General features: G+C 39.8%; 2 protein-coding genes across 2 annotated transcripts; one reads left to right on the forward strand and one right to left on the reverse strand.

Moving 5' to 3' along the window:
* Nucleotides 1–9,961: 9,961 nt before the first annotated feature.
* FRG1 (FSHD region gene 1) lies at nt 9,962–25,888 on the forward strand. Its single transcript, XM_069493281.1, has 9 exons — nt 9,962–10,187; nt 12,333–12,403; nt 15,892–16,017; nt 16,777–16,834; nt 18,440–18,554; nt 20,827–20,931; nt 23,822–23,913; nt 24,424–24,534; nt 25,768–25,888. The coding sequence occupies exons 1-9, from the start codon at nt 10,126–10,128 to the stop codon at nt 25,802–25,804; spliced, it is 777 nt and encodes a 258-aa protein (XP_069349382.1). The 5' UTR covers nt 9,962–10,125; the 3' UTR covers nt 25,805–25,888.
* A 5,215-nt stretch (nt 25,889–31,103) lies between these two features.
* On the reverse strand, nt 31,104–59,981 carry ANXA5 (annexin A5). The gene is made up of 13 exons (XM_069493090.1): nt 59,822–59,981; nt 59,545–59,588; nt 49,134–49,218; nt 47,811–47,905; nt 46,218–46,331; nt 44,082–44,172; nt 40,837–40,916; nt 40,348–40,404; nt 35,590–35,683; nt 34,589–34,684; nt 33,012–33,070; nt 32,662–32,784; nt 31,104–31,615 (listed from the first exon to the last, which is right to left on the reverse strand). The coding sequence occupies exons 2-13, from the start codon at nt 59,551–59,553 to the stop codon at nt 31,553–31,555; spliced, it is 966 nt and encodes a 321-aa protein (XP_069349191.1). The 5' UTR covers nt 59,554–59,588; nt 59,822–59,981; the 3' UTR covers nt 31,104–31,552.
* Nucleotides 59,982–72,089: the final 12,108 nt, after the last annotated feature.

The following is a 72,089-nucleotide window of genomic DNA, read 5'->3' on the forward strand; positions in this document are numbered from 1 at the left end:
TTGGGGGCAGAACTCCAGAGTTATGAGTTCTGATTGTAGGAATGATTGTGAAGATCCCAGAAGAAATTTCAAGACGGCAGTTGGACATGATGTTCTGGAGCTTAGCAGGAGAGGCTTAAGGTACAGATTTAGGAGCCATAAGCAGATGTAAACCCACGAGAATAAATAAAATCTTGTTTAGAGGCTGTGTAGAGTAAGAACAGAAGAGGAGCCAGGATTGAGAAACTTCAACCTTTAGAGTTTAGGCAAAGAAGGAGGAACTGACAACCAAAAGAAAAAAGAAAAAAAAAAAGTCTGAGTTTAGTCAGAGAAAATAGAAGAAAATTAATTAAGCATAGAGTCAAAGAAGTGACCCCAAACACACACAAAAAAATTTCAAGCCAGAGATAGAGGTCTACTCAACCGAACGATCCCGAGATCCCACTGGACTTAGAAATGGGAAGGCTACTGGTGAACGTATATGAAGTTCTGAGCCCTCCTGCCTTAGAATGAGACTGTACTTGGAGAAAGGGTCTTTAAAGAGTAATTAAGGTAAAATGGAGTCATATGGGTGGACATTAATCCAACATGACTGATGTTCTCATAAGAAGAGGAATCTTAAGTTTAGAGGAAACGTAAGCAAAGATTATTCCAAAGTGATGAAATTAAAGCTAGCATAATAGCTGAATATTCTAATTAAGTGAAAGACGATGACATTTACAATAAAAGGACTTTATATTCGGGAATCTGAGAGTTGGTAGAGGTAAGTGGGGAGACACAAATGACACCAAATCAGAAGCCTGAGTGGGTCAGGAAGATGCGAAACATCAATTAGAAGGTTCTTCAAATTCAAACAGGCTATTCAAACTGCCCTCTAGGACCAGACTCCAATTGGGAAAAACTCGAAGGAAATGATCTCCTACTCCCACGAGATAGCAAACATGATTTAGGTAAAAAGCTTTTAGTTTTATGGCTGGGGAGGCAGCAATAAAGAAAATGAACTTCCTGCCAGTGATTCTTTTTCAAGCCCTGCCAATTCCTGTGTCTGGGGAGGCTATAAAGAACGTCCAGCCTCATGTCAGGAGAACGGCTGCGGATCTCCAGCTCGCCTGTGCTCACGCATGCAACATCCCTGAGCCTGCTCCCGGCCGGCCTGGGACTGAGACTGCCACAAGGATCTTCCTGTTCTTCCTGCAGCGATGCTCTCTCCATGTTAGCGCAACAGGTGCTAGAGGAATGCACAGAGCGCAGGTAAACAGCTGATGAAAAGCAGAATCTTTTCTCTTTGGCAGCAATACCAATAGGACAAAGCACGTCTCTTTTGGAGCTTTTCAAACCAGTTCAAAAGCAAGTTTTCTGGTATGGATAAGAAAGCTAGGCAAATTGTCCCTGAGTGCATAGCCACCAGCCAAGACACTGGTGAGCGCAGGCAGCTCAGGACCCAGGCTCGGCCCGGGTGGTGTGGTCCTTCCTGGAGCTCTGTGTGACTCCACCAGGCATGGGCAGGCTCGGAAGAAGCAGCATCGACTTCTGTGATCTTTAGCCAACCCAAAGGTGGCCAGTTCCCTGGTCTCCCAGCACCATCCTCCCCTGCCCTGCCTCTCCCTGGTGGCCTGACCTTGCTAAAACCTCACAGTCCTGTGGACTATACAAACTATTAATAAGTAATTTGGTCACCCTCTTAAGTGAACTCATGGTTCAGAGGGCAGTGAACAATGAAGGGTCTGCTACAGATCATAAAATCAATTCTGCCTTCTTCCAACCGGACCAAGGCTTCTTTGAGTCGAACAAAACTCTGAGGGCTAAACATGAGATCTCAGGTGACTTTTTATATGATCTCTTTTGGTTTGTTTTTTTTTTTTTTTTAACTTTTCACAGAGATTTTTAATTTAACCCAAAAGAGATAATCATATGACATTAAAACTAATATAAAAGAGTCAGTAGGACACAGAGTTTGAAGACAGCCTTTCAAAGCCCCTCGTAGTCCACGAAGTTCATCAACAGAACCCTCCCTCATGCCCCTTCCCAGGCTCCAAATCTCCACTTTCAGTCATGAAGCTGGTGAAACCTGCAGTCTGAAGATTAATTCCTGAAGACTAATGACTTTGAAAATCTAAAGAAAGGACTCTGTGGTGGAGAGGCAGCACGAAGTGGTGGGAGAGAACTGCTTCAAATCCCAGCGCCACCTCTTCCTAGCCATGTGCTCCTTAGCCTCTCTGACCCTCACTTGTATCTTCTCTAAATTGGGACTGATAACGCATACATCAGAGTATTGTTGTGAGGGTTGAATGCAAAGATATTCTAAATTATTTGATGTGTCCAGTACTCAACATAATGCTCAGCACAAAGCAGGTCCTCAGTGGATAGAACAGCCTACCCAGCTGACACCTCCATAGTGGGGTTTCTGGCTGGTGACAAGAGGTGGCTCCCGCAGCCCTGCAGGTGGTGGTTTACCACTAGCCAACCAGTGAGTTTCCCTCAGAACAGATCACCGTTTCCATGTACGCCGAGGGCTTGGTCAGAGCAAGGGCAAGAACAAAGTCCCTGAGAAGGTGCTAAAAGGTCCACCTTATAATGTACTTCTCTCACTGTACTTGTGTCCTGACTCTCCGTGTAGATTTCAATTCTTCAGGGAAAATAAAGTTTGTAACAACGGAGGTGATTAGGATGGTATTTGGCCAGGGAACAAATCTCCTCCCAGTGTTCCTATAAAAGATACCTACCTATAGAGATAGATAGATAAAGATACACAGTAGATATAGACATAGATACAGATACATATATAGATATATACAGATACAGAAAACAAAGCACAGTAAAATAGCACTTTATTACCACCTAGAAATCTTTCCCAAACATAGAGAAAGCTTCACTGAATGCAGCATAAAGTCAGAAGAACTCTGTTACTAACTTGCTCTGACATCAGAGCAGGCCAGAGACCCCTTTCAGATACTTCTCCCCAGGCCCAAACCCACGTCTTAGACCTGGCTTTGTTCTGCTGTTATTAGCTTTTGGTTGTGTGATTGCTGGAAGAGAGCGGATATGACGTCTACTGACAAAGGATCAGTCTCCAGGCACGTCTTACCCAGCATTTGGGAAAAAGGGGGCGGGGGTTCTAAAGAAGAGAGAAAAATGATCAGACTTTCTCCCAAAAGGGGCAGCCCCAGGCTACCTTCACTCTCCAGCTTGCCCATAAATCTTCACCTAGAGTTAGGAAAATTCCACCCTTAGCTATGGCCCCTAAAAGAGCTTTAAACTTGACCAACCTTGGCAGTCCATCTCCTTGGAGGGAGAGTGAAAGGGAGGCACAGGCAGCAGCTATGAGCTTTCTGTCCTCACAGGCCGACTACCACGCCCTCCACTTCTCATACAGCCCCCAGGCCATGGACTGGTACCGCTCCATGGCCTGTTAAGAACCAGCCCCCATAGTAGGGGGTGAGTGGCCAGCAAACAAACGAGCAAAACTTCATCTGTATCTATAGCTGCTCCCCAACGCTCACATCACCCCCTGAGCTCTCCCTCCTGTCAGATCAGCAGCGGCATTAGATTCTGCATTATGGTGGGTTGTATAATTATTTCATTATATATTACAGTGTAATAATAATAGAAATAAAGTGCACAATAAATGCAATACTCTTGAATTATCCCAAAACCATTTCCCCCACCCTGTCCATGGAAAAATTGTCTTCCATGAAACTGGTCCCTGGTGCCAAAAATGTTGGGGACGGCTGGCGTAGATGAGGATGGAGCCCCATGATGGGCTTAGTGTTCTCATTAGAAGGGTAAGAGACTACAGCACTCTCTTTCAGCCAGGTGAGCCTACAAGGAGAAGACAGCTGTCTGCAACACAACAGGAGGGCCTTCACCAGACACTGGATCTTGCCTATGGCACCTTCATCTTTGATTTCCCAGAACTGCGAGAACTGTGAGAAATAAATGTTTGTTGTGTAAGCTACCCAGCTTGCGGTGATTTGTAATAGCAGCCTGAGCAGACTAAGACATAGGGTTCTCTTTTTTTCAGAAAGCCAGTTTAGTTGCAGCCGCCCACCATCCTGAGATGCTATTCCCTCCCGCCTCCCCTGCAGTGTAAGCTCTGGGACCACAGCTTCAGGGAGCCAAACTCTGGCCCAGACCTGAAGAATGTGACTCTGCTCCTGTGAGGTGCCAACCCAAACCATCAAAGAGGTTTGCTCTATGCAGCTGAACATATCCATGCTGCTCACTAGCGACACCTGCAGAGCACTCCTCTGGCGGTTCTGTCTGGCCGGGACCTCTGAGACTACTACAAACTGTCAATCAGACTGTGGTCTCGGATTCAGCCAGAAGGCCCAGACTCTGTGTTAGCATTGTCCTTGGGATGCACAGCAATGCCCCACCTAGCATTGAACACTGAACACAGAATATTGGGCCATTACCTATGGCCAGTGTCCTCTCTCCGTGTCCCAACTGCTAGCCAACCAGACTCCCACGCAGACTCCCACGCAGCCCTGGCAGTGACCTGTGCTCGGCCTGTTGTGGCCACCAATGACTGAGTCAAAGTCAGAGCACAGATCTGCTGGCGCCCAATCCATGACTTCCCCACAACTCATCAGCGTATATATTAAACAACTGGCTTGCTTTATTTTCATTTTTTTCATTTTGCCACTTTTGAGAATTCCTCTTTTTGAGAACCCTGACCTCCCAGTATTCCATAAGACTTTTGAAAGTGACACAGCAAATATGATGCATGCACAGTGCAAACCACAGCTGATTTCATTTTTCCATCATCTAAAAAGCACATAAGGTAATTTCTAAACCAGCAGTAAAATCTATTTATAAAGAATGCTGATTTGTTTTCTGCACTTTCCAGCACACAGTTTCAATTTATTTCCTTACCATAAAAAGAACCATTACTTTTTTAAAACAATAATAGTATATTTTAGAAATGTTTTAATTTCCCAAAACAACAACAACAAAAAAACCCAACTTGCAAATTAAAGTGTAAATAGCTTTCTTTAAAATTGAAACATTTTAGACCCAGTTTGCTGATTGATGATTTCATTGTGTTTCAAGGCAGATGATTTCATGGTCATTGGGCATATATATAATGATGTTTTTATAAAGCTATTGATATCACTAAAAAATATAATTATCATAAATAAAATTATAGGGAAAAAAGGACCTTCACTCTGACAATGCCAAATTTTGAGCTAACTCAAGGCTAAAAATTGTGTTTCTACAAAAAAAAAAAAAGAAACACAAAAACACTACTTCTGTGGGATAAACCTGGTAATACCCTGAAACTTAATAATTACGGAACAGGAACTATGGTAATTTTTGAGAGGACCTTGTGTTCTTGGGAGGCGGCCGCATTGGGTTATTAGAAGGGAAACATCACCACCGTGTGGACAAATAAAGAAAGTGAATGAACGTTGCTCAAATTGTATCAGGTTGTATTAAAAATACCACTTAGGTTTGTGTCCGGCTATCTGCGAGGGAAGTAGTATTGTGTTTGTATTTAAAGGACATCATAACATTACTTATAGAGATTTATAAATGATTCCAAAATGTCTTCAAGGAGATACATCATCGAAATATAGCTACATGGACTCTTCATAAATTCCAAATTTGGTGGGAAAAAAAGAGGCTGACTTCTTAGAATGTACCAAAACTCAGAAGAAAAAGACAAAACAAACACTTTAATTAGGTAGTATCAAGGATGCCCATTCATACTACGTCTAATTTATGATTTCATAAACTAAAAAGGAAATCCCTGCAAAAAGAGCCCAAAGGAAAGGGAAAGGAGATGACAACAATGACTGTCCTCTCTACACCCCCGACTCAACAAGCCCCCACAAGACTGTAATCCCAGCTGCTCGGGAGGCAGAGGTGGGAGGACTCCCTGAGCCCAGGAGTTCAAGGCTGCAGTCAGAGCTATGATGACACCAATGAACTCCAGCCAGTGACAGAGGGAGACCCTGTCTCTAAAAAACAAAAAAAAACTTTTTTCATAATACACAGGTGTGATTTACCTTTTCTACCCCATTCTCTCACAAGTGTATGTTGGAGTTCCCCAGAGGCTACCTGGCATGGGATGTCACAAGGAACTGTGGAAGCAGAAAGGAGAACCAAGCTCTCTTCTCTTAAGTCAGACATTAAAGATACATACAAACATAGAAAACAATGTCACTCTTCTCACCAATTTTATAGCTTTGAAAAATAGCAATTTTAATAAAATATGTGATTTATGTTAATATATTTTATTTTTATTAATTTCTTAATTTCTCAATTTTAACTTTTAATATGATAAATACAGACAGATAGAATCCAAATAAATGAAAGCTCTTTACAATCCTAAATAACGTTTAAGAGTACAAAGGGGTCCTAAAGCCAAAAAGTTTGAGAACTGGTATGCTAGAGCACATGCTCTCTGACGTAGTCTGACGTGGCATCTACCTAGTCCATTTCTTAAATGCTTGATCAGTTATCTCCCATTCCCCTCACCCTACCCTTGTTGCACAACTCAATTTTCCTACTCCAGCCCTCCCTATTATGGAAAAGTTTTCAGGTTGTGGAACTTATTTATTAAATCTTTTTTGACTGTGTTATTGAGGCACCATTGATACATAAAAATTGTATAAATTTAAAGTATACAACCTGATGTTTTGATATTCACATATGTTACGAAATGATCACAATAGGACAAATAAACATATCCATTGTCTCTGCATAGTTACCATTGTGTGCGTGTGTGTGTGTGTGTGTGTGTATATGTGGAGATTTAATTTATGATCTATCCTCTTAGCAAATTACAAGTATACAGTACAGTATTGTTAACTATCATCACCATACTGTACAACAGACCTCCAGAAATCATTCTAACTGCAACTTTGTTGCATTTGATCAACAGCACTCCACTCCCCACCTCCTGTAGCCCCAGCAACCACCATCCCACTCTTTGCTTCTATGAATTTGAATTTTTATTTTATTAATACTTTAATCACAAAATGCCTAGTCATGTTAAAAGCAAAGAGACATCCAATAAATAGCTTCTCAACAGATAATCTAGAAGAGATGGCCTACTGGTACTTTATTTTTAAAAGTAAAGAGAAAAGAAATTATCCTGAAAATACAAAACTATTGTATCAAATATCATGGCAAATTAACATTGTACACTAGGTTACTTAATAAATTTCCAGAGATGACTAGAATAATTTCCATAAGATTTTGTTTCACCTCCAAGAATAGGTTTCACAAAAAGTTAAGTACTCATCTCCATTGCTAGTAGTGCCAATTAACACTGTTATTCTGAGCAAAACTTAAAAATAACATTCATACTTTCCTCCAGTGAGATCACATGAGATGTCTGGATGGAGTGGTGTTTTCACGTGAGAGCATGTCCACTCTATATTCTGCACTGCAAATAACAGAAGATGGAAGATGGGGCCCTTCCTCATAGTTTGCTTAGGATTCAAAAAAATAGGAACAGTGTTTTGTTGATATACAACCCAAAACTATAGCTGTCCACGACAGTACCTTATTAGTAAAGGAAGAAACCATGAGACAGAACACGTAAAAGAATGAGAGGTCTACACATATTAGGGAGGTCCTGAAGAGAGAAATATTATATTTGATTGGTGCTATGGCTTGAATGTTCTCATTCAGGTGTTAGGAGATGGGCTTTTAAGAAGTGATTAGGCCATGAGGACGCCACCCTTGTGAATGGGATTAAGTGCCCTTATAACAGGGCTCCATGGAGGAGCTCATCTCTCTTGCCCGCCCACCTTCCACCATGTGAGGACACAGCATTTATCCCCTCTGGAGGACAGAGCAGCAAGGTGCCATCTTGTAAGCAGAGAGCAGCCCTCACCAGACAACACCACCTGCCAGCATCTTGACCATGGGCTTCCCATCCTCATAAATTACCCAGTCTGTGCTGTTTAGTTTAGCAGCACACACAAACTAAGACAATTGGGGATTAGAAAATGTTTCATGAAATGGCATTTGAGAAGGGCTTGATGGATAGAAAGAGAGAGAGGGTTTCAAACCACCCATGTGGAAGGAATAACATGACCAAGTCCAACTGGAATGCAAAACGGAGATGGTAACAAAATTACAAGACATTCCACCATAAGTTGGAGGATGTGGGTGCAATGTAGCAGCAAAGTGAAAATTTAAATATTTACCACTGACTGCACATTTATTTGGAGTCTAATGTGTTCCAGGCTCTGAAATCAAGTAAATAAGATATAGATATGAATAAGTTCAAGACTCCACCTTTGTAAGGCTTCGCACATGGCAGTAGACTTCTGCAGCAGAAAGCCTACAGGCCAAGAGAAAGTGAGATGATATATTCAAAGTGCTGAGGAAAAACAACTGGCAACCACAACCCAACAAAGCCATCCTTCAGAAACGAAGGAGAAATTAAGGCATTCTCAGACAAACAAAACCTGAGGGAATTCCTTGCAACCAGACCCACCTTACAAGAAATGCTAAAGGGAGTTCTTCAAACTGTAAGAAAAGGGTGCTAATTAATGTGTTGCATGAAAACGTCTGAAGGTGTAAAACCCACAGGTAAAAATAAGTGTTCAGACGAGTTCAGGGTGGTGTAACATGGTAATCATGGGACACAAACCACTTATTTATCCTTAGTAGGAAGGTTAAAAGACAAAAAACCCAAGCAGTCTGACTCTAGAAGTTACATTTTTAACTAGAAACACATTATGTACTTAGTTAGATGAAGGCCCTTAAGGGGAGTCTGAAGGACTTTTGCATTCCCCCAAGCACAGTGGCTTACACAGAGATGACTGATAAATCGATAAGGACCTGACTTCCAATGTCCTCCCTGATATGGCATTTCCCCACCCACCCAATTTTCCCCTCTGTCTTTCAACACACTGCCTCCCTCCTCTCCAGTCAAGTCACACTCCTAACTGTCCCACCTTTCACAGGTTAACTTCAGGCTTTGGAACCTGAATACTTCAACAGCATTAGGTAGGCAGTGCCTACTCCAAGCCAGGGCTGGGTAGAGTGTAGGCGGGAAACAAGGATGAATAAACTACAACTGCTGTCCTAAAAAGAAAGAGCACAATTATGTTACAGCATAAGAAATGCAGGAGATTTGGGGAAGCCCAGGTCATTCAAAGATGGTCTTTTGGAGGAAATGAGGCCTGAGTTCCTCTGAAAGGTTGAAAAAAGGGCCGAGTGAAGGAGTTGCAGCCAACCGCACCACTGCAGGAGCAGGAGCGGCCAATGCAGAGCTCTCACAACGTCGTCGCGGTGCGCGCGACCGGGACTGAAGTGGCAGGGCCAGCGGTAAGAAGGGAGCTTGGTCATTGGTAATTTATTAACTGATGCTAGGACACCCCCGCTCCAGGAACCTGGGACTCCTCTAATAAATTTTAGATAGGGGAATAGTAGTGATCTACGGAGATCACTCGAGGAGCACCACGGAAGGGAGTTTGGAAGGGAGTTTGGAAAGGGGAGAATTATTCACAGAAGAGATTGGAACAGGCAGGAGAAATATCCACGTGGCCGACTCCAGGAGAGCCTCTCCCAAGACTTCAGTCTTCAGTGCCAAACCCCGCCCCACCTCCACCCTAATTCAGCTGCGCCCCCAAATTCGGCACTTAGATTATATTGGACTTGGTTCCGTAATTGTTTCCTGCACATTATTCACGTCTCCCTAGTTAATTAAAACAACGCGATAAGGTTCGTGGCGCTGCATAAAGCCGTGCACGCCGGAGGCCAGACTCACACCGCGCGCCCAGCCTGGTCCCTGGTCACCTCCCCTCAACCTCCCCTCGGCCGCCCGAGCCCCACCAGAGGCGACGCCGACCCCGTCCGCCAGGGGGCGCGTCCGCGCGGGCTTCCGCCTTCGGGAGGCGCAGTTGTTCCGGGTTACGCAAGAGGGAGCCGGAGGGAGCGGCCTCACGCTGACAAACTTGGCCCTCTGTGCTTGCCGTAGCACCCCTGACCGTAAACAGGAAGTAGAATTCTTTATTTGACTCTTCAACGTTCCAGCGAGAAAGGCAAAGGAGTCCGTAGGATCGCTATTGCTGCGGCTGTCTCGCATGCTTTCCGAGAGTTTGCACTTCGCCTCCACCTTTGTACCCCTCGCTCCCGGCCGCCTCTGCTCCAGGTCAGGTATTTGGTCCCTTCAGAACCATGGCGGAGTACTCCTATGTGAAGTCCACCAAACTCGTGCTCAAGGGGACCAAGGCTAAGAGGTGAGACCCTAAACTCGTGCGGGAGACTCTTCTGTTCTTTTCTGACACCCCCGTGCGCCCCCCCACCCCCCCGAGAAGCCCCTGGGAGCCGTACAGGGCTGTCTCTTTAGTCTCCCAGCCCTTGGGCCTGGCCTCTTGTCTGGGCCCGACCGAGGCTGCAACTCAGTTCCCGGCACCCGTGCGGAGCTGGAAAAGCTGTTGCGCCCAGTAAGGGGAGGAGATGGGAGAGGGAGGCCAGTAGCCCCAGAGCCACAAGTTTGGGTCCCCCGAGGCCTCCCTGCAGACCTCTGCGTGGTGGGTCTACATTAATCTGATCATGCAAATCATAATAACTTCCTTTACTGGGGATGATTATTTTCGCCATTGTCTCCCTTCCTCCTAAAAATAATTCTTGATTCATTTGTTGTAATGTAATATACAGAGTGGAAGTGGGCTGAATCACATAGTGGTTAAAGATATGGGCTTTGATAGGGATGTGGACTCGAATCTAGACTCCCCTATTTGCTAATTTTGCGACTTGTGACCAATTGTTTAATATATCTGAGCTTCCATTTACTCATTTTACTCTAAAAGAATTATAAGGATTAAATGAGGTAACGGGCATGCAGTAAATAAATTGAGTCAAATGCAAGGAGGTTGTCATGGTGACTTATGATTATTAGCTATTTAGGGAAAGATACCTGTCCACTCGTCTGCACGTCTTTTTTTTTTTTTTTTTTTTTTTTTTTGCACCTCTTTTTTAAGTGGTAGATTTGTCTGGTGTTGACTATACAGAATGTTTTTGATACTTTTAGGTGAAGTGGAAAGTAAGTATCAAGGAGCAAGGTGAAGCCACTGCCCTTGAGATGAATCACAGAGAAATTTAGTACCTCTTTCAAAAATCCCAGAGCTAAGAAGTGACAGAATCAAGATTTAAAACCTGGCAATCTGGCTCCTAGGGGTTTGGCATCATGAAGAATTTATCCTGAATAAATCTGAGATTTTTACTGTGTGAATTTGCTGGGAGGAGAGCAAAGTTATCTTCTGAAAACTTACTTTATGATTAAAATGCAAACAAATTTATCATCTTAAAATTATAACAATCATAATTTTAATGCATATATAGCACGCTATGTGCCAAGAATTGTTCTAAGCACTTATATATTATCTATTTTTATTTAAATCACTCTTGAGTTTTTTTGGTTGTTACTGACATATAATTCATATATCATAAATAAAGTTCACTCTTTTAAAGTGTACAGTTCAGTGGCTTTTAGTATATTCATGAGGTTCACCACCGTCTAGTTGCTCAACGTTTTCATCACTTCAAAAGGAAACTCTTACCTTTTGAGCAGTCACACATCATTTTCCCCTGCTCCCAGTCCATGGCAACCACTAATCTGCTTTCTGTCTGTATGGATTTGCCTATTCTGAATATTTCATAAGAATGGAATCATACAATATGTGGCCTTTTGTATCTGGCTTCTTTTACTTAGCATAACATTCTTGAGGTTCATCCATGTTGAGCATGTATCAGTATTTGTTTCGTGGCTGAATAATATTCCATTGTATGGATATAACACATTTTGTTTATCCATTCATCAGTTGGTGGACACTTGGGTTGTTTCCACTTTTTGCCTGAATAATACTGCTATAAATATTCTTATATAAGTATTTGTGTGGACATACATTTTTATTTCTCTTGTGTATACATACTTAAGAGTGGAATTGCTGAGTCATATGGTAACTCTTTGTTTAACTTTTTGAGGAACCCCAAACTGTTTCTGAAGAGGCTGCTCCATTTTAAATTTCCACCATCAATGTACAAAAGTGCATATTAACTTTTAATTCTTACAGTAACTTTAAGAGTAAGGTTATTGTCTGCATTTTAGCAGTGGGGAAACTGACTCACAGAGAGATCATGCAGTACCTTTTCCAAAAATCCCAGAGCTAAAAAGTGACAGAATCAGGATTTAAAAGCCAGCAGTCTGGCTCCAGAGTCTGCTCTCAACTGTAACACAATAAGTACAGGGTCAGAAGCAACTTCTCAGTACTGTAAGAGGGCATATCAGTGTAAATTATCATAAATCAATAATTTATAAGTGGATGTACAGCTTAAAAGACTCTTCTAAGCTTTCATCTTGTGGTATAAATTATCTCCTGTAGTAAGAAGAAAAAGAGCAAAGATAAGAAGAGAAAAAGAGAAGAGGATGAAGAAACCCAACTTGATATTGTTGGTGAGTCGGTTTTCAATGCTTTATTCTGAGAAAAGTTAACATTTGTTAAGATGTCATTTAAAATATTTTCCTGGTTAGATATATATGATCTGTTCATATTTGTCTTAAAGTGCTCAAATGATTTACAGCTGTAGATTCCTTTTATTTTTCAGCATAATACATGATACTGATGCCTTTTTTTCATTATTGGAACAAAGCACGGGAGAGAGGAAGCATAACTCTGATTCAGCAGGCACCGTTAGACTACTTAATAGCCAGAGATTCTGATACATAATTTTAAAGGCCTAATGTAGATAAATATTATTTAAACAAATATGTTTTATAAATTATTTTCCCTGGACATGTGTTCATCTTAGTTGTAGAAGTCAGTTATTTGTCTCTAGAGGAAGTATATTCACAGTAAAAATCATTATTTTATAAACTAGGAAATGAATGAAAATCTTCAACAGAATAGAACATTAAGATAGCCTATAAATGATACCATAAATAAACTGCTCCAAACACATTTAACCAGGCTGTTTTTCATTTAGTCCTTACCTTTCCATATCTATACTTTAAAGCAATTTTTTTCTCTTTTAAAACTTGGCAAATTGCATTTTGAAACTTCATAAATTATGGTACCTTTAAACATATATAAAAATATGGAATAGTATAAAGCTACCTACCTGTCTTGAGATCAGGTAGTGTAAGTCCTCCAACTTTGAACTTCTTTTTTCAAATTAACTATTCTAGGTCTTTTACATTTACATATGAATTTTAGAATCAGTTTATTAGTTCCTACAATAAAGCCTGTTGGATTTTCTGGGAGAGTTGTGTTAAATCTAGATCACTTGGGGAGAATCAACATCTTAATATTGAGTCTCAATAATTTGAAGTTTTCAGTGTAGCAGTCTTGCATGTCTGTTTAAAACTTATTGTTAAGCATTTTATGATTTTGTACTACTATAAATAGAATTCTTAAATTTTATTTTCCAATTGTTTGCTGTCAGTATATAGATATACAATTGATTTTTGTGTATAGACCTTGTAGTCTAAGATGTTAAATTCACTTATTACTTCTAGTGTTTTTGCCTGTATAGAAAACTAAGAAATCTGCAGTCATGTTTCTTATGACTATAGTTTTACATCTTTCTTTCCAATCTTTTGTGTCTTTTGTTTATTTTTATTGCTTTATTATACTAACCAGGACTTCTATAATGTTGAACAGAAGTCATGAGAATGAACATAATTGCCTTGTTCCCAATCTCAGGCAGAAAAGCTTTCAAGCCATATGGTATGATGTTAGCTGTAGAATCTTCATCGGTACTTTCTCTAAATGAGGACATTCCTTTTGAACTTACTTTCTTGGGAGTTTTTATCTTAAAGGTGTTTAATTCTATCAAAGGCTTTTTTCTGCATACATTCAGTGCCTTCTCTGTACCAGATATGCCTAAACAAGATAGATCTGGTCCTGCCTGTTTAGAAATAACAGACCTTATTTCTAAAAAGCTAAATAAAAAATTAACAATATGTGACAAGCTTTCACATGTGTTGTAAGACAACACAGCAGTCTGTATAAGATTTAAAAGGAAATAACTTTAAGCATGTGTCTATATTTTGTTTTGAAAAATGACAAGTAATGTTTTGGGATGGATTCTCAGATCCGGCTTAGGTGTCTGCAGCATACACATACATCGCTTTGGCTGTAACCTCACTTTTAGAGATAGGCAACTTTAGTGTCCAGTGCTTTTTTACAGCCAAAAGCCCCAGGGGTGATATTGGCAAATACTATGTTATGTTACTTTAGTAACATACATATTTAATGCATTCATTTAGTATAATGTCTTCAGGGTTCATCCATGTTGAAACACAATTTCCTTCCTTTTTAAGGCTGAATAACATTCCATTGTATGTATGTACCATATTTTGTTTATTCATTCATCCATCTGTCAATGGACACTTGGGTTGCCTCTGCCTTTTTGACTATTGTGAATAATACTGCTGTGCACATGGATGTACAGATATCTATTCAAGACCCTGATTTCAATTTTTTGGTGTATATGCCCAGGAGTAGAATTGCTGGATCATATGATAATTCTATTTTTAATTTTTTGAGGAACCACCATACTGTTTTCCATAATAGCTGCACCATTTTACATTTCTACCAGCAGTGTGCAAAGGTTTCAGTTTCTCTACATCCTTACCAACACTTGTTTTTCTGTTTTATTTTGATAATAGCCATCCTAATGAGTATGAAGTGGTATCTCATTTGCATTTCCCTAGTGGTTAGTGATGCTGAGCATCTTTTCATGTGTTTATTGGCCATTTGTATATCTTCTTTAGAGAAATGTCTGTTTAAGTCCTTTGCCCAATTTTGAATTGTGTGGGTTTTTTTTTTTTTTTTTGGAGTTCTCTATATTAGATTTTATTCCTTATAGTATGTATAATTTACAAATATTTTCTCTATTCCGTGGGTTGCCTTTTTACTCTGATGCAGTGGTCCTTCCATGCGCAAAAGTTTTTAATTCTGATGAAGTCCAATTTGTCTATTTTTTCTTTCATTGCCTGTTCTTCTCATGTCATATCCAAGAAATCATTGCCAAATCCCATGTCATCAAGCTTTTTCCCCTGTTTTCTTCTAAGAGTTTTATAGTTGTAGCTGTCACATTTAAGTCTTTGATGTATTGTAAGTTAATTTTTATATTTGGTGTTAGGTAAGGGTCCAACTTCATTTTGGCAAAATCTTACTGATTTTTTTAATTAATTAGGAAAAGCCTAAATGTTTAGTTGAATAGGAAACTGCGTAACACTGTCATTATCAGACCTTGCAAAATTAACAAGAATTCCTTAATACCATCTAATATCCTGTTAACTATGATCTCATTTGTACTCTAAAGTACAATTCAGGGGAAGATTTTGGGTTATTCTTTTTTCCATTAAAATATAAACTTTTACAACAATTGCTTCAATAATCTTACTCTAGAGTTTAATGTTTCTATTGGTGAATTAGAAATTAGTGTACATAGACATTGATTCTGCTCATTTTGTTTCTAATCTAAAATCATAGTTAAGGCTGGGAAGTCTTTCTGCAGAAGCCCATAATATAATGAGCGTTGCCTCTGGAAGGCAGGCGTGGATGGCTGGATGGGGTCTGGAAGGAGAGAGACTGTTCTCTGTATCATTTCATATCGTCACAAGAACCTAATCCTGACTGTGGTAGTAGTCACATGAATCTACACACATACATGCAAACAAGTGCTTGCAAAACTGGTGAAATCTGAATAAGGTTCATGGATCATATCAATGTCAGTTTCTTAGTTTTGCCATTGTAAAATAGTTATGTAAGATGTCATAATTGGGAGACAGTGAGTAAAAGGTATATGAGATTTCTGTATTATTTCTTACAACCACAAAATAAAAAGTTTTAAAAGATAAGTTATAGCAACAATAAAAAAGAACCTTGTGTCAAAGCTGAAATATAACATTTAAATATTGATTTTATTTTTTAGGAATCTGGTGGACAGTAACAAACTTTGGTGAAATTTCAGGAACCATAGCCATTGAAATGGATAAAGGAACCTATATACATGCACTTGACAATGGTCTTTTTACCCTGGGAGCTCCACATAAAGAAGGTTTGTGTTTGTTGGAAGCAATGGAAGGGAAAGGCAATGGAAGGAAGGCTAAATTCTAACTAGTCTCAAACATATTTCAAAGGGATGGAGCCCTTACATTTGACTCCTCCTTATTTTTCCTTCCTCAATATTTATCAATCATTGGCAACTCCCTCTTTTCAGTATAAGCATTTGAAAACATTCTGTATAGTTCCAGAAGAGTATCTTTGGAAATCAAAAACAACATGAATAGTTAAAATAGGAAATAGAAAGAAAAAATAAAACCTGGTTGAATCAAAGGTTTGGATTTCTCCCCCCTACCCCCCGACTTATTGCCAAAACTAACCTGGGTGTATTTAACAATTTGAAGTTTTCTCATTCTCTTTAGCCTATCAGAGGAAGCGCTAATGAGACATGAAGTAATTAGAAGGTAAAAAGCAGTATCATTTGGTCAGAATGGCCATCTCTTACATGAAAGCATTTAGTTTTTAAAATATTGTGCTTATTTGTGACTGTACTTTAAAAAGTAAAAAAATATCTTGGAAGTGATTAAAGAAGCATCATGCTACTGTATCTTACTAAACATGTAAAACTGGCACTGTTGTAAGAAGATAAAATAGATCTTGATTCTATAGATACTGTATTATTACAATTATGTCCTAATATCTTAATATTCTTACACTTAAAAGAAAAGAGCTACATTTTTAAAACAAAAGAATATATCATATCTATGTTTATGACAAATGTCAAATTTATTTTCAAATGTTTTTTCTTCAATAGTTGATGAGGGCCCTAGTCCCCCAGAGCAGTTTACAGCTGTCAAATTGTCTGATTCCAGGTAAGCTTGAGTTGAACTACAAGTAATAACCATTTATTTTTTAATTTAATTTCCTTCATTAAAAATTTCAATATTTAGATTACTTAAGCTCATAGAGCAATTTTGATGTAAAAAACAATAAATTTTTTTTGAAAAGTGGATTTTGTAATCTACTTTTAGTGGATTTCCTATCAATATATAATACTAGACTGGAAAAAAATATGTAAGTTTAAGAAATTAAGCTTACTAATGTCGCAGACCAAACAAGATAGATTAGATTAGGAAGATCATGTGAAGAAAACAAGCATAATACAAAACCTGGCCCAATGTTGCTGTGATATATAAACTCACTGATCAGAAGTCAGGAGATTAACAGGGTTATAAAAAAAAAGAATATCATCGAAACCTTCAGAGAACATTATATCATCATAAAGACAAAAAGAATGTTTTACTCATTATTTTTACAATCATTATATAAGGTGACCTTTTTTATTCTCTCAATGCAGAAGTGCAGAGTGATACTTTGAGTCTTATATGTTGAAAGTGAATTTCAGTATTCTAGCAATTGGTTACATCAACATGATAATGATTTGTATTGTATTATCAATAACCTGTAAATGAGTATAAAGTCAATTCCCTGGAGATTGGTAAGGTCAAAAATTAGAAATCATAATTTTTTTAAAAAATCACATTACAATGATTATTTCTATACTTTTCTTTGAAAGTCTGGTAAGTGTGGTAAAAGACTTCTAAAGAATGAAACCAAAGGAAGAAAAAAATCAATAGATACAAACTCCTTTACTGTTATAAACAAAAAAAATAATAAAATTAACAAGTGAGGAAAATATTTGTGACAACCTTAATAAGCAGTGAGTTCTTACTCTTCTAATGTATGTACTAAATTTATAACACTAATGACCCCCATAGAAAAATGGCAGTAAGACTTCAATAGAAAAATGGACAAGGGACAGAACCAGATAAAAAGGAAAAGAAATGCAAATGCCACTCTAATTAATAACTAAAATGCAAATTAAATGGGATACTATTTGTTCCATGTCAGGTTTTCAAGTATTTTTTTAAAGTCGTAATGTTTAAAAACCCTGTGATACAAAAGATGCTGTCTTGATCTGAGGAGAGAATGTAAGCTGATAAAGCTTTTTCTGGAAAACAGTTTGACAGCTTATAATAAGTGCTTTAAAGTTGATACCCTTTGATCCAATAATTTTTTTTCTAAGAATCTCTGCTAAGGATAGATTCAGCAATTTTGTTTACAGAGAAGACATCAATAGGACCGTTTATAATAGCAGAAAAAATAAACTTTTATGCATAATATAACATTTATAACTATTAAGAGTAGTATATTTGAAGAATAATGAATTTGGAAAATGTTTGCTATATAATATATAATGTAAGATATTAAAAAACAGAATAAATATAAAACTGTGTATATAGAACTGCACTATCCAATATGGTAGCAACAAGCCACATGTAACTTTTGAACATTTGGAATATATCTAGGCTGAAATTTTCTGTATGTTTTTATGTTCCATATTTAATTTAATTAATTAATAATTTAATTTTCTTTCTCTCGGTTTTTAACATCTTATCTCTTTTATTAATGTAAAGAATTGCCCTAAAATCTGGCTATGGAAAATATCTTGGTATAAATTCAGATGGACTTGTTGTTGGGCGTTCAGATGCAATTGGACCAAGAGAACAGTGGGAACCAGTCTTTCAAGATGTAAGTGCTATTCCTGTTTATAAAAGTCTCCTGTCAGTGTAAGAGAAAATCTTAAACAGTCAATAATATATTTTAAAATTTAATATATTTTAAAACAGCAAGAAAAAGTTGGGTACAATAATATAGTATTTTAAATTGAAAAAAATCAGTGTGAGCTTATAACTTTAAAGAGATCTCAAAAAATAGTGCAACAAAAATAGCAGTAGTACTTTTGCCCACCATTGTCCCTGTACACCCTGAGTGCTTAGATGTGGGTCTGTCTTATTTTCCATTAAATAACCAGGACTTTGGAGACGATAGCCAACTTTAAATCTCAGGGTAGGAACACAGGATAGTTCAGGAGTATCCTCTTATTAGGAGAAATCATGGATGCTTTCAGAAACATCAGAGAACAGTGGAGAAAGCTAAGACCAAGTTGTGACAATTTGTGCATAAAATAATAAATAATGATAATGGTTCATTGAAATAAATATAGTCTGTAAAAGTCAGTTCATAATGAAGTTCAGAAAAAGAACAAATAGAGTGTACAAAAAGATAGTTTTAATACGAGAGAAGGATAGAGATAATATCTTAATTCTTACTAATGTTAGTAAGTAAGCAATTGCAATATGTGGATGTTTTGTTAAGTCTTTGTTGATACAGAATACATCGTATCTTTTTCTATTTGTGTAAGCAGTGAGGATTGAACAAAACTTTGAAAGAGCTAAACCATCTCCAAAAAGTAGATACCATATCAAGAACAGTAAGGACCAGTGGGCACCAGGTAAAACAACCAAGTGGAAGAGAAGTTCAGTAGCTGAGTAGCAGTCTTGGTAATATACAATAACATATTCAAAATAGGATTCAACAGTGTTTTTCAAGATGATAAATTAACCATCCCCCAAAAGAGATGATTACTTAGACTCATTCTTTTAATCCCTTAGGATAAAATCTTGAGTCAGTGACTTTCAAACTTAATATTTTGATCCCAACCCAGTGAGAAATGCACTCAGTGCACACATGTATAACTGAAGCAAGAGTTGTATTTAACAGTACTTATGTATCCATGTGTTATGCATGCTGATATTTTCTATTCTCTTTTACCCTTTCTGTGTCTTTTTTTTTTTTTCTAATACTGGTCAGAAACCACTAAATTGATTTCATGACCCACTAATGGGTTGCAACCCCTTCTAGATGATCTTACTAATTATGAGAGTTACTGATGATAAAAATTAAACCAACAGAAAAGGGCAGTATATCATGAGAACCAAGATGATGAGTCAGATACTGTTACACTAAGATATAAAACTTTAGAAAAGTTCAGTTCATTTTATTTTTAGGAAGGATACTGAATTTCAAAAGTTTAAATTTAAATGAAAGAGACACTGAAAAGACCCTGATGTAACAAGTTAAACCTTATTGCAGAAAGGGATGCCGCTGAGTGATCTGCTGCACAGGTTTCAGTCACCTTAGATCCTACAGCAGGGCCCTGGTGCTCACTGAGTCATTCGGGTGACAGCCTGGCCCCTGCCACTGAACTAAGAAATGAGATCACATCCATGCTATTAGCGCTTTTGTAACTGAATATAAGGTTATTACTACATTTTATAATTACTATATTTGTATATAATTTGATGTTTAAAGTATTCCGAGTTTTCCAAAAGAATCAGCCAAATACAAATTATAATTAAACCTTATATTTGTTAAGAGAATTTAATTAACCAAATTTATAATCCAGGTTTAGATACACAAGAAAGTCGGTTTTCAAAGTTTTGTTTAATAGAAATCAGTGTAATACATCAAACATTAAACAACTCAGAAGTCCCTCAGACATTGATACTTAAATTCAAAGGCATCAGAGGTATTTTATATTTTTTTTATATTTCTAATTATGAAGAAAAGAAATTTTATTTAAAACACTATTTGAATAATTATTATGCATTATTTATAAATTTTGTCTTTAAAACCTAATTTTTTAAAAACCAAACTAAATCAGTTATATCCTCAAGAGATCTTTTAGGCCAGAGGAAACAATTCTATTTCATCTAGTTAGAATTTAGTCCTACTAGAAAAATTAAACTAAAAATGTTTATTGTTATAATCTTTAAGTACTAAAATTATAGGTGATTTTTGTTTTCTTTTATGTATGTTTCTGTATTTTCCAGGTTTTCTCCAAGTTCTTTTTCCTGATTTTAGAATCAAGGAGGAAAAATTAATTTAGTCTAAAGGCTTCATTAAGATTTCTTCTGCAGTTATTCTCATCACTCTGTTTCCGTTGTTTTGTTTAACATAGGGGAAAATGGCTTTATTGGCCTCGAATAGCTGCTTTATTAGATGTAATGAAGCAGGTGATATAGAAGCAAAAAGCAAAACAGCCGGCGAAGAAGAAATGATAAAGGTAATCATATTTTTCTACAGACGAATACATATCACAAAGGTGATGTGACTGCATATCTCTAAAACACTGAATCATCAATTACTATCACTTTAAAGATTTAACTAATAGCTTCTTATAATATGATATTCCAAATAGGCTCTGGTTTTAATCATAAATCCCGTAATTCATGGCTTGTTTGCACAACGTAGTAGAGAAATTGCTACATCTACAAGCTACCTTGCTATTAGCTCCATGTATCAGTATCTTTTTCTCAGTAGTTCCACATGCTTTTTAGGCTTCTTTTTTTTTCTTCTTGTCTGTATTTTAAAAGTTAGTTTTTTAATAGATAAAATGTGCTCATGATTCAAAATTTTTGTGATAAAAACATATAAAGACATACTCCTCCCATCCACCATGTTCACCTGTCTTCCATTTACCCTGTTTCTGTCCCTCCCCCTTTGTTTTTTTGTATAGCCTCCTAAAGTTTCTTTATAAATACATGAATATGTTGATAATTTTCAACTTTTTTGCATTAAAGGTAGCCTCCTGTACACAGTGTTCTAGACTGATGTTTTTTCTTAATATTATATCTTGGAGATTTTTCCCCAATCAGTATGTGTGTAGAAAATTTTCTCTTTATCTCTCCTTCCCTTCCCTTCTTCCTTTTTAACAGCTACATTGTTAGTATTCCATTTTAGGGATGCACCTTAATTTATTTAATCAGGCTCTTATAGATGGAAATTTAGGTTGTTTCCAGTCTTTTGCTTTTACAAACAGTGCTGCAGCACATAACTTTGAATATGCATCAATTTGTAGGTGTGCAGGCAGAGCTGAAGATAAATTGCCAAAAGCAGAATTACAGGGTCAAGGGGTTTATGCATTTGTGATTTGGTTAGATACTACCAGGTTCCCTTCCATGGAGGCTGTACTAACTTACACACCTGCCAACATGTGTGAGGAGGTTACAAGATTGTTTTGTGTTTGCCTAATGCTTGAGTTTTCATGATGTGCTAGTCCCTGTAGAAAACGTAAAAGCCATAGCAGAACTTCTAGGGCTTTAGCCCTCAAATTTTTGATGTTTTTATGAATAAATTCAAATTCATCTTTACATGAGGAAAAACATGAATCATGTAAAACAAATGTTTGTTTGTTTGTATTTCATGTGTGTCATATAAGCCAGAAATAAAAGTCCCTTATTCCAGGCTAAATTCCCTAATCCTACTCTTTGTTTTACTTCATTGTAAAAGTTATACAGACATCTTCATACTATATAAATAGATAACTGCAGGATAACAGGTAAATCAGGTTGTTAACTGGAATTTAATGAAGGCCTTTTTAAGGGTTAATTTTTTAGACTTACAAAAATTACTTGGTCTTTAATGACATGTGCACACCAAGATCTGTCTAAAGAATAACTCCTACCTTCTTTACACATTGTTTTTCATTTTCTTGGCATTCCTTCCCAGTACAGAGCATTCTGAACCTTGCTTTATTTATCTTGTCGAGAGTCATAGGTTGTGGCTAGTCTGTCTGATCCACATTTGCTGTGTACAAGGCATTAGGGAGGCCAGAGTGGAAAGCTCTAAGAGGTAGGGGGGGAAAAAAATGCCTTTTCCAAAATATTCTTCATTTTAATAAATGAAGCATAAAAATCCATGTTATGTTTTCTCTACTACCAGAATAATTTGAAAGCATCTATCAAATATCTATACATGCTTTGTGTCAGATTTTCTGTCATATATTTGATTTTATTCTTAAAATATTCTTGATTTTCATGATAATTTATAGTCTTTTAAAGTATTCTTTGTACCTTGAAAAATATTGCTCATCTTTTAAACAAGAATAACAATACTGCCAACTCTTTATTTCATTTTCTGGAGTTGGTTGATGGAGAAAGAGATACCGGTCTAGAAGACAGCATAGGAATTAGAAATTTTAGTGTATTTTCCATAATTTTTCAGATGAAGTACCCATCATACTTCCCTGGATATCTTTGGTTAGTCAAGAACCTGGACGCTCTGAGCAATGATTATCCAGGACTCTTTCCCCTTGCCATTTACACTGCAGTGTCCGCTAGTCTGTGCCAGTCATCCAGCTTTGTGAGAGGTCTTACCTACCAGAACACAGATCCATCTTACCAAAGTAGTGCTGTGCCACAGGCCTTCGCTGGGAATGTTCCCAGATCTTTTAGAACCCCTCTAACCAAAACTGTCACACACATCATTGGCCCAAACAAGTTATTGGTCATCACTTTATAAGTAATGTTGGAATGGGACTCTGGGCCACAGAGATCACTTTGGAGACATGGGTCCTTTGGGTTGCAAATTGCTGTTTTCAAGGGCAATCCTAATTGTATCCAGATCAATTAATTTATGGCAAGTGATAGTGAGTGTCTGTTTAAACATATGAGGATATAAGAAGCATTTAAAAGGGGTAGATTCCAATTATATAAAAACAAGTTGTGTAATGTTATAAATTTGATAGATTTGGTAATAGTCTGTGCAAAACAAAATAGCTGCTGTCTTAAGCTTTCCATCTAATAAAATAATGAACACTGTCTACCAGGGATAATTTGATCCCAGTGTATTTACTTTGGGGCCAAAATTAAATGAGTTAAATGATTGCCTAGTTGCTCAGTAGGATCTGATCTGTAAAATGTTTTTCAAGTAATTTTCTCTGTAGTGTTTCTGACACAAGGCCTGTACAGAAGCATAGGATAGCAATTATCTATATAAATCATACATACAAAAAAAACATATCCAGAACCTGTCTTTTTCTGAATCTAATTGCTAAGTTAATTATTTTCTTCTTTTACATAAGAAATCACCTAGAATGTTCTTGTACAAGAAGTAAAGTGAGGAAGGTGAGAGATAAATGTCTAACCTATTGGATTCTCTTGTCCAATATCCAGATTCGGTCCTGTGCTGAAAGAGAAACCAAGAAAAAAGATGACATCCCAGAAGAAGACAAGGGAAATGTGAAACAGTGTGAAATCAATTATGTGTATGTATTCTTCTCCTTTTAGACCTACAGATTTGACAGTGAAGCACTGCTCAAGGTGCTTTTAAAATAAAATACGTTAAAGACGAGAAGAGGCAGCATAATGTACACTCCAGGACAAAACACTGAGCTAAATGCTTTTCTTTTCCTGAGGCTCTAGAGGCTTCAGTTTTCCTAATCATCCTGCTGGCTCTCAAAGGTGAAGGCATTTGAGTTAGTCATTTTCCTTATTCATTAACAGGATGGCTACAAAGCCAACCAAAGGCTGTTGGTGGCCAGGACACAGGGACTCCAGCGGCACGCCCTGAATAGAAGTGGGGCTGCCCAGACAATGGCCCTCTTGATGGTGGGTCACAAAGGGCCATCTTTGTAGTTGAAAAGCTAGAGGTTATTAAAAAAATTCTAATTACATTCTTTTAATAAGTGAAAAATTAACAGTATTCATAAGTGCATCAGTAAAACATTTATAATCAATGTTTGGGATATTTTCAATGAAGACATTTTTATTTACAGAAAGAAATTTCAGAGCTTCCAAGACCACAAACTTAAAATAAGTAAAGAAGACAGTAAAATTCTTAAAAAGGCTCGGAAAGATGGATTTTTGCATGAGACGCTTCTGGACAGGTAGATATAAATTTACTTCACCTATTTTCAGTAGCGAAATAGAAATGGCATGCATAAAACCAGTGTTCCTTTTAAATTACTAGTTTTCAAATTTTTGTCCTTATTTATAATTTCTGAATTTGGTAATATTACTTAGGACATCATAAGTCTGAGAAAAGATTGCCAAGAAGAATATCTAAAAATTATGACCAGATTCTAAGTATTTATGTACTTTATTGTAAGAAATTCAGGTTTGACTGTGTATCTACCTTATAAATCTCTTTATTATCATCTTTTTATAGCTATTAGAACCAGAGTTAGAAAGTATTAATAGTTGTTTTCCCATTCCAGCAGCTGTAGGTTTAAAAAAAAGAGAGAAATAGTTATTTGTCTAATTGACTAATGTCAAAATTCTGTGGGTTCTACTAGAGTAGTCACAGTTTCCTTAAAGTGAAATAAAAATAGGTCAGTTAAAAAATGACTAAATATAAAAGTTAAATGAAGTTGAAGCAGTTTTTAAGTCAGATTCAGGTATTTATCAAAGTACATTATTAGTATTTATTTATTACTATTCCTATTTAGATAAGTAATGACCTAGGTTTACAACACAGAAAAATAGGCAAAGAGGTTTAGCTGTGAGCTTACTACTATAAATCAAGTAAGTGCCAGATTTTGGTAATCTCCAGAAACTCATTCATGTCCTGTGTTGCAAAATTACTCTTGACCTTTCTTTATATAACCTGATAAAGGCAATGCTTAATTATATAGTTCTGAATTCTTACCTGGAATCAATAAATGAGGTAATAATTTTTTTCAGCTGAACAAATAATATGTATCTAGTTCTAAGAAATCAAGAAGAGAATGTAACATATAATCAGTATATGGACTCTAGAATAAGCTCTCTATCCCATAACTTTATCACTTGTAAAAATACGGCATTGCCACTCCATTAAATAAAAATTTAGGGCACAGTTAAATTCAGAAGTAATCAAAATTGCTATCGTGGATTGAAAAGCGCTTGGACAACATTTGTTAACTATTAGGAAACAACTTTCACAAGATTAGAATCCATTTTGTATAGAAATAAAATTGAAAAGTAAAATTTTAATAAAATATTTTCATGTAAGTGTTGTGGTAATATAATAACCAAAATTGATCACACAATTTTTAAGCATGAGTTTTATATTTGGCAGCAGTTGACTATGGTATGTTTTACACAGATTAATTTTTTATTATTTGTCTTTGTTTAAACAGGAGAGCCAAATTGAAAGCTGATAGATATTGCAAATGACCGGGATTTTTGTTTCTGCCTTATCTTTTTGTTTTTTCTGAATAAAATATTCAGTGGAAGTGTTTTTACAGAGTTCTTGGGCTGTTATGGACTTACTGTTTAACTAGTAGCCAGTTTAACCAAGATTAAACAAGTTTAATCAAGATTCTTTATGGTATTTTTTAGCTAACTGCTGTGTTTCACATGGAAATGAACCTTAGTACACACTTAAAGTACCACAGAATTTTTTTTTCTGGATTTCCTATCATAAAGGATGAAGTACCACTCTAAGAAACTGATTTTTCCTGTTCTGCTTGTGGAATCTGTCTTCTTACTTTACAATCTTACTTTACGTGATACAATAGATGCTTTATTAGTACCCTTAATAGGAAGTTAGAAACTCCCAATCCAGTCAACCCACAAGGCTTTGATTGTGCCTCTTAAACACTGCCCAGATCACAGACAGTCTAAACAGATCTCAGAACAAGGGGCTGGGCAGGGAGAAGGAAGTCTGTTAGGCTGTGGGATGGAAAGTGGAACGTTACAAAAGAACAAGTAGGCTCAGAACAGGTAAGAGGGTAAGAAAGTAATATTGGGGAAATGCCCTAATTAGGACGGTCGAGCCGCAGTGACTATGTATGTGATGCTTTTATCCTTGCTTGTGGGACGGGACGGATGCTGTTAAAGAGGCTCAGACACTGAGTTGTTGCTGAAGTCTGCTTTGCTGAGGCCTCTTTCTGAGTTCCTGAACTCAGTATTCCAGATGTCATCTAATTCTAGTGAGTGTTCCAAATCCAGGTTGTGTATCAGATGCCTGGCTTTCACCATGGGAAGTTGTGACTCCAGACTGAGGTTGGCTCATGCATCTATGTGCTTTCCACGTTGTGACCTGTCCCAAGAGGGTAACTGCAGGTGTTTGGGGGCAAGTCCCTCCATGGAAATAAAGTGTTCGGGTAACTTCTAGGCCCTCACTCTTCTGGAACAGAGTGTGTGGGGAAGTTGGAGGGGAGGGATGAGCATACACTTTTGCAGCAGGAAGATACAGTAGCGGTTGTAGACAGCCTCGGCTGACAAGGAACAGATGTTGTCCACTGGGTCCTGGGACAGCGTGTGGCCAGTATCCTCACCAGCTGCCCCAGCCAGGTGAACTGAATTTCCACCGGGGGAGGAGAGCTGGGAGTCACAAGTTATCCCAGACACTCCTTCAGGCTGGGCTGTCACAGAGGAAAAAGGAAGAGGGGGCACGTGTACCAGAGACCTGAGTGGTGAGACTAGGTGTGGGGAACAGGGAAGGAGTCAGATGAGGTGTGGCTGGAAAGCACATACTCCAGCATAGCTGCGGCAGGAGCTAACACTTCCCCCTCCTCTGCCTTTTGACGCCCTGCTCATCCTTCAAGCCCAGCTCAGATGTGTCCTCCTCTGTGAAGCTTTTCCAGATTTCCCTCATATGCGATCATTTGTGTTTCCATATATTCTTCCCACCACTTTTGCTTTTTACATTCATCATGGCATTGAGGGAACTGTCCTGGTCATCTACATATTCTCTATAGCACCTAGCACGGTGCTTGGCCAAGGTGAGTATCCAGTAACTGCTTCTTGAGGTGAATAGAGAGACCAAAGCATATGGAATGGAATGGGTGGATAGACAAAAGACCAAGCAGAAGATGTGGGGGTGGGAGAGAGGGAGAAGAAAGAAAAGTGAGAACAAGACAGGATGCACAGGAGGAAACAGAGCATGGGGTTGGGGGGTAGAGGGTGAGGCTGAGTGACCGAGGCCAGGTAACGGATGCAATGAAGTTGGGGACAAGTGCCTCTTGGGTGAGGGTGACAAGAGGAGGCACCAGGCTGAGGCTCTGGGGCAGGTGGCCACTCACTTGGAAGTTAAAGCCAAGAACAGGTTGCACACCACATGGCCCGTTCCTGTTCATGGTCCTTAGGGAATCCAGCCGTGTCTCTCAAAGCTGGTGGGAAAAGATGAAAGGAGAGGTCCAATTAGCTGCATCCCAGAGGGTAGAAGGAAACTTGAGCCTGGCTTCTGCAAAGTATCAGGGCCATACTTATGAGAGCAGAATTCCTTTGGCCTAGAGGTGCATCGTATGTGGGTCTGGCAGCAGAAGCTTTCATATTCCCAGCCCCCAATTTTCCCCTTCTCTGGGTGCTAGAAATCTCCACTGTGCCGCCTCCTTTCAGGTGAAAGCAGTGACTCTGAAATGATACCGACCGTGGCTCACTTCATTGGGCCAACATGCCCCACAGTTCCTGTACCCACCTCTTCCCATTCTTTGGTAGAAAAAGAATTTGGTAATAACATTCAGTGGTGAGTTGTGTACAAGTTTGTTGGAGAAATACAGTTATGGATGATTCCTATTCGAAACACAACGTATAAGTGTCTCACCACTGGTAAATTACACCAAATATCACTGATCCAAATGCACATGATTCCATGTCAACCTGTAGCCACTAATCTGACAATGGTGCAGGTAAACAAAAGGCAATTTATAACTGAAAATGAAGAATAGCAGCAGATGAAAATATCCACAACCAACTCCAGAGAATGCTGATGCTATACAATTAAAAACAAACAAACAAAAAACACCCTTCCTGAAGATGAGGAACTCCAGGGAGAACTCTGCAATGTGTTCTTAAGGCCAGACTCTGATGAAATACCCAAGCCAAGACTGTGACTGTACATACCATTTTCCACAAAAAGGAACCATAGCTCCTTGAAAAAACAGTTGATTCCTGGCCAGGGAAAGAAAGTACACAAAATATTAGACTCCATGGAAAGCAAGGAAGCTCTTGGAGATTCCTAGAATCATGGTAAAAGGACTCGGGAGCCAACTTGAAGAGGCTCCTGTTGACAAAAGATGGGACAATTTAAGCATTAATAAGAATAATCGTTCTCATTGATTAAAATACATCAAATACTTTAAAATTCATTTTAAATTCAAACAATACAACAGGACTACCTCTAAAGTAATCTTGCTAAAAATTAATTCAGAATCTGATCAAGCCTCTAGATCTAATAATCTATAGCACATACTGGGACAGAGAAACTTGTTAAATGATCGTATAGGCCAGGCGCGGTGGCTCACACCTGTAATCCTAGCACTCTGGGAGGCCGAGGCAGGAGGATCGCTCGAGGTCAGGAGTTCGAGACCAGCCTGAGCAAGATCGAGAGCCCCATCTCTACTAAAAATAGAAAGAAATTAGCTGGACAACTAAAAATATATACAGAAAAAATTAGCTGGGCATAGTGGCGCATGCCTGTAGTCCCAGCTACTCGGGAGGCTGAGGCAGGAGGATTGCTTGAGCCCAGGAGTTTGAGGTTGCTGTGAGCTAGGCTGACACCACAGCACTCTAGCCAGGGCAACAGAGCAAGACTCTGTCTAAAAAAAAAAAAAAATGCAATGCGCTATACACCTAAAAAGGATGAATTTTACTGTATGCAAACTCAATATACCTAATTCTAGAAAAAATAAATAAATAAATAAAAAGCAAGTAACCTGAAACCGGACTTAACTTGAAACTGGACTGGCTGTTGGTTTATCTCCAGGATTTCCTTGAATTGGCAATACCTGAGCTTTGCAGAACTGAGCAGTCTCAAATCAAGCAGAGGTTGGGCTGAACAATAACCATCATGATATAATTTATATTGAAAGTGCTTTAGAAACATTATGTTCCTCTTCATATTTTTCCGTTATAAATTATCAAAGATTTTGTTTAATTTAGGGTAATGTGTGTTTTAAAAAATATATGTCCTTGATTCAATAATCAAAATATTAAAAAGGCATACAATAAAATATCTCCCTCTTCTCTGTTCCTCATCTACCCAGTTTCTTTGCCCATACACAACCATGATTACCAGTTTATGTATCCTTCAAAAGTGTTCTATTCTGGCACAGCAAATGCATACATGAATTCCTATTTTTCCTTTTTATACACAAATGGTCACCATATTGTGACCATTATTCTGCATCTCAATGTTTTCATATAACAATACTCCTCAATACTCAATTTCTCAGTACTTTTCCACATCAGTATATATGGAGCTTTCTTATTCTTTGTAGCTATGTTGTATCCACTGTACAATGTACCTTTGTTACTTTACCCAGTCCCCTATAAACAGACTTTTAGGTTGTTTCGATATTTTATTAGAAGCAATGCTACAGTGAGTAGCCTTATACCTATGTTATTTCACATAAGTGGTATCTGTACGACAATTCCTAGAAATACATCTATTGAATCAAAGCATACACGTGGTATGTGTAATGCCAAATGCCCTCCAAAGAGGACAGAACAATTCATAATGGCACCACCCACATATAACAGTGACTGTTTCACAAGGTCATTATCAGTAACTTTTTGATCTTTGCTATACTGCTAAGTGAAAATGTATACCTTACCACAGCTTTACTTTGCATCATTATTATTATTATTATGAATGAGGTTTAAACATCTTTCCAAATGTTTCAGAATAATTTGTATTGTCTACTCTGTAAATGATCTTTGCATGTCCTTGGCTTTCATTTCTCATAAGTTATTGGTCTTTTTCTTTCGGTATGAAGGACCTCTTTATATATCAGGGAAATTACACCCATGAGTTGCAAGTATTTTTCTGCAGGTGATTGTTTTTCTTTTAAATTTGCCTATTGTGGCTTTGGCCATTCATAAATATTTACCTTTCAATTATTGAAGTTTAAGATTTGTTTAGTTGAATGTAATATCTTTCTCATTTATGGCTTCTAGATTTTATAACATAGTAACTAGTTTTTCCATAGTCAGATATTAGAGTTTAATATTTGTATGATTTTTTATACATTTAATTCATTGATGGGATGAGAGTTGTGGATTCAGCTGTAATTTTTTGAGATGGCTAGAACAGATAAAGAAACTGTTTCTTTCTAAAAAAAAAAATTACCTACTTTTTTTTTCCTCAAACGTAGCAGATGGTAAATGGGGGCTGGGGGAGTCTATAATAGGAACGGAAAGGTAGTACTCCAAAATTTTTAGGTTAAGTTTTAAAATTAGCTTTTCTACTAAGCAAGTAGCAGAAGTATTACCTTAATGGATGCCCAAATAAACATGCAAACATGCTGCAAATAAATCACAGAACCCTTCCATTTCTCCCTCATTCCCTACTATGAAGGAAATTCAGTTTGTGGTATTGGTAGTGCATTTCTTATTACCCAAAAGACCAACTGTGAATTCAGTTCTTAACTAACGCCATTATCAATTGACTGGCTTGAAAAAAAGACACCATTATTCAATAGATAAATAAACTTTCCAAACACACACATAATTCAGGGAGAAGGAAATGTTTATTTTTCATTAATCTTGACTACAGCCACCATAATTCTGCAGGTTTAGTTTAGTAGCAAACTTGACTAATAACATTTCCAGGAGTTCACAATTTCAAGGCTAAGGTTCCGATTAAGGTAAAACGGTTATCAATTTAATATAAAAGATGTTTTTAAAAGGGCTAAAAGCAATCTAACCTCTTAAAGGAAAATATAAATGACCCATACGTTAGACTTAGTAACATAAGTACACTTTGGTACTACAGCAGCCAAAGAGATAGTAAGATCCCGACGGAAGATCAGAAGGAAGCACCGCTATTTTCTCCTACGACACATACTTTGGTCACCAGCGTACTAGTGTGAGTAAGGCGGTGTGCTAAGCACTGGCAAACGTGTGCAGCTAGACGTGCTGAAGGGAGGCAGTAGGGCTGTGCAGACACAGAGCAGGGAGCTCTCTCCTGGTGACACGTTAGTCGTCTTCTCCGCCACAGAGCCGCAGGAGGGCTTTCTTATAGTCCCCAGACGTGTCATTCTGAAACCAAACGTATTCTGTTAGCCTCCATGACTCACAGAAGCCACAGAAAATTTAAACACTAACAAGTATCTGGCAACGAATTTGATTCATATGACTTTACTCCCAAGTGGGTAATCTGTGTGTGTGTGTGACTTTCTCATCAGGAATGTTACACAGGGAGTTCCCTACCACTGTAACTTATGTTCAACTTTCTAATTTTACCCCTTAAAGACACAGTTCTCTCAGACAGGGAAGTATGTGTTTCCCGCTGGTGACACAAAGAACGGGGAAACCTTAACAACTATATTCAAATCCAGGTTTCTAAACAGACGCTAGTTTCTGTCGCACAGTATGTATCTGGCTAACGGGGGACGATGCTGGGCTGCCGGGCCGCTCTGGCTTTGCCCTGCTTGTCTCACACACAGATGTGCACGATAAATTAATGTTTCAAGCCACGTCCGAGTGCACAGATAAGCTCTCCAGCCACACCACACACATACTAAAGTAAAAGCTTGTGCTCAAAAATCCTGCTTTGTACATGGCCCACATTAACCTTTATCAAAAAAAAAGAAGAAGAACAAAAAAAAAGTTGACTGTAAGCCAAATTTAATTATAGGCCACAGACTGCCTTGCTTTTAAAAGAACAAGAATGATAATAATACCTACACTCCTTGCTTACTCTAGACCTGGCTGGCTTTTTCCTGAACTATGAACCAACACCAGCGACAAGGTGGTAACTGACAATAAAGAAAGGAAAAACTGATCTGAAATAAAAGAAGAACTAATAAAAAACAGCTGGAACTGACAAAAGAACACATTAGTCTCATGGACACGGGGCTGGGTATGTTGAGTTCCCCGAGAGCCTCAGCCACACCAATGCCAAAGCTTTCACGTGGAAGCCGTCATCGCTACTTCAGGAAACATTATGCTGAGCTTTTTAACTCATAGCTCTCTAATCAAACTTGACACAAGAATTGGATTCTCCCATCCATGTCTTACATGCTCTATATTTTTATTGGTCAGCTTTGGATTTCTAAACATAGTTTTAAAAAACATTCTACTACCTTAATCATGGAATAAAGAGAGGTGGCAAAATTCTTCCGAAACTCCTTCCTAATGTTAAACAGATCAACCTCGCTCCTGGACACCATGACTCTGATGAGGGTGTGATCATCTGTCCCAGCTCCCTTTAAAAAAGAAAAAGAGAGAGAGAGGCACATGGTTTACTTCAAATATAGCTTCAAATGCCCCGAAGTTGGGGTGAATCAACAAAGTAAAACAATTTAGTAGAACTGAGTGGCAAGTTGTAAGAAGAGAAAAATTCCCAAGGTCTATCAACTAAAACACCAGACATAGAGAAAGATAATAATTAGAAAGGGAAATTGATCAGATAGAAGAGTCAAGATCCATTTACCTTCATAGCATAGTACAGAGTCTCAGCAAGGTAGGCAGGTATACTTCGAATAGATTTCACTAAGAAAACAAATAATCCAGTGGTCAGATGCTATTCTTTTATTACTTAAAAAGAATTAAGTAATCAAAAATCAAATGCTGCCTCTTGCTTATAGCTCTACTTCTCTAAAAGCATAAAAGTTATAGAGACTAAAGAGTTGCTTATTTGTAAGCTGACCTGATTTCCTCATTCACCAGGTATTTTATGAGATACTGGCTTGGATATTCCTTGGAGTTCTGAGGTCTACACAGAAAGGCATGTAGAACAAGGGGCACAATTTTTTTTCTATGCCCCTTTGTTCTACGGCGCTTTTTGGATACTGCAGTTCTGGCAGCCTGAGTTGTTATCATACAATCTTCTTCATCGCCAATAAATTACACAAACACCTTGGAAGTTTTCATTCCTAGACATTCAAGCAAACACTACAAAATCACTAATCTTTGAAAACTCTTGGACTCCTCTTCCTGTACTTGCTCCATATTCTTTAATATCCATGATTCACACAGAGTAGCGTGAGACTATTTCAGTACAAACACCCAGGTAAATTGATATCAGAAAAGCATATCCTCTCTGAACATGTACATGTCTAAGGCTGCTCAGACCTCAGTCTACTTAGCTCCACAAAACCTGTCATGCAGAAATTCCTTAATATACAAAAATAATCTTTGCATCTGGGGTTTTCTTAATTCTCCCTTTTCCCATGCTCAAGAAAAACAGCCACCAGTACCTAAAATGTCATAAATTTTATGTGTATTCCAATTATGAAGGAGCTAAGTTTTCTAGTGAAAATTCATTAACTATGTATTCAAACAAAAGGCTACTTTTAGAGATGGCTCACGTACGCCTTTAGCTTATTCTCCAGAGGACAGAGAGCACAAAAGCCTGAGCTCAATGCCAAGTACTTGCAACAAACAGCAGACAGAGGCTCACTCCAGACACATATGAAAACTAAGACCCCTGGGAACTCACAAACTATTTCCCCTGGATTTTGAGAGTGTATAATACTCTAATCACCTGCACAGAAACTCAGTTCTCCAATTTTTCCAGATTATTCTGAATATTTAGTTAAAACTTTAAATTATTTAGTCTGAAAACAACCATCATCACATATTCTATTAAATCAAAGATACTCTTTTTTTCTAAACCAAATGACAATTTCTCAGTTTGCCTCAAAGCTGTGAGGACAACATTTAAAAGATTTCCAAAATTCCACAGGTATCAGAAATAACATTTACAAGCCTCTGAGAAATGTCCACAACATTTCAGGTTCATAATGTTTGTTTAATGCATCTTCAAAATGATTTTTAAATAACTCTTTCAGTATTTTCCACAGGATTGGATGAACTAACCAGCTAAGGATGTATTTCCAACAACAAAACAAACTTTTGCATTGGAAATTCAGGAGTTTGCTTCACCCAAATATCATGTCAAGCTCTTCCTTTCATAACTAGGTGGTTATTTTCAGATACAGTCTCGACTGAATGAAATACGTTAGCTCTTATCACCATAAATAGTACATACACCGTAAAATTACCTACCAACAGCAAGAAGTAGTTGCTCCAAATTGCCAGAAGTCTCCCGGTCAATGGTTTCCTCAATTTGAAATCCTGATATAGTCATGTATTTGTCAAACACTAGAAAAAATGAAAATGATTTCACAGTCACATAAGGATCACTCTCTCCAGAAAGGAGATATTTACTTTGACCAAGTATTGTCGCACTGAACACAAATCTCCCCTTCCTCCTTGCTGGCAGACCCTTGCACTCAGAGCTTCGATGTGCCAAGCCCTGAGCAATGGATCACAAAGTGTTCTCTGTTCACTGACTCCCCAGCTCCCATTACTAACCAATGAGACCTACAGGTAAATCTATTGGAGGGGATTCTGAGAAATCTTTCTCTTTCCTTATAAAAAGTGATAGATATGACTAGTTTACCCCTTTCTTTTCTTCCTGCTGTGATAATGGTTATGTTTGGAGCTACCGCAGCTATCTTGTGATAATGAGAGAATGAGCAGGAGGAAGAAAACCAAAACACTAAGGACAGTGGAGCAAAAAAATGGAAAGATCTCAGGTCCTCCCAAATCAATCATGGAATCCTATCTACAGAAATAAAGCCCAATTTTTAAAGCCACTGTTAGGGTTTTCTGTCACTTGCCACTAAACTCATTCCCAACTGATACCACAAGTATTGATGAATATCCAGAGCTCAAGTCTTGGGTACCAACATCTAGGAGGAAATACTCGTAGTGAATCACTACTCAGTGATTTGTGACTGTGAGAGTAAGAATTTAGAGAGGCCTGACCTCCCTTGCCACCCTCTGATGGTGAAGGGTGGACTAAGGATCTCTAGCTTGTAAAAGCTACAACAGCAGCAGAGAACTGTGAGATTTCTCCAGGTCACCAAAAGGAAGAAATATTAATACAAAACCTGCTTCACTCAGTAAGTGCCTGCTCTGCAACAGGCATTCTGGTATACTGGCTAACGCACTTTCAAAATTTACCAAAATATCTGCTCCACACAGATTTTTTTTTCACTCACCCCTTCTCAAATGAGACACGCTTCGTGTTCCAAAGATGGTGATAAACTTTTCTTCATCTGTTCCCCATTTAAGTTCTCCAGCCTGAAACAGAGCCTACAAAAATTTCAAGCTCAATTAATAAATTGTTCCTCCATCTCATTTCCAAGTTCTTAATCACACTTGTTTTTTGCTCCCTGTATATTAATTCACCTGACTCATCATCTTAGGGTTTTCATTTCTAATGTTTCTTGCTCTGAAACTCAGCTGAGTTTGGAGCTGCTTTGGAGCTGGTCACGGAACCGTGCCACAGAAGATTCATGGCCAAAGCGATAAAGCATAAGCAATGGTGCAGGTTAAGTGCTCCCAAAACGTCCACCGTAACTTTCAATCTTTAGGAGCAATGGTAGGGGCTGGGGAAAAGTTCTGATTATCTCACTGTTGATACATCCATTTACAGACTGAGAAAGAATTTAGGAGTTAAATTGTCTGTGTTTTCTGTTTGGCTTGTTCTATAGCAGTTCAATAGCACATGATTAAAAGTAAACTCCATATTTTCTCTTTATAATTGAGATTTAACCAAGGCTAGCTATAAAACATTTTCTTATTTCCAAAGATCACAATACATTAAAGGCTATGAGTGTTGCAGTGCCTGGCACTTAATAAATACTTGCTGAACAGTTTGTGTGCCCATATTTCCTTTCTGACATGGACAAGAATATATGCTTTCCAATGTTCATAGGGCTGCTTAAAAAATAACCTTATATACAAACATCATTAAATCTGAATCTGCTTATTGAGATGTGAATAATTTATTAAAACCCAAGGAATAGATCTTTACGATGACTATACTCCCTTTTAGTCATTCATTTCAAGTTAAGTATACCTATTAAACCAAGATGAATGCAATTTGCTGAGGCTGCCACTTGGAACTGGCCTTATGCCCACAAGTGGCAATCCAAATAAGGATAGGAGGTAATGATAACATGTGTTTGGATGTAGAAGTTTTGATCACAGTATGTTTAGGAATGTAGATTATGGTGGTATAGGATTATTTTTTATTATATTTCCAGAGAATCAAAAAATATGTGACTCACACATCTTTACAGTTTTAAAATTATTTTAATGATAAAAATAAATATCAATTCTGATCATGGTGATATAGATCTTTCTTAAAATAACTTTTTTAATCTAATTACAAAAATAACACATGTTGAGAAATTATGTAAAACACAGAAAAAACACAAGAAAACAAAAAGTACTATTAATACCAACATCCTGAAGATGCTGGTTAACATCCTGAGGGTGCTGGTTTCTACTTCTAGCATGTTTTCTACATGTACACTAATAGCTAAAAAGGGGAGAGGCTTATCCTGTAGAATATTGCAGGCATTGCTGATGCATGCATTTCTTAACAGCTCTTCCATATTTCTAGGAATTTTCTCTAGTAGGTATAGCAGTTAAGCCTGTTATATGGGAATAAAAATTGGTTAAATGTCAGCTATTTTTTACTATGATCTCTTAATTTTCTTGGAAGAAGTATGTTTAGGATCAGTATCTTTTCTAAAACTAAGTAGATTACATGCAATAATAATAATGGCAATGGCATATAAAACAATGATATTTAACAGTTTCATCTTGTTTTAATCTAAGTATCCTTTCTTCTAAATGTGGACACCCGATATCCAAGGAGCTGCGCTGGACGAGGAGCCCTCACACCTCCCGCCCCTCCCCTCGGCTTCACAGTGCAGCCTAAGCACATGTGATAACCCCTGGTTCAGTGCAAAGGACAGAGGCTTTGGAATTAAAGAAGACCTGGGCTCTGTCCTTATCTGCGAGATCTCGTATGAACTACTTAACCTCCCCTCAAGCCTCGGGGTCCTCACATGCAGAGCAGGAATGGTGTTTCTGGAGATGACACAATTTACACAATGCACCTAACCAGGTAATCGGCAGCAGCACTCAATTAACATTGACTCCCTTCTCCTCCCAGCTGCTTCCCCTGAGAGCATCACTCCCTCCAGAGAAAGCATAAAACAAGGACTGGGTGGGGAAGAAGATCAGTTTTAATGCATTAAAAATATTAAATCAGTTAACACATTAAGAAAAGTAAATCAGTTTAACATATTAAACATGTTAAAAAGTAAAGTGGATTATCTAAAGAATTCAATTCCTAAGTGAGTGACTCACCACTGCTTACCAAACCCTTCAAACAGCAGAGACCCTCTCAGTGCCAGGGATCAGGAGGGAAAACTCAACAGCGTATGAAAGAGCCCGTCAGCTGTGTTGAGCTCAGCTCACTCTCAGTTAAGAAATCTTAAATTCTCATTAGTGGTATCAGTCCAGCTGCCCTTGCTACAAGGTATAAATGGGTGTGCTCCTTTTTATAATGCTCAAAGAATAATTGTTTTCAACAAGTTGAATTAATAATACATTTTAAAGAATCAAAAGCTAATAGCCAGTAACATGTTCTGCGTTGTTCCTGGTCAAAAGAAGGGTAAGGAAACCCTGAATTCCATTCAAGGGACATTTTACAGTAACTCCATAAAGCGGTTTCCACATGTACCAAGTTTCACTTTCAGGGTTCTGAATGGCCATATGCACTGCATGACAGGTAAGTGACACCTCGGTACTCAAAGTACCGAGGACGCAGCATCAGCACCACCTGAGAATGTGTTAGAAATGCAGACTCCTAGGCCCACCCAGACCTACAGAATCAGAATCTGCGGTTTAACAAGGTCCCCAGGAGGTTCACATGCCCAGGAAAGTTTGAGAAGTAGCTATCCAGTGAGTGCTCTGAGAAATCAATGAAAGTGAGGTTAAAATGGACTGTTTTCCCCTCAGGAACCTCATACTGCAGCACATGCTCATTCCATCACTGACTGGGTTGGGAATCTGCCTGCTGCTCGCTAATGCAGGGCTCACTGTGGTTACCTAAGACCATTAGAGTTGGCTTCTTACCCCGTGACTGTTGAAAAGCTTCCAAAACGCCTACTCTTGGGAGTACAATTGTGAGAATCAGCACTGGTTTCTACCAAAGCCCACAGATAACACCTGGAAAGCAATTAGGTCTTTCAATACTGAACAAAGCCCCTAACCCTTCGGGGTACAACTTTGTAGGGCTGCCCTAGCCCTTTTCCTGCAAGATGGAGTTAAGCTAGATTTGTGCTTCCAATCCCTACATAATAAAGCCTTGATATGACAGAGAAAACAAGAAGGAGGAGCTAACATTCAAGAACACTGAGACTATCATTCAGTGAAAGAGAAAGGGCTTTGGAGTCAGATAGGCCTGGTTGGGAATCCCAGGTCCACTGCTCCTCAGTGGGGGCCATGGGCTTCTTTCCTTATGTATAAAAGGGAAACTGCCCCTTCCCACTTTAGAGTCATGCACTAATTCATTCATCAGTTATCTACTGAGTGCCTACTCTATGGTAGGAGCTGAGCATACATCTGAACTGAGAGCCCAGAGTGCCCTGGGAAGGCAGACAAGGAAGCAGCCGGCTTCAATCCGAGGCAGCCAGGACTGTGACAGGAGGCCGGGGGTGCTGTGGTTTCCCCTGTGAGGGGCACCTGACTCACACTTGGGGGCTTCAACCAGGGATGCATGAAAAGTATCTAAGCTGAGGACCGACCCTTGAAGAGGAACCAGTCAGTGGATGGGGGGAGGGAGGGACCAGAGGACAAAGAGCGCATGTGAGAGAGCACGCAAGGCACAGATCGCGGGCTCAGAAACCACTTCAGGGGCCTGGACTTTATCCTGAAGACAGTGGAACGACCGAGGGTTTTAAGGCTCTGATCAGGAACGTGACACAATAGGCTTGCATTTTATAAGGGACAGTGAGGCAAGAGTCAACTACTGCCCTGAGAGCTCTCAGTAAACATTCATTCCTTTCATTTTCTCTCTCCAGCTAGGCAGAGATGACAGCATTCAAACCCATAATGAAATCAACCAACCCAAAAGAATAAGACACTCTCCTCTTTCCTATTAGCAAAATCAGATCACACATTCATTGGTTGTGTCAGAGAGAACAGTCAACTGGAGATGTGACTTTGGTTTTCTTTTTTCAGTGGTGTATGACTAATAGTCAAGATTCATATATTCTCTTAACTGAAACAAGCAACCAGAAAGAAAGAACCCAAGTAATTCCTTTATTAACAATTCCCAGTTTTCAATGCTCATGTTTCAAATTTCCTAGCACTTATTTCCTACATTTGACTCCTTTATAAACCATGCTGAGACTACACTGGGATTGAAAAATCCCTTAAGTGCAAATTTTCATTTGGGAGTCACTAAATGGCTTCTGACAAAAACCAATCCTGTTTAGAATTCTGTCAAAGGAAATGTAGAGAAACGCCCTCATACTAAAATAACTTGTTATCTCTTATGCAATAAAACCCCACTTACCAGCAAATACTTTATTCTTCCTTCTTTATCCTTTCCAGCTAAAAGACCCACTTCATAATTGGCAGTGGAATTAATAACACCTGGTTTTTTGTAACGTTCTCTATTTTGTGAATGTTCCACAATCAACAAAAAATCAATCTAGGTGGAATTCACTGCATAATTTATTTTACTTCATTTTAGCTTTGGGATAAAATAAATATTTTGCTGACCAGATCAGAATAAGAGCAATTTATTTAAGTCTTATGCTTTGTAAAGAACCCATATACAAGATTATTTCTAGAGGCTAGCATAGCATACGTTGTGATTTTTCATTACCATGGGTTCTTTTTTCAGTTCTATAGTATAATAAAGTCATCACACATTAGGCCACACTCACCTGGGCATCTTGTTCAACTTGAGCCTCATCAATTCCAGCATCAGGGTCTCTATTTGCCTGTAAGAGATAATAGAGCACATTATTGAATTATAAAGCATTTTCATTCAAAAGGCAAGACGGTTCCACCTGACGGTTATGCACATAAAGCTCTCTCTCTAGGAAGAATATGCTTTTATTAAGGTCATCCTACAATATGTCATACACCACACAGCACTATCCAAAACCTATCTGACCCTCCTGATTTTAAATGCTATGAAACAAAGACGATATTACTATCGAAAACAAATCTATGAGTGAGTTAGTAAGAGTTTAGGTCAGATATTCCAAAAAACAAACAAGCACTGGCAACATACAGCCAGAATCATCCAAGTTGGAATCAACAAGTACCAGAAATCATTAAAAGAATTTTAAGTGACCGTACTTAACTAGACTCAGGCCGGTCCCACCTCAGACTGTTGAATCAAGCTGTAATTAATCTCCACCCAATACCTGAAGGAGAACCACCAACATCCTCTGGTAGTACCCCGAAGTATCCCCCACCACGTCATCTTCCAGGCTTGAGCCATATTCTGTAACAGAGCAATTTCATATTTATTTACATCTTCTTTCAACTAGAAAAAAAAATCCTGTCCCACAAATCAAATGGGAGAGACGTAAAAGAAGAAATACTACATTTGGTTAACATAAATTCTCTCTATTCCATCTCTGAGTGCTCTAAAGACCAAAGGCAAACGGTTTCCGTGAGTGATTAGACAAAAATGAATTAAAGGCTCCCAAAAGTACTCAATTCCAGCCTAAATCATGACTCAGCCATTTAGAAATTCTCTCAATCAATGTAATTATTAATCTTTAGACATATGATGGTACTGGAATGCACCCTAAACACAGTGAATCGTAAGTTTAAAGTTTGTTTTGCTCTCTTTCAAATCTTTTACATGATGAGTTTCCAAACATCTTCCGTTCCCTAATATTCTGAGTTTTCTTTCTTTGGGCATGGCCACTCCTTCCTCTAATAAAATATTTTTCCTCTGCAGAAACAAAGTTAACTCTGAGAGACAGCAATCATATGTTAAAGTGCCCCCTCCCACCTCTATGTCCAGCTGTTCAACGTAAGGTCACAGGGAAGGGGAGAACTGGGACCTACACGAGTCTACAAATCCTTTTCACTAATTCTGAGACGGCTGCTATTAAAGGCAAGGAGGTACGACTCTAAGATATTTAAATATTTAATCATTATTTGAAAGCAAGTAAACTTTAAAAGCCTGAAACCTCTATTTTAAAAGGCCCAGAAAAGTTACATGTTTATTTCAACCAGTTATGCAAATACAAAACCAGGCAGGACTCTTTAATTCCTTCTTCTACTCCAACACTTAAGTAGATACTTAACCATCAAATCCTATCAAATGTTTTCTCCTCTCCCCAATTTATCCTCCTCACACCTCCCACCAACCCACGTTGGGCCATAAATACTAAATACCTAGGTTCCCTCCCACACACATAGCTTCCTAATCAGCCTCTTGATTGAACTCTCCTTCTTCCCTCAATTGTTCCTTCAACATTCCATTGCCTATTCAGGAATTTACAGTGCCCTTGAATCAAATCCAAATTCCTAACGCAGTACACGCAAAACCACCTACAACCCAGCCTGACCTCGCGTGTTCACTTTACCTTCCATTATAGACACGCACGTGCCCTCCAGGAGGGTCAGGTTCTCTCCGTTCCCCAACCATACTGTCTGCAGTCCAGGTTCCATGACGTTGAAGACACGGCACCTTAACCAAAAATGCTTTTTCTACCTCCTAGCCACCTAGTCTTTTTTTTTCCAGCTTTATTGAGTTAGGATGGACAGATAAAAATTGTGTATACTTAAGGTGTACAACATGATGTTTTGATATACATATACGTTGTGAAATAATTATCACAATCACGCTTACTAGCATATCCATCACCTCACATAGTTTTTATTTTTGTGTTGAGAATATTTAAGATACACTCTCTTAGCAAATTTCAAGTGTACAATATAGTACCATTAATATAATCACCATGCTATATCAGATCTCCAGACCTTACTCATCCTGCCTAACACAAACTTTGTACCCTTTGACCAACATCTCCCCATTCCTTTCTGCCTTTCGCCCTACCTGACTCCAGTCCCTGACAACCACCTTCTTGCTTTCTGTTTCTACGAGTTCTGCTTGATTAGATTCCACACATAAGTGGTATCTGCAGTATTTGTCTCTCTGTGTCTGGCTTATTTTGCTTAGCATAATGTCCTCCAGGTTCATCTATGTTGTCACAAATGATGGGATTTCCCTCATTATGACTAATATACCATTTTGTGTGTGTGTGTGTGTGTGTGTGTGTATACACCATCTTCTTTACACATTCCTCTGTCAATAGACATTTAGTAAACCCATCTAGTTTTGCAACTCTGCTGAGTGTGCGATTTGCACGATGAAGTCTCCCCTAACATCCAAAGCTAAGATGACCTCTCCCCTCTCAATCCATTCCTGCGTTAAACATTTTTGGTATTTGACTTTAGTTTGAATCTTACCATCCTTTAACTATTGCAGTTGTTTTAAGTCCTGTCACCCCTAAACAGACTGCATGCAAACTCCTTCAGAACAGGAGCCGTGCTGTGCACACCCTTTGTGTCAGTACACCGCCGGACACACGCCAGTGCTCAATAACACAACTGAGTGGGACAAACCACACATGGCTGTCACTCCCTTCCAGCACTCCATTTGTCACCCAGTAGCAAAAACACTCACTCCTCGATCAACATCCCCAGAAAGAGATCGCTGAATATTATATCAAATAAAGTTCAAAGTTAAGATACAGTTATCTCCTCTGCCTTAACCGTTGAGACCTATCTGCCAAAAACAGCAGCAAGAAAGAGAGATTCAACATTTCAGAAAGGTAGTTATTTAACGGCACGAAATATCATACTGTTCTGACCTGCTGGGTTAACAAAGCCATTTCTGAGATTAACAAACTAGTGCCAAGAAAGAGACCCATTTCCCTAGCTAAAGGCACGAGGCTTGCAGTCTGCTGATTGAGCGGACAAACCGGATGGTCCGACCCTCCCCAGTCAAGTAGGAGGAAAGAGTCTGCGATGAGAAATCTGACAAGGAAAGAACTCTCTACCTAATTTTCTATTTCATTGTACTTGATTCCTGGAATCAAGTATATCACAAGATATACTTCAGATTGAAATACAGATTTTTTTTCATGAAAAAGGCACACCAAAAAAAAATCAAAATGCAGAGTGTTTTATTCAAGCATTGCTATTAGCTAAAACAACATACACTTATGCAAATGTTTTTATCAACTCTGATTTGGAAAAAGGTAAAGTTCCAAAAGTACTTTTTAAGTAACTCTTAATCTCTACTAACATAAAACCGAATTTTTTTTTAAAGGAAGAAAAACCACTTATACCTTACAGTTAATGTAAAAGAAAGACAACCTGTATATCCCTAGAAGCATTGCAAATCCTATGCAAAAGTAAACCCCATCTTCACCAGCAGCTTCTTATAAACCACTAAAACAGTTACAGGTAAAAAGGCAATCTCTTCCTTACTAAAGGAGAAAAACGGCTTGAACTATGGCTTATTCATCCATCCAATAATCATGTATTGCCTGCCTCCCGTACCCTTGAAGGATTGCACTCACCATCAGAGAAATGAAAGAGGTGACAGTGGAGATGAAGCAGAAATATAACCTGAAACATTTACCTTCTTCATAGACTTGTTTTATGGCTCTTAGTTCTTCAGGTGTCCTTGAAGCAATAATTTCCGTCAGGACTTTTTCATTGGTCCCAGCTCCCTGTTGGGAGATTTATTTTTAATAGAGAAAACATGTCAGTAAGATTAAAAAGAATGTTATTTTCCTAGTATAGATGTTACCCAAGTTGCATAATTATATAAATATTACCCAACATGGACTTCTATATATATAAGTTCTATTAGTTACAGAAATAAGAAATTTGAAATTACTTTTCTCTCCAAAGACAACTTTATTCTTTTTTGTTTACGAAAACACAATATTTATTGTATGTATATATGTATATATATAACAGTTACATAAATTTGTAACTTGTAATTTGACCAGTTAATTCTAGTTTAAAAGTAAACCATTTTAATGAAACATAAAATGATTTTTAAAAAGCTGAAACAGTAAAAATGAAAAATTTACATAAATTTACATGGAGCACTGATACTTAAACAATCTGTACCTCAAAACATAAACCCTTTCCCCCAAGTTAAGTTCTCTGTGGAGACACAGGGAAATTGTGCTTCAAAGGTAACAATACATATAGCATTGCTTAGTTATTAGGAATTGGGTACAAAGAAATTGAGACTTGCTTTCTGGATTTTTGAAAAACAATTTTAGTTGGTTTTCCTTTTTCTGCTTATAAAAATTATATCTACACACTGCTAAATTAGAAGATGCAACAATACATACAACTGAACTTAATTTTAAAAATATGTATATACATAATTTTGTTTATATTTCTGTTTCTTTACCAAAAATCAAACACTGAAAAGCCTAGGTTCATCCTCTGGCAGAATTTCAGCTGCTGCTAACATTCAGAAGCACTCTGCAAAAAAGCACTTTTCTCAGTAACCTAAGATTTTGTTATTCCAAAGAATCACTGTAGGAAAATGAAGAGAATAAGCATAATCTAGCTCCTATCTGGATGAACCTTCTCCTCCCTGCACTCCATAAGTAAGAATCACTGAGCTACATTATCTCCTTGTTGTTAAATCTCAATCTGCCCATTCAAAATCTAACTACTAACCATTAAACTTCTTCCTGTCTCCTAAATCTAAACAAATGTTTCAATGCAGTCATACTTATACAATATTCCAAACACCAGTCAAGGGAACACTCATTCAGTTTTTGCTTCAACTGAAATTATAACAAGTTTACCAACTACTTCATTTTAGTGTTTACAAGTACAGGAAAGATTTTGTGACAAAAAAAAGAAAAAAACAAATATAAAAAGAAAAACTAAAATTAGACATGAGGATTTTGTGACCAAAAAAGAAATAAGTAAACATAAAAAAAAGTATAGGAAAGAAGGAAAGGGTAGCAGAAAATCCTTATCTTGAAAATTCTCCCTAAAGCTTTACTTTTTAACCTAAAATGATAAGCAATACTATTGTTCCCCAAGCAACTTGCTATTTAAAAAGATAAAATACCTCATCTGTAATATTTTCTAAACACTTCTAAAAATTAGGAGACAGGCATGAAAATAAAATATCAAAATCTACAAAAAACACGAAAAATTTAAATAGCCAATATTACTGAGTTTAAGTATACAAAAAGGCTGAATAACACACTTGTAATTTTCTCCTTCCTTTACTTCTTATTGCTTCCTACAGCTCTGTCTTCCAAGCAACTCTCACTGAAATAAGTCAAATAAAATTTTTAATACATAACAATTAAGATAAAGTAATTACCAAAACAAAACAGTATTATCTACAACAGGAACATTCCTTTCACTCATCCTTTTTTTTTTTTTTTCTTTGAGACAGAGTCTCCCTTTGTTGCCCAGCCTAGAGTGAGTGCCGTGGCGTCAGCCTAGCTCACAGCAACCTCAAACTCCTGAGCTTAAGTGATCCTCCCGCCTCAGCCTCCCAGGTAGCTGGGACTACAGGCATGCACCACCATGCCCGGCTAATTTTTTCTATATATATTTTAGTTGGCCAGATAATTTCTTTCTATTTTTAGTAGAGAAGGGGTCTCGCTCTTGCTCAGGCCAGTCTCGAACTCCTGACCTTGAGCAATCCACCCGCCTCGGCCTCCCAGAGTGCTAGGATTACAGGCGTGAGCCACCGCGCCCAGCCCTCACTCATCCTTTTTACCTTCAGGGCATGCTTCAGTTCATAAGCGTCATACAGCCGAGAGGGTTTCATCAGAGCCACAATTAATTTTTCAAATTTTCCAGTTAGTTCTGATTTCAGGTCATCCAGAAGATCCTAATTCACAGAAAACATAAATTTGTTAACCAGATAGAAATGTTAAGGAGATTCTTCTTAAATATAAATGATAGCCCACTTGTACTAATGAATTCTTTATGTAGCTGTCTCCAAGTAGAAGGCACATGCGCTAAACAACCCCATAACCTTGAATAATATATTCTACTTTTGACACGTGACTTAAACCTAAGCTAAGGCAAAGCCATCTATGCATCAAGGTATTTATTTTTACAAAATGTTTTTCTTAACTTGAAGAGTTGGAAAAAAATGAATACCTTCAAAAGTAGACTGAAGATACTTTACTTTTAAAATACTATTCAGAGAAACACGGGTATCTTTTTTAAAAATTCCCCCCCAAAAATTACAAATACATTTTACAAAGGATAAAATTTAGCTTATCATACCCAAACATAAAAACTTTTTCTTTTCTCTCAATATCTAATAACATTCTAATACATAACAGATTATGGTCATTATTATGCTCCTGACTACCGACAAACATCTGTTACTATAGGGATATTATATATATAATTATGAAAAGAAAGACTATAGGTATTTCCTACCTGTAAGTTTCACCACATCAGGCAACTATAAATGGTGTTTAGAATACTTTGCTTTTTTGCTTTGCATTTGTTTCTCAATGAAATGACAATACGAGTTTTCAGAATAACAAGACTACATTTCAGGTTTTTATGTATGTACTCATTCATTTAATTAGTGAATTTAAAAATTTTTACTTTGACTTGTTAATCAAATAAGAGAAATTAAATCAATTAATTAAAAATCCATCAATTTTTTTTTTTTTCTTGAGACAAAGTCTCACTCTGTTGCCCAGGCTAGAGTGCCGTGGTGTCAGCCTAGCTCACAGCAACCTCAAACTCCTGGGCTCACGCAATCCTCCTGACTCAGCCTCCCAAGTAGCTGGGACTACAGGCTTGCTCCACCATGCCTGGCTAATTTTTTCTATTTTTAGTAGAGACAGTATCTCACTCTTGCTCAGGGTGGTCTCGAACTCCTGACCTCAAACGATGCTCCCATCTCGGCCTCCCAGAGTGCTAGGATTACAGGCGTGAGCCCCCACACTCGGCCCCCCAAAATTCCATCAATTAAAGTCACCACAAAATGAACCAAGACTATAAGTGTGTCATAAAAAACATTGTAATACAGGCTTACATCTAGAAAATGGATAATAAAACAATCCTGAGTATAGAAGGTAAAAAGTGGGGCAGTTATCACGATGGGATCTTTTGACACCACTACAGCATCAAGCAGGGAAGAACAATTATGTGAGGATAAGTTGGGTGAGCACTGTGGACCAACATCTGATAATTTAGAGGAAAGGTTGAAAAGAAAAAAAAAAGTAGGGATGTCAGAATCACAAAATAAATGATGCTTGTAAAAAATACCAGCATATTCCAAAGTAGTCTTAAAACTCATAGCTGCTCTCCCATTCTACCCTGGGATGAAATGCGGTCTTACCCTGCCAAACAGAGTTTTAAAAGCCGCAGAGATTTCCTGGCGCTGAGCATTACTTCGGGATGTCAACAGAGTCAGGATGCTCTCCTCATCGGTTCCTGCAATTTACGGTTAACAATGACAGCTCGACTCCCACATGCCCACTCCCCAGCCACCCCTGTACCCAGCTCCCCACTCACTTTATTTCTTACCTCTCTCTCTGAGAATATAAAATATGTTTTATTAGTTTCTTAAAAATATAAAATTTACAATATACAAAATGCTAGGGTTCCAACATATACTACTATGCCCCTATTCCCGACATATATTATGAAGTAGGTAGAAAAATACTCCTGACCTTTGAAAAACTGAGTGCATCTAGTTTTTCATGCAACAAATAGTTACTCAAATTACAGCTATTCACAAGGCACAATGTGCTGGGTGTTACACGGGCTTGGGAGAAGAGAAAGATATAAACTCTGGCTTCAAATTACAGACAATTTAGGGTGAAAATATAAAAATATAAATAACTGTGAGCTAAGGCAGAATGTGACAAGTGCCTCAGGAGAGGTCCAGGTGTTAAACGGGGTTCAAACGACAGGGCTCTCAGCTGATGGGAGGTGGAAGGAAGTTTCAGGTAAAGCTTCACAGAAAAGGTGACACTCAGAACAGTCTTGAAGGACGGAAGGATTGTGAAAGGCAGTGATGTAAGGAAGGACAGGTTTTTAGATCAAGGGAAAAGCTCAGCAGTGGGAAAACACAGGGCTTTTGTGACTAGCAGATAACCCAGCACGGCTGGATCAGAGAACACATCAGGCAGTAAAGGGAGATGAGTCTGAAAAGTCGGGCTGGGATACTACGGAAGGCCTCACAAGGCCAAAAAGCATGTGAACAGTAGTGCAGAAGGAACCTGAGCACAGGGATATAGTTACACGTGGAAATCCTCGAGATGAGAGGTTTTTAAATGGCTAAAAAAGTGGCCGAGGAAAGAGAAGAGAGTCATATATAAGAGAGACTTGCAGAAGGAGACCTGGGTATCTGACCGGGCAGAGGGAACAGAGCTGCAAAGCTGCTCACTCTCGGGGACGGCTGCATCTCCACTCAGGCTGCTACAGCACAGTAAAGGTGACAAGCTCAAAGCACACGGGCTGAATTTCACTGCCTGTTCAGTTCTAGAGACCGAACATTAGCGATGGTCTATAGTATTATTTGTTTATCTTAATGTACCTTTTGTCCTATAAATTTCAGATCAAAATAGTCTTAAATTTATCTTACTGTAATCAATGACGTTTTGTCTAAAAAACCAAATGGTACATTATTTTAGAACAAAAAGGAGGCTAAATTTACCCAGGCCTTTCATGGCCTTCCGAAGAGTTTCTGCATCAGCCCGCTCATCAAATCCAGGGAAGTCACTCACGGTGCCTTTGGGAACCTAAGACAGGAAACGCAGTGGTATTACTCATATCATGACAAATATGAGAAAGCAAACAACACAAACAATAAGCCATTTGCTACATACCACATTTAGTCATTAAACAAATTTACTGTTTGATAAGATTTGTGACCACATTTGAAGTGGGCAGTAGACCATTTACAATGTGCATCAGCGGGACCGATTCAGCACACGAGCTGCCCTGACCACCCGCAATACCGTTAGCGGGAAGGCTGGCTCCCTCTTCCCTGTGATCAAGCCCCGCCAACACCTCTCGGTTCCCAGAAGGCACTTCCTTGCAGGCTTCCTCCCACTCAGTCTCTCAGCACCTTGATCTAGGACACGCTGAACCTGCACTGAACCTTAATATCCCACCCTGAGCACTCACTTCCAAGCAATGCTCTTACCACATGTTTTTTCATCGAAGTCCTGTTTCTGTATATTTACTTAGGGATCTTAAGATAACACAGCAAAGCCTGAAAAGATATTTGGTAGCTCATGTGCCAGAAGAATAAAACTCTTTTGAACTGTACAAAGGTGTACTGGAAGACATTCTTGACGAAGCTTCCTGTTCCACATTATCTCACATATAGTACTTTTAATAATCAAAATATTTTAATATTTCAAAGGAAGTTTGCAATGTCATTAGATCCTCAGAGTCAGAAGGCTTTACTAATACTGAGCCATAAATTCTTACCTTATGCTTAAGGGAGGCTTCAGCATTTACTTTTACCAATAAATGTTACTGAATTCCCCCAAAACTCCTATTGAAGTACCATCTAAAATGGAGAAACAAACAGCTGCTCTGGTTTACAATCCTGTGTTTTATTACGAATGCACAGAAGCACAGTCACCTTCAAAGGGAAAAATTTCTTTTCTACCTCAGCCTCCAATTGCTGCATATGCCAATAGTTATACTACTACTCAAATTTTAAAAGATGACAAAAGAAAGATAGCCATGGGAAAGAACTTGCACAGGACACAGTGTCAAAGGTCAGCTCAGTGACCTTCCCTCTTTAGTGGCACTAAATTATGCTTCCTAAAAAAGTGACACCCGTGGATCCAGGAGACAGTGACAAAGACTCTCACCTTGACCACACTTTGAACAGGCTCCTCTGAGCCCTCTTCTCAACTAGGCCTTGTCCTTGTGCCTCCTTTGCCTGTCCAGCCCAGTTGCAGCAAGAATCTTGCTAAGACACTTTAGGAAAGATACCCCTATTCCTGATAATCTGATCATCCTCTCTCATAGATTGAATGTTTATGTCTCCTCAAAATTCCTATGTTGAAATCCTACCCCACAACATGATGTATTAGGAGACAGGACTCTTGGGAGACAATTAGGATTAGAGGTAGTCATGAGAGCAGAGTCCCCATGATGAAATTAGTGTCCTTGTAAGAGTCCTGGGAGAGCTTGCTTCTCTCTGCTGCGTGAGGAGGCAAGAAGGCAGCAGTCTACAACCCAGAAGAGAACCCAACCAGAACCCTCACCAGAACCCGGCTATGCTGGCACCCTGACCTTGGACTTGCAGCCTCCAGAACTCTGAGAAATAAATTTCTGTTGTTTGTAAGCCACCCAGTCTACAGTACTCTGTCATAGCTGCCCAAAGGAACTAAGGCACCCTCCATGTCTAATCAATTTCCTCATCCCCCACCCTTGACATCTGATCATCCTAGCCTGCCTTCAGTAAGAATCCTGTTGAGTGAGTTTATCAAGAAACTCCCTAACTTGATGTCTCCTCTTGGTAATTTTCCATCCACTGACTTCTTCACTCTGCTTGTTGACTACAAATCCCAGTTGTCTTCACTATATTTGGAGTTGAGCCTGATTTCTCTCCCCTATTATGATAGTCATGACCTGTACTGTTATACTCTTGAATAAAGTCTTCCTTACTGTCAGAATAATTTTTTCTTTAACAGTAGTCCCTCCTCTTATTCAAGAGAAGATACATTGTTCTTTCCCGTGAACAGGGCAGGCTATGAGAGAACCTACTGGAAAACCTGATCTCATGAAGTTCCTCCTGACCTTAACTCCTTAGGTCAAGTGTTAGGATCATGAGGCCAAAGGACAAGACCCAAGAGAAGAGGTGTTCTTCAGGTTGTATCCCAGACCCAGACTGTGGACTGGTAGCAGCTTTCATTTCCTCAGTCCCTCAGCTAAACAAAGGACTGTGGCCAACTAGGAAAAGGGGTGGGAGGACCTCTCTCCCACTTGTCTCGTGGAAAAGTCATGAAACTAAGCTAGAGCTGCTCATTCCTCCAAGTGGGAAATGCACCCACAGCCAGGCTAATCTCCATTCCCACCCCTCTAAGGAGCACAGATGCATAAAGACCAATAAATCCCCCTCCATTAGTTCTGTAGCTTGAGCCATATGAAATTGAATGGTTGAATATTGGCAATTTCATGATTTAACATAATTAAAAGGAGCTATAGGTTAGGAGAGAAATTGATAAGATTTGAGAAGATAGTCCTTCAAAATTAGCATGGGTTAGGAAAGTTATTTCTCTCAGATCAAACTGCAGTTTTTGTTTAAAGAGACCATTTCAAATTGATTATGAGGACATCAATATCATTGTATAAATGAATAAATACCACAATTTTCCTTAATGTGAGAACTTAGGACTGACTGCCCTTGCAGTTTACCTGTCTGTTTATTCAATTCACACAACAATCATTTTCTGAATGCCTTTCATGTGCAAAGTTTAAGAGTCAGAATCCCTAAAGTGAAGTAGAAAATGACAGGCGTGTAACTAACCAAGGGCAGTCGAGGATGTGCACAGAGGCTGGATCAGGGTACTGTGAGTACATAAAGAGTTGGGAAGAGTGGAAAGAAAAGAAATACGGGGAAAATTCCAAAAAATGTCTTGAAGGTTGCCTGTGAGTATGCCAGGCTGGTTCAGGAAAGTAGAGAAGTATAGGAGAGTATTTTTCAGCATGCATAAAAGCATGGAAGAACAAAATGATCGATCTGATATTTTGGAGAAAGGGTTAAGCATTTCAACAGAGTGGAACAAGCAGTAAAGTTGAATAGAAAAACAAACAAGGAAAAGGTCAGGTTGGGGGGAGAGGAGGGGCACAAAAGCCACGCTAAAAAGCGCAGATGTCATCCTCTGGGCAACAGGAAGCCATTAGAGCAGCAGTCCACAATTTTTTTGCTTTTTGGCACCAGGGACCAGTTTCATGGAAGACAATTTTTCCACAGACCAGGGAGGGGGAGGATGGTTTGGGGATGATTCAAGCACATTACATTTATTGTGCACTCTATTTCAATTATTATTACATTGTAATATATAATGAAATAATTATACAACTCACCATGGGTTGGGGACCCCTGCATTAGAGGACACACAAACAGGGAAGAACAGTGTCAACTCTGCACAGTAATAGTGACTCTGGCAGCAGTAGGGACAACAGAATGGACTGTGCAGGAGTGGAGACAGGAAGACTGTTTTAAAACTAACACCACAAACAAAAGAAGGTCAAGAAGATCTGATCAAAGGCAGGGGCAATGGAAATGGAAAGGAAAATACAAACGTAACAAGAGCAGGGTAGAAGGGAACTATTTAGGATGATTCTGATTTTGGAATGGGGAAGAGGATGGCTGGTTTTGCATTGCTCCATAGTAGGCATACCAGAAGAGAAGCAGGCTTGTGGGTTATTGGCACACAGCGTTAGATGGAGCTGCCTGAGGCGGCCACCACCCAAGGCAATATTAATGGGGTGGAAAGAAGAGCCAGAGAAGAAGGGAAGGGAAGGTGATAGACAGAATGTCAGCTAATATCTGGTGAGTACAGCATTGAGGCAGGAGCCGTGCTCAGGGCTTCACATGGGTCAATTCAGTAAACCCCCTGCTATGGTTTGAATGCTTATCTCCTCTGAACCTCACATCGACACTTAATGCCCAATGATGCAGCATTGAAACGTGGGGCCTTTGAGAGGTGACTGTGTCACAAGGGCTCTGCCCTCATGAACGGATTAATCTATTCATGTACTACTGGATCAATGGGTTATCATGGGAGTGAGACTGGTGGCTTTATAAGATGAAAAAGAGACTTGAGCTAGCACACTCAGCCTCCCCACCATGTGATACCGTGAGCCACCTCGGAACTCTGCAGAGAGTCCCCACCAGCAAGAAGGCCCTCACCACCAGATGCAGCCTCTCAGCCTTGGACTTCCAGTCCCCATAACTCTATGAAATAACTTCCTTCACTTTATAAATTGCCCAGTTTCAGGTATTCTGTTATAAGCAACAAAAAATGAACTAAGACATCTCATTTTACAGATGAAGAAACATACTAACTTAGAAAGATTTGGCGAGTCACCCAAGTGACCAGGAAACAGGCAAGTAGCAGAGCTGGAAGTTGAACTCAAGTCATGGGACTGTGGCCCTGGGCTCTTATACACGAAGCTACACTGCACAAAGCCCAAAGGCAAGAAGAAAATCCAAAGAGGGTGATGGCATGGAAGCCCAAGGAGACAAAAGTTCCCAGAGGAAAGGAAGAAGAGGCAGTGTCCAATACCACAGGGAAGTCAAGTAAGAAGACCAAAAGGGTCCCCTGGATTTGGTAAGTAGAAAGTCTTTGGTGGTGATGAAAGACTGGCTATAGGACACTCGGGAGTGCATTGAGAGGCAGATCATCTCAATGACACCCCATTTTACAAACAACAGTGTGTAAAAACACACTTTAAAAAAAGAAGAAAAATAACGGACTTGATCCAGTTTGTTGGCTATAAAGAAACAGATAGGTTACAAATAGGGCAGAGGTTAAAAACAGAAGAGCCAGGAGGGATATGCCTCCAAGAAAAAAACTATCTGACCCCAGAGACTGAAGGAAATTAGGTGCAAGATGAAAGGAAGAGAAGTGTCCTCAAAAATCTCAGCTACCAGCTATGAAGAAGAAATAACTGCTGGTCATATTTTTGAGAGCTTTCTAGAAATTGTGAAATCCTCTTGCTACATTCCATGCAATCAGAGTCACCAAAGCTAGCAAAGCCATGTGGTGGTATTAAGGGACCAGATGTGAATCACAGACATGAGTCATAAGGGCAGAACCCTTGTTTGGACATCCTTCCCAAACCCCACCACTGCCCACACAAAACTGCCTGCAAATGTGACTTTACATGACTCATAGGAGAGGGCTTCCCCTGTTCCCTGGAGTCCCCACACTCTACCCAGGCTGATGCCCACTCTAAGCAGAACCTGTTCCCTTCGCCCATCCTCAGTTTATCCTCGATTCCCTTTATCCCCCACCACCACCACCTTACCAAGAGAATCATTATATATTCTTAGACAGTACTTGACCAAAACATATAATTCACTCTTTTAACTCTCACCATCAAAAACATCCATTCTTCAGCTCTATAATTTTGTTGGCTTTTTTCTTTTCTCTAAATGAAAAGTTCTTTACCCTCAAAGGAAAGACTTTACTTATTTGACTAGGTCAAAATAAAATGAATACAAGCAATCAAGAAACAAGTGAAGGGTTGCTTTTCTAGACATAAAACTCAGACACAGAAAAATAATACCTAATAACAATTTCAAGTTTAAAGAAGAGAAAACATTCACCTGCCTGGAACATTTTAAATAAAGCTTTCCTGAAGGAATGGAAGAGGATTAAACTTTCCTAAGTTTGTCTTCCAGTTCTCTGGAATCAATATTTAATCAAACAGCCACCCAGCGTTCCACATAATCTAACTCAGAGCCAGAAATCGATGCAGCCAGAAACCTCCCTGCCAGTACGAGAATGTCTTCCCTTGGCAAATACCAATAAAATGGAAATTTAAATTGTGTGCACTTAGAAGTTGTCCAAGAATAACAGTGATGCCCTGAGTTAAAGTGGCCAAGTGGCATTAGCCTCTCATGAGTTCGTATCAGAGCTCAGGGGACAATATGCTGTTTTACCTAACTGTTCAATCGGCCATCTGTGAGTAACACTTGAAAAGCGATATCACTAACCAATTTATTCACACCAGTGCTTCAGAAATAAATCAAGTTTACAGATTTCTCGCACTAGATAAGTGTATACAGATTCACAACCTTACTTCCTTTTGTATCTAGACAAGGGGCACAAATCTAATGAATACGGTTCATCCTAGGCAAAGGTAGGAAATAAGTTAGCTTCAAATCCTTTTTAGTTATAGGAAGAGATAAATAATATATAAGCAAATGAACCTATAGAGATAAAAGAGCATTCAGAGATCATGTATACCCTACTCTTTACTAAATAATGCCACCTAAATGTTTTATAAGGAACTCAAATTCAACAAACCCACTACTGTCTCTTTCCTACCTCAAACCTGCACTCTTTTCTCAAAGGAAAACACAATCAACCATGGTCAAGCAAGTCAGTCATTTTGACCTTCACCTGACCCTTTACCAGGAACCAGCACCCATCCCACTCATGCATCAGATTTGCCCACTCTTTCCCATAGGCTTCACCTATTGAAAGTCTCAGCCACTACCTAGTTTAAGCACTTGAGGTCTCACTGAGATTACTGCAACAGATTCCTAAGTGGTCTTCTAATATCCAGCTTCCCTCTCCCCGCCCCCAGTCCCCACCCCATTATCCTATCTCTGCAGCCTCCAGAAATGCAACCATCAAATTGGCACTAGGGGCCGGGCATGGTGGCTCACGCCTGTAATCCTAGCACTCTGGGAGGCCAAGGCGGGCGGATTGTTTGAGCTCAGGAGTTCGAGACCAGCCTGAGCAAGAGCGAGACCCCATCTCTACTAAAAATAGAAAGAAATTATATGGACAACTAAAAATATATGTAGAAAAAATTAGCCGGGCATGGTGGCACAAGCCTGCAGTCCCAGCTACTCAGGAGGCTGAGGCAGGAGGATTGCTTGAGCCCAGGAGTTTGAGGTTGTTGTGAGCTAGGCTGACACCATGGCACTCTAGCCTGGGCAACAGAGTGAGATTCTATCTCAAAAAAAAAAAAATTGGTACCAGGAAGATCTTTGTTAAATACAAATCTGACCATGACCCACCCCGACTTGCAACTCTTTGATAGCTCCTCGTTACCTATAAAATGGTTCATATGCTTTAGCTCTGGCTCCTGTCTACCCATCTGGCATCCCTTTCAAAGCCAAGGCTCTATGTCCCTACCTTACTGCAGCTTCACTCCAGGAATATCATACTATCTGCAGTTCCTGGTCATGCCAAACTCTTTGACACCCCTAAGCATTTACATTTATTGTTGTTGCCTCTATGTGTAATGCTTTCCTTCCTTTGTCCTATACAACTAATGCCAGCTAAGTAACCTCAATTTCCTCTTCTGAGAAAGAGAAACAGTAGTAGTTATTTCCAAAACTGTATTATGAGGACTATTAATAAATAAGGCAGACAAAGGATTTGGCAATGCATCTATGATATCAATAAATCTTACTTCCATTTCTCATTGTACTTCTCATGTCTAACAATACCTGGCACATAGTGGGAATGCAAAACCTTCATACATTCACAAATGCATGCACAAATGGAAAATAAAAAGAACAGTTAACAACTAGTTTCCAAAGAAATGAAGCTAACAGGAAGAATATATATTCCTTCCCATTAATCAATTGCTTATACGTTTCTCTATTATAGAAACTACTAAATTCAAAGACTGGGTCTAAAAAATACTAAAAGCAAAGGTCTTAGGGGCACTAGTTTTTTAAAAAAAAAAAAACTGATGCATTTGTGAAATTTTAAAATATTGTAAAGGTTATATGAATAAACTTTATTTCAGAAATCAATCTATGATGTAAAAATATTGTCATACTCCTACTATTTTGAATTTCTAAGTCATTAAAAAAGAAAAACACAGACTGTCCACCTCTAACTAGCTTGATCACCTACGTAGGTCTTCCAAAGGGCACTGGATACTAGATAAGGGAATTAGGGTTTGCTAAATGCCAATGAATTGCTCAGTGGCTTGCAAAGCAGCCAAGCAGTTTTGGATCTAGTTCTTTTTCAATATCCAAAATGAAGACAAGAGTCAAAGGGATCAGGAACTGAAAGAGAACAACCCAGAGCAGCACAGGCTATGGGTAAAAAGGTAACCCTAATCTAAGATCCCAAGAGTGAATTATTAGCTACAGAGAGATTTGACTTTAAAAGGGAATGGCATGAAAACAGGCAACCAATATCTAGTTGGCGCCTCTAGAATGAGCCTCACCTCAAATTCGCTTCTTTATATTTATCCTGCTTGCTGTGCAGGACCTTTGTAAATTATTACAGCATAATAATTTCAAACCAAGCCCCAAAATTTGTGATCAAACCTTGTACAATTTAAATATATACCACACAGATAATGCTGATGTTCATGAAGATTCTAGTGAACAATTATATAGCTTAGTTTTGCCTTCATGACATTCCTACTGCCCAAAATATATTAACTCCTTATAAACAACATTTAAATAAAATTAAGTTCAAATTGCACAAAATCTAATGTTTAAAGTTTGATTATCTTAAAAATGAGAGATGTAAGTCTTAAATTGAATTAAAATGTATTAAGTGGATCACTCATCTATGAAATACAGCCAACTCTTGATTTTTTCAAATCAAAGAATACAAGCCAATGTACTTTTATTTCTGTTGTTGTTTTTTTAGAGACAGATTTTTGCTATGTTGCCCCAGTCAGACCTTGAACTCTGGTGCTTGAGGGATTCTCCCATCTCAGCCTCCCAGTAGCTGGGGCTACACATGTGCCCCACCATGCCTGGCTTTAATACTAAATATTTTAACAAAATGTTTTACTTCCATGGTTTCTGAAGATGACTAATTACAAAGCTAGAGCAAAATTCAACACTTTGTATCTTTTTTTAACAAGACTTAAAACTTTTGTGATGATTAAAGACCGGTTTTGATAGAAAACAGTCCTGGTGTTGTATTGTGATAGAGATCACATATATAATTGTACAAAGCCCACCATTCTCCTAGGTTTTATATGTAGAATGGCCTTCATGCTATTAGCATTCTTTGAAATTATTAAAATTAATGTCCACAATTGGAAAATGGTTCATTTATACTATGTCGGGTAAAGAGTCTACAAAATGAAAAGGAATTGACTGAAAAACTCAGACATCACTGAGGAATTTACAAAAGAGATTCAAGAAACAGCCAAATGAGCAAGGATAAAAGGAATTATTCTTTGATGCTTGCTACATCCTCATGTCCATCGCCACACCAGCATATCAAGATACGAAAAAAATTCCTCAGGTAAAGGAAGGTAATTCCACATAAAAGTATCCTTTCCACGGAGAAGAACCTAAACTTTCCACTGGAAGTAATATAAGACTTGGTTTATTGTTACATTTACGTGTAAAAGAGGAAGTAAGAATGGGAGCACTGTATAAATTTAATAAAGCTGCCAATTCTATCTTAATCCTCCCATTTTCACTTGGAAAGGACCCTGAAACTTTATTCAAGTTTGATAAGTCAATTTGATAAAAAGTGAACTACAAATAAGAGATAGTATTGTTTGAGCAGTTAAAAAACTTCTTTAAAAAAAAAAAACTATCTGGACTTTGACAAACCAACTAAATTGACAAGATCCGTGAAATTAGTTTTGGGGTGGAGTTTTTAAGCACTGATATCTTATGCACAAAAGATTCTATTAACATAACATGGTTAATTTTTAAAGACTGCTATATATATTCACCAATTTTCTCTTTCTTACATTTTTGAGAAATATTAATAACAGCAAAAAAATCCATATTAGATAATCAACTTCTGAAACAGTCCCAAGGCAAATTCAATTCAGAATTCGTTCCACGATTCCTTGCTCAAGAAAAACAGCTCTTCCGTTGAATCTTTTTCATGAAAAAGAATCGGCGCCCTATGACCAACAGTTCCTTTCAGTAAAATTGGGCTGAGCAACTGGAAAAAAACCAATGCTGAACCACAATATTAAAACACAGGAAACTTTGCGGGGGAAAAAAAGAGGAAGCTAAGGAAAAAAAAAATATGCGTTCGGCTCACATGACCACGATGAGCAGTTTCTGCTCTGGTCTAATTTTAGCGATTTTTTGGATTTTGGGAAAGGCCCACTTTTACACATTACTCATGAAAAGGGAGTGCGCTGAAATCGGCCACGTCACCGGCTGCTGCGCGCCACCGGAGCTCGGCCGCGGCGGGGCAGGTTCCGGGGGACACTCCTCGGGAAGAAGAGGGACCACAAGAAGAGGGACCACAGGAAAGGGGCAACTAGAAAGGTGTAAGAGATTTCCCCAAGGCAGATTCAGTTTACTGCTAAACTTTCTTGCTTTCAAATTCTGGAACTCCCCTGTCGCGGCTTTACCTCGTGGGTAAATCCGCGCGCAGCTGCGGGGCGCACGGCCTTACCTGTGCCATGGCGACTCGTCAGGTCAGGAGAAGGAGATGCAGGACTGCAAGAGAGGAAAGACCGCTGCTTTAGCGAGCCGCTCGCTGTCCCCGGCCCCGCCCAGGGCGCAGGTCTGGGGAGAAGCCTGGGCGCTCAGAGTCCCAAGAGCCCCGCCACGGAGCCGGGCCGACCGGTCCTCTCCGCAGCTCCGAGGTCATCGCTCGGCCGAGCCCAGCACCCGGCGACCCTGCTCCCCCTCGGCGGGGACCCCCCTCCCCAAGCCAGGCGGCCACTCACCTAGACAGCGGGACCCAAGTGCCCCGAATCTTGCGCAGAGCGGCAGAGCGCAGGGTACGGCAGGGATGCGGGCGGAGGAGCTCGGCAGCTGCGCCCAGACTGCTCCAAGCAACGGAAACACCAGCGGCCCCGCCCCGGCCCCGCTCCGCCGGGCCCGCCCCCGCCTGGGCCTCAGCCCCGCGCCCAGCCCCGCCGGCCCGGCCCGCCCCTGCCCGGGCTCAGCGCGCCTGCGTGGGGCGCGGCTCCTCCGGGGCGTCTCGTCGCCGCACGGGATGTCCCGCGGGTGCGGTGGGCCTGGGTGGGGCGCGGCCGCAGCTCTGCTGGCACCAGGAGGGGGCGCTGCTTCCCCGAGGGCCCCGGGGACAGCCTCGTCCTCGCGCGGCAGGAAGGGCGTGGGAGCTGTCCAGGGCTCGGGCTTTGGGGACGCTTGGCCCCCTCTCCCCTCCGTGGCCTCGGAAACCGCGGCCTCGCTCGGTGTTCTGACATTTTTGTGTCAGTGCGTGGGCGTCTTTTTGGGGGCAAGAGAAAGTCGTTGCAGCCAAGGACAGAGCGTCTTTGACCGTGGTATAGAAAAAGAGTGAAGCTTTGGGGGTCAGTTTCCAGATTGTTTTTGTATCTGTTTTTGTTTGTTTTTAAGAAGTGTCAATGATTGCTTCCTAGATGGCCCTCTCTTAAATTTATAACCCTCTAGCATTGTATGCGGGGTCTTTCAAAGCCTTTGCCTCGAATCAGATGGGGCCTTTTGTTTGTTTTTGAGACAGAGTCTGGCCCTGTCGCCCCAGCTGGAGTGCAGTGGCGTCATCATAGCTCACCGCAGCCTCAAACTCCTGGGCTCAAGCGATCCTCCTGCCTCAGCCCCCCCCCCCCCCCCCAGTAGCTAGGACTTAATATGACTTAAAATTAAACCATGTCCCATGTTGGTTCAACATAAAATATGAGTACATGAAAGAGGGAGCGTCCGCAGAGTATTGTACCAGGATGGTGCTGGAAAAGCAAAAGTAGAAAGACAGTCCCCATCTCAGACTTACTGGGGTTGGGGAGGGGAGGCGTCAGAGCAGAGGGACAAGGCAAGAGGACAAAAGCTTGCAGCACTAAACGCTGTGTTCTAGGCACATATTCTAGGATAAAAAGTGCAAAGTGCTGTGGAGATTCAGGAGAAGAGATAAGGATCTAGCTTCTTTGACAATGAGAAAGAATAAATTAAATGCAGAACGATTGTGGTTCTTTGTACAGAACTTCTGGTTTGCTTTCACGTGTGAACCCTGTGCTTAATCTGGCCCTGCCAAAGTTGTTAGGGACAGAAAAACAAGTGAGAGGTAATGGAAATCAGAAAAACAGAAAGGAGAAAGCAGTTATAGAAAAACAATAAGGAGGAAATGGTCACAGAAAAATAAAAACAGGAAATAGTTATTTCAGTCTTAAAGAATGGGGTGATTTGGCCATGGAACTCTGACCACCAGGGAATGGAAGAACACTATAAAGGGTTACTAAAAACTTTTAAGTCATGTCCATACCTGGAAAGCATTCGGTCCCCCAAACAGTCATGTATAATTATGAATACTTGTAACCTTTATCTAAACTACTAACATATAAAAGAAAAAACATAGAAGTAGGCAGTGTCTTCTCCACTTGCAAAGACAGACTCGTTTCCCTTTAGAAAACGTACTTTTCTGCTTTGCACCCTTAAACATTCCTTACAATAAACTCTTCACACATACTTGCTGAGTGTCTTGTCATCTCTCTCTCCATTGCACAGGCCAAGGCTTATGATTCCTCCAAGCCCAGAGCCCAAGAACTGGGACAGCACTTCAGTCCAGTGGTGGACTGAACAAGTGACATTTGATGCCAAAATCAGCAGAGTGGTTGTTCTCTGGAAAGGGAGACAAAATTGCCAAGCATGTGGAGCTTGCCCCCGCCCTACCCCTGCCTCCTAGTCTCCTGTGTCAGGTTGCCTTTCCTCTGAGAGCCTCCCCTCCGCCAGCCTCTCTTCGTGGCCTGGGGCTCCCCTCTGCCCCACCTGTCCTAGGGCATCCTTTGCAGGGCCAGGTGTCCTTATCCTCAGGCAGCCCTTTCCTCAGTGCTGTAACACTTTCTTTCTGCCTGTCACCAACAGCAGCTGCTTTATCCGGCCTAGAACATTGTTTTTCCTTCCCATGTCCACTTGAACTCCGTTTTACTTCTTTCACTTTTTACTTTTACATTAATAGAATTGGGCAGGACCTCAGAGATCCCATGTAACAATCATTGATGTTATAGGAAAATGATGCCCAGAATGGGTTAATGACTTGCTCTATATCCTGCAGGTTAGTAATGACAGAACAGTTGAATTATTGGCCCCAAAGTCTTGATATACCCCAGGTAGTATTTCTTTTACTTCCAACTACATCGATTTATGCAAGTCCTACTCCGGACCAGGCACAATTCTAGGCTTTCAGAATAACACAGTAAACAAAACAAACATGCTGCTCTCATACATCATACATCCTGGTGGAGGAAACAAACAATAAACAGATATCTAACATGCCTCATGTATTGTGCTATAAAGAAAATAAAGCAGTGCTAGGGAATGGGAATGATAGGAACACTATTTTGCAAAAGGTGGTCTGAAGGCATTTCGGAAAAGACATAAGTAGAAACTTCGAATGGATACAATTTAAGTGTATCTGACAACTATTGAGCACCTGTGGAAAAAGCATACCTAAGAGTTTGCACTTTAATATTATAGATAGCGTGTATACAGACACTAAAATGAGAGACAGACTATGTAAATCATGGGAAAAATGCATAAAATGTAATCAAAATGCAATTGGTTTCAGAGGAAAAATAGCTGATACTTTGCCAAGGGATTAAAAAAAATTGATCGATGTGGCATTTAAATTAGGATTTGACAGAGGATATTGTATCAGGCAATGAAGAGGAGAAAGGAGAAAGTGAACTGCAAAACCAAAACAGGAAAAGTGCCTTTTTGTGTCTGTGTGAATTGAACTTTCTAAAGTGGCCGAGTGGCCAAAGTGGAAAGTACCTAAAGGGAGAATGCCACATAAATACGCTGCTTTGAATGGTGTATGTAACTGACAGATTTTGAGCACCTGATGTTTTTAACTACTGAGTGGTATAGATAATGGGCACTCCAGAAATCTCCTTCACTAACTTTTGTCAACTTAAATACCAAACATGGAGGGTACTCTCTGAAAGAAAATGACATTTATTCGGGAATGGACATTGCAATGGAAATATGCATGTCATAGTAAACTATGTGCGAATCAGGAAGATAAAGGAAGACAAAGGTTTTTAAAGGAAAAATAAGGAAGATTACCTCATTGTTTTGAGATAATTATCACAAGGGTGGCACCAATCCAAGGTTGGACAGGCAGTTGCTGAGCAGATGTCCTCCCAGAAGTATTTTTTTGTGTAAGTTTGCAATGGCCATTGTCCAAAGTTGAGGTTTTTGCAGAGTCTTTTGAGGGAGTTCTTGTTATCAGGCATTTGTGCATGAGAACTCACCCTTGGTGGCCTTCCCCAGCCATTTGTCAAGGTTTTGTTTTGTTTTGTTTTTAACACAAATGACTCCATTTCAATTCTGAAAACCTTCACATTCTTAAAAACAGTGTCTGTCATTTGTTCTCCAAAGTCTCTAATTATAGTGTCCAAATGTCACCTTCACAATCTCCACCAGATTCTCCAGTTAACTCTTTCATTCTCCTAACTAAACTTTCTCTTCCTATGCATTTAAAATTAAAGTTTGTCTTAGTGTATTATCTCTGTGTTGTGTTAAGTATAAGCATTGCATAATAATTTTTGTTTGTTGTAGTGTTCTTGGGTATAAATACTGGATTTCAGCAATTATCTATGAGACAATCAGGTCACATCGGTTTTCTTTTTATTGGAGAAATATACCAAATGTCAGACAACCAATTTACAAACACACTTTTGAAACTCAGTTTATTTGTAAACTCAGGATTTTCTCTATATCACTCTTTCCCTCAATTATTTGTATCATCAGGAATTAGCCAATTTATTCTAAGAAAGTTACTGAGCCTCTTAGTGCTGCAGTTTCTACATCTCTCAACTCTGATATTTTGATCATATATTCATTGCCCTGCCATTTCCCTTGATTATACTGATCCATAAATAGAGAACAAAGGAGTTATAGGCTTTGGATAAGTAAGTACAAAACAACTTTTCTCTAATTTCAGAAAAGTCAAAGAGTTGAACTCTGGTTTTTTAGAAAAATGTAAAATTTTCAACCTCTACTTTTTAAATTTGTTTTATGTGATAAATATATTTGTTTCAAATTGTAGTTAGTTAAAGAAGCAAGAAAGAAGGCAGAAAAGTAAATTGCAAGAGGTAGAGGAAAAAGAGAGAGTGGCTGAGGAGTAAGGTAGGGGATTGGCATGAAGGAAAAAGAGGAACTTCTTTCCTCCCAGACAAGAGCCGGAAAGAACAGCCTCTGAAGTCGGGGAGAATTGGGTTTAAATCCCCACTTTACTACATACCAGGTGTGTGCCTCGGACAAGCTGTGTGACTTCTCTGATCCTCACTTTCCTTATCAAGAGTGGTGGTGGCCGGGCGCGGTGGCTCACGCCTGTAATCCTAGCACTCTGGGAGGCCGAGGCGGGTGGATTGCTCAAGGTCAGGAGTTCGAGACCAGCCTGAGCGAGACCCCGTCTCTACTAAAAATAGAAAGACATTATATGGACACCTAAAAATCTATATAGAAAAAAATTAGCCGGGCATAGTGGCGCATGCCTGTAGTCCCAGCTACTCGGGAGGCTGAGGCAGTAGGATCGCTTAAGCCCAGGAGTTTGAGGTTGCTGTGAGCTAAGCTGACGCCACGGCACTCACTCTAGCCTGGGCAACAAAGTGAGACTCTATCTCAACAAAAAAAAAAAAAAAAAAAAAAAAAAAGAGTGGTGGTTAGGATTAAATGAGCTAATTTGTGAAAGTGTCTAACAATCGTGAAAAGATTGGTTTCATTCCTCCATGGCTCTTCCTCCTTCCAAAAACTCTCACTACCATTCTCACCTCCTATTCTGGTGCCTCTGCCCCCGCCCTCACATCAAAAGCAAATAACCTCCTCTGGACCCACCGCTCCACCGCAGCAGGACCCAGCCTACCGCCAACCAGACTCTCAGAGCTGGCAGACCCAACTTCGGGAGGCCAACCCGAGGCTTCCTGGTGCCATTCCTCTTCTGCCCACCTATTTTTCCCCAACCAGGTCTTCCATCAATGACCCCATCAAAATGCAGCTAGCCTAGACCCACACCCTCTACACTGCTCTCCGTGTGCAGAGTCCCTGGTCCCCATTTTCTGGTGCCAAGAAGTCCACAAGCATCGCTGGGATTTAATTCAAGCCACCTACCTGGCTTCATTTCGTCCATGCCTAGAAGTGTCAAGATGATAAGGAGGGGAGGCTGCATTCCTCAGCGGGCTCCGCCAAGTCTCTTTCCACCATCACCTCTATACCCAGCAGTGATACAAAAGTAGCTTTATTCTAGTGGCTCACCATCCTTGCCCTTTAGAATTACAGCAGTGGTAGTTTTCTTTGGGGAAAACAGGTGTCTTAGTCCTTTCAACTGCTATTACAAAATACCATAAACAACAGAAATTTATCTCTCACGGTATAGGAGGCTGGGAAGTCCAAGATCAAGGCTCTGCAGACTTGGGGTCTGGGGAGGGACTGCTTTCTCATAGACAGCCGTCTTCTCGCTATAACTTCACGTGGCAGAAGCATCTAGCTCGCTCTCTGGGTCTGTTTTATAAAGGCACTGTCTTAGTCCATTTTCAGCTAGTATAACAGAATACCATAGAATGGATAATTTATAAAGAATAGACGTTTATTTGGCTCACAGGGAGGCTGAGAAGTTCAAGATCATGGCACTGGCATCTGACGAGGGCCTTTGTGCTACATCATCCTATGGCAGAAGGGCAAGCAACACTCAAGGCAGAGAGAAAGGGCCAAATTCATCCTTTTTATCAGAAACCCACTCCCACAATAACAGCATTGATCCGTTCACAAGGGCAGAGCCTCATGACCAAATCACCCGTTAAATTTTCCCTCCGCCCCGCCCGACCAATACTGTCGCATTGGAAATTAAGTTTCCAACACATGAACTTTGAGAGGGGCACATTCAAAGCATAGCAGGCGCTCATCTTAATCATGAGGCAGAGCCTTCCTGACCTAAACACCACCCAAAGGCCCTACCTCCTAATCCCATCACCGTGGAGGTTAGGATTTTAACATGGATTTGGGAGGGACACATTCAGACCATAGAAACAGGTCCAGAAATACTTTCAGAACCTCATCCTGAGCCAACAGTGCTAACTGTCCCCTCATTGAGATCCATGTGCTCGCCAAGAAATTAAAAGCAAACTCCTTAGGAGATTTTTAGGTTTACATGTCTTTCCACTGTTTTTATTCAAAACATCTGTATTTATCCAGTGAAATGTAAATCAACTTCCCTAGCAGGAGACTGGAATTTAGGTCTCGGGTAAATTATTAGGATATCTTGTAGGAATGTTTCAGACAGAATGTTCTAGGCTTGATTAAGATTCTGAAAGCGGCAGGGCGTGGTGGCTCACGCCTGTAATCCTAGCACTCTGGGAGGCCGAGGCGGGTGGATCGTTTGAGCTCAGGAGTTCAAGACCAGCCTGAGCAAGAGCGAGACCCCGTCTCTACTAAAAATAGAAAGAAATTAGCTGGACAACTAAAAATATATATAGAAAAAATTAGCTGGACATGGTGGCGCATGCCTGTAGTCCCAGCTACTCGGGAGGCTGAGGCAGTAGGTTTGCTTTAGCCCAGGAGTTTGAGGTTGCTGTGAGCTAGGCTGATGCCACGGCACTCTAGCCTGGGCAAGAGAGTGAGACTCTCTCTCAAAAAAAAAAAAAAAAAAAGATTCTGAAAGCTATTAGTAAAAGAAGCAATAAAAATACAAAGTGTACTTATAAAAGGGCAAGCATCCTGTGTCTCTTGTTTGTTGCTGAACTCCCAATACCTAGTGCAGTGCCCAGCACTTAGTAACTGCTCATTAAATGTTTTGAATAGGATGAGTGAATATGAAGGAATGCATTGTGGTGTAGGTTCTTGGTTTTTTGGGTTTTTTGGTTTTTTTTAACAAAAGTTGCTATTAACTGCAAACTGCACATATTCAGAATGATCAGGGGATACGAAAAAAGGAAACCTTGTAAGAGAAAATTGTGTCAAAGGAATAGATGTGTTCTCAGACAGGGATTCTGAATTCTAAAGAGGACTTGTCTCTGGTTAGTTAAAAATCTGTTTTATGGTCTTATGATCATATGATCTTGGATAGTGATTTTATTTTTCCTTATTTGGGGTGGCAGTTAGAATTAAATGGGCTGACTTGTTTAATGCCTAAAAATAAGAAGAAGATTGGTTTCAATTTCTCACCCGTCTTCTTCCAAAAACTCTCCCCACTAAACCCTGCCTTCATTTTTCATGCTGATGATTCAGTCCCCACCCATCCCACTCAAAAACCAAAATTAAGTCCCTCTAAAACTACTGCTGTACTATTGTAGGCCCTACATACCACCAGCCAATTCCTCAGCACCCACACACGTCCCCCAGCCCACTGCAACTGCTGGGGCCAATTGGAGGGTCCTCTCAACAGTGGTGTCTTTATTTGAGTTGCTATTCATTTATTAAACAAATTTATTGTGTCTGGCCCTGTCATTGCCATGAGAATATAGTGATTTAAAATTAATATCATATATATGTGTGTGTGTACACACACACAGAGAACCTGTCCAATTAGAGTGCTCAATCTAACAGGTTAGGTGAGATGATATGGCCAAACTCTGTTAACATAAGAAGTAAGAGAAAATAGGAAGTATTTAGGAAGTTCCTAATTGTGATGGTTAATTTTATGTGTTAACTGGGCCATGGGATGCCCAGATATCTGGGTAAATGTTATGTCCAGGTATGTGTGTGGGGTGTTTCCAGAAGAGAATAGCATTTGAATTGGTGAACTGAGTAAAGCAGATGGCTCTCCCCAGGGTGGGTGGGTATCTTCCAATGCGCTGGGGGCCTGAATAGAACAAAAAAGGCTGAGGAAAGTTGAGTTTGCTCTCTGCCCGACTGCTGAGCTGGGATATATCAGTCTCTCCTGCCCTCAGCACTCCTGGGTCTCGGGCCTGCAGACCCGGACTGGAAGCTACTTGTCCTTGGCTCTCAGGCTCTCAGGCCTTGGAACTATACCACCAACTTCCCCGAGTTTCCTGCTCACAGATGTAGGCAGTGGGAATCCACAGCCCCCAAATCTCATGAGCAATTGTTTATGATAAATCTCGTTATCTATGTATCTCCACATCCTATTGGTCTGTTTCTCTGGAGAACCCTGACTTCAGTATTCTAAAGGGAAAAAAAAACTGATGCCTACTCACACAACACTTCTGACACCAATTGTGTGGGGTTTTCCCTCACATTAAGGAATTCTCCAACTCTCCAGATGCCAACTGGATGTCCTACAACTCAACTGTGACACTAACTACCCAGAGACAAATGCAGACCCCACAGGTTAAGAGCTTAGTCTCACAAGGCTGTCGCACTTCAGGTGCCCATCACAAGTACCACACGTCACCTGTACTTTTGATCAACCAGCTATAAGTTGGGGTTTTCCACAAGCTGCTCCTCAGGTTCCATGATCATGATTTGCTATAATGGCTCATGAGACTCAGGAAAACATTTATTTATGTTCCTGATTATTATAAAGGATGCAGGTGAACAGCCAGACAAAGAGGTACACAGGGCAAGGTATGGGGACAGGCACCGAGCTTCCAGGCCCTCCCCGGGCGTGCCACCCTTCCTCCTCCATATGTTCACCGACCTGGGAGCTCTCCAAATCCTGTTGCTCAGGGGTTCTATGGAGGCTCCATTACATAGGATGACATTAAATCACTGGCAATTGGTAATTGAACCCATTCTCTGGCTCCTCTCTCCTCCTCCTGCTAGGTCAGGGAGTGGGGCTGACAGTTCCAACCTTCTAATCACGTGACTGGTTCCTCTGGCAACCATCCCCATCCTCCAAGAGTTATTCATTAGCATAAACTCAGGTATGGTCAAAAGGGGCTTATGAATAACAAAAGATGCTCCTCTCACCCCTATCACCCAGAAAATTCCAAAGGTTTTAGGAGGTCTGTTCCAGGAACAACGGACAAGACCAAATACACATTTCTTATTATATGACATTATCACAAATACACTGATGTAGATGTCAGAAACCACAAATCTCCAAGTGTACAAGGAAAGCCTTCACAGGTGCATGCGTATGTGTGTGTGGGTGTGAGTGTCCCTCCCAGAAGTCAGGCTAACAGGCACCAATACAGGTGATGGAAAGAACTTAGTCCTAAGAGTCGGGATTTCTGTGTTCTCATCTCAGAACTGCCAAGAACTTGCATAGTGACTTGGACATGACACTTGAATCTCTCCTGATCTATTTCTTCATTAATAACTGAAGAGGCTAAACTATGACCTCAAGATTCTTTCAACTCTAAAATGTCAAAGATTCTGAGAGGGGTGAGGAACCTGTGGCCTCAAGGCCCTCCGGATCCCCAAGTGCAGCAGTCAAAAGGCCACACCCAAGGATCCAGAAGGCCACATGTGGCCCCAAGGCCATAGTTCCCCACCCCTAGGTGAGAGGAAGTGTGCAGGGAAAGGGAAACGGAGAGGAGGCATTTGGCCTGAGAAAGGAGATGTAGAGGACTCACCTTCTGAAGGACAGTGAAGGGTGTTATGTAATAGTCGCTTCCTCACACCCTGGACACAGCCATTCTCTGAACAATTCCGTCTCTGAAATCTTCAAATCTAATTACCACTAATTCCTCCTGTCCTCCACTTTCTCTCACTATCCAGCCGCATCAGCTATAATTACTCTTTGACTTCATCCAAACTGCCGGCTGCTCTTTTTTCACCCAGCCTACCACCCTTTGTCCTGCTTCCGGTTTTTTCTCTATTCAACCTTGGGCCTGTATAGTGACCCCTTTTATCCATCCTCTTGTCATTGTCCTCACCCATCTCTCTCCAGTCTGCTCTCTTCCCACCCCCAGCTGACCACACCCCACGATCCCTGCCCCTGAGCGCCGTCTAGGGAGTACAATTAGACACAATCATATCATACCACAGGTGGGTCTTGTGACAAATTTGGGGTTCTATCAAAGAAAACCAGAGCTGGACAGAAGTTAAAGTGGTGAAAACAAATTGTATTCAAGGCTATTGCAATAGAGGAAGAGACACCCAAGTATAGAACAGGGCTCCATTCTGAACACACCAGGGATAGTGGAGATTTATAGCCAAGAAGCAGGGCACTGGTGGATGGAAAATTGCTAAGAGGAGACATCAGGGCTGGGGGCACTTCAGGCTGAACTAACCTAATGAGATTCCTGCTGCAGGCAGGCCAGGGTGATCACATACCAAGGCTGGGAGGAGACAGCTTTGGTTAGATATTGAAGGTGACGGGCTATCAGGGGTGGGGGATACTTGCCAAAGGGCCTTGGCAGTGCTACTTGCTAAAACTGGATTTACAAAGAAGGGCACACCTGGGCCTCAGAGAAGGTTCAGAACCTGGCTAAAGTCTGGCCAAGCAAAGTATCTTTGTCAATCATTGGCATTTCTTGTCAAGCCTCTAATAGGTCCCTGCTCAGCTCTTTCCCCTTCCCTCAATGACATTTATTTTAACCTTCCACTATTCTCCTTAAGGTCCCAGCTCTCACCCTTTCTCCCAGCAGATGGCCTTAACTCTGACTTAACACACTGACTTGCCCCGACTCTTCATGCTACACCTACAAACTTGTCCTTGCCCAAACCCATTCTTGCCTCCTTTCCTGCTCAGAGGGGAGAGGTCCCTCTTCCTGCTCAAGGTTGAAGGTTTATCCTCCAGTATTGTGACTTTTCTCTCACCTATATTTAAATCTCTTCCCTCCACTAGCTTCTTCCTCTCAGCCCAAATTAACAAACCTATTTAAGCCAGGACTCTCTTAGCAGCAAGTAACAGAAACCCCACTCAAGCTTAACTTAGGTATAAAGAGGGCATTTTATGTTTTGAAAGTATGTCTGGCAGGATCCTTAACTGTAAACAGCAGAACCCATTCTAAGTAACTTCAGCAAAAACATATTAAAGGACTACAGGTAGCTGGTGCAATGTCAGGCAGAATCAGAAAATCTGGCTTGGTGTCCGTGTAGGCTAGACAATCACACGTCCAACCTCCCCAGCGAAGAAGTCACCACTGGCACCGCTGATGCTGGGAATTCCCACATTCAGTTCATAGAAATAAAAAAACAAAAAAAACCAACAACAGAAATGCCAATAAATGGAAAGGAAGACTGATGACCTGCTCAGAGCTCTCAGTCTCATGTTCCTTTCTCATAGATCAACGTTCTCTGTGTGGCAAGAATATGGCCACAGTTAGCTCAGGTTACATTCCTCCTGCTCCACAAAAGCCTTCTTTCCAAAGCTCAGCTTCAGAAAATCAGATTGGAACAGCAAAGTCACAGACCTCAGCGACAGCGCCCACTAGAATCACATGATCACCACCTCTAAGAAGGAAGAGTCTCATAACACCTTTCTTATATTAGCTTCCTCCTACCCATTTGTATTGCAGTAGTTTTCCACTGGCCTCTTAATTTCTTCTCTCTCCAATTTTCCTTCCAAATTGCCTTTAAGAGTTGCTTTTTTTTTCCTAAATGCAAATATAATCATGTTATTCCATGCTTAAAATTAATGGATTTTTAGCAGAGCCAAATACTGCTTGTAGAAAATAGAATTCTTTACAAGGTGTACAATGACCTTCCTGAACTTTTCCTTGTCCCTCCCTCCAACTGTACTCCACTTTTGCTTTCTTGCTCTCCGTGGTTTGGTATTTGTTCTCTCCCCTGCCTGCTCAAATACCTTCCCCTTCAGACTCTTAGTTCACCTGGTGAACTCCTACTCCTCCTTCAAGACCCATTGCAAGCATTTTCGTCTCTTATTCTTTTCTCTTAAGGCACCTCTTTGACCATATGTCCCAACAACTTAACTGCAACCTCGTGAAAAACCCTGAGCCACACCCACCCAGTTCATCTACTCCCAAATTCCTGATCCACAGAAATTGTGAGATTATTAATTTAAAAAATTGCTATTTTAAGCCACAAAATTCAGGGGCAATTTGTTACAGAGCAATGGATGACTAATCCTAATAGTTTACTTACAGAAGCCAATATGACTGAAATTCTAGTCCCCAGTTTCAAGTTTAGGGTGCCCAGTCTTTCTAACTC

This window comes from Eulemur rufifrons, chromosome 18, assembly GCF_041146395.1.
Source record: "Eulemur rufifrons isolate Redbay chromosome 18, OSU_ERuf_1, whole genome shotgun sequence".
NCBI classification, from domain to species: domain Eukaryota; kingdom Metazoa; phylum Chordata; class Mammalia; order Primates; family Lemuridae; genus Eulemur; species Eulemur rufifrons.

Coding starts and splice junctions, on each gene's coding strand:
- FRG1 (XM_069493281.1), top strand. CDS start 10,126: ATGGCGGAGTACTCCTATGTGAAGTCCACCAAACTCGTGCTCAAGGGG. Junction 16,018..16,776: donor GGGAGCTCCACATAAAGAAG/GTTTGTGTTTGT, acceptor TTTCTTCAATAG/TTGATGAGGGCCCTAGTCCC. Junction 16,835..18,439: donor GTCAAATTGTCTGATTCCAG/GTAAGCTTGAGT, acceptor ATTAATGTAAAG/AATTGCCCTAAAATCTGGCT.
- ANXA5 (XM_069493090.1), bottom strand. Junction 40,405..40,836: donor TGTTGGTGGTTCTCCTTCAG/GTATTGGGTGGA, acceptor TATCTCTTACAG/GCAAATAGAGACCCTGATGC. Junction 35,684..40,347: donor AAGTTGAACAAGATGCCCAG/GTGAGTGTGGCC, acceptor AAATTTTTGTAG/GCTCTGTTTCAGGCTGGAGA.